Genomic DNA, 72,089 nt, shown 5'->3' with positions numbered 1-72,089 from the left:
CAGTGGTTGTCCATCCACCTCTGTATCCAAAAGAAGCTCCTCATCACTGCCTTTGAAGCACTCCATCACCTTGTCCCCTCCTACCGCACCTCACTTCTCTTCTTCTACAAACCAGCCCACCCCCTTCGTTCCTCCAGTGCTAACCTTCTCACTGTGCCTCTATCTCACCTGCCTTGCACTGACCCCTGGCCCACATCCTGCTTCTAGCCAGGAACATCCTCCCTCCTCAAATATGTCAGACAATTACTCTCCCCCACTTCAAAGCCTTAATGAAGGCATGTCTCCTCCAAGAGGCCTTCCCAGACTAAGCCCCACTTTTCCTCATCTCTCACTCCCTTCTGTACTGCCCTGACTTGCTCCCTTTGCTCTTCCCTTCTCCCAGCCCCACAGAACTTATGTACAAAACTGTAATTTTATTTTATTTGTATTGATGTCTGCCTCCCCCCATCTAGACTGTAAGCATGTTGTGGGCAAGGAATGTCACTTTTTATTGTTGTTTGTACTTTTCCAAGCACTCAGGATAGAGCTCAATAAATATGATTGAATGAATGAATGAACTATCCTTCCATAGATTGATTGCAGTGCAATTTAAGTTTACTTATGTATTTATTAATGTATTTATTCATTTTGTGGTATTTGGTAAGTGCTCCCTATGTGTCAGGCACTATACTAAATGCAGGGGTAGAGACAAGATAATTGTGTTGGATATAATCCCTATCCCACTTAGGGCTCACAATATTATCCCCCATTGTATAGATGAGCTAACTGAGGAACAGCTAAGTTAAATTACTCACCCAAGATCACACAGCAGAAAAGTGGCAGAGCTGGCATTAGAATCCAGGTCATCAGTTCCGCTGGCCCGTGTTTATAGTAATAATAATAATTGTATTTGTTAAGCACTTCCTATGTGCTGAGCACTGTTCTAAGCACTGGGGTAGATACAAGGTCATCAGGTTGTCCCACTTGGGGCTCATAGTCTCAATCCCCATTTTACAGTTGAGGGAACTGAGGCCCAGAGAAGTGAAGTGACTTGCCCAAAGTCACACAGCTGACAAGTGGCAGTTGGGATTCGAACCCATGACCTCTGATTTCCAAGCCCATGCTCTTTCCACTAGGCCACATTGCTCCTCATTGTTCTTTCCACTAGGTTAAGACACTTCTCCAGCATGACTTCTGAAGTCAACTGTTTTCTGAGGAATAACCAGCAGCTTTGCCCACATAGTAATCAGATAAGCAAGATAGAAATCAGACAACTTCAGTGTTCTTGGGGAGAACTTGAAATCACTCCTCAAAACATGAGAAAGAGTGAGAAGGAGAGGAAGAGGCCCTCTCCCAAGTCACGAAGTACACAGACTAAGACAACAGTGTTGTGAGATCCGGATCAACTTTCCAATACTACCATTCCAATCCTAAAGCACTTTTGGCTAAAAAGTTGAATTTCCAAGGCAAAATCTGCATATTCAAAAGAGGTCACCCTCACCACCTATCCCCTGAGTCCAAGTCTACTATGCTTCTGCGATGCAGATCTCAATCCAGTGCCTGGCTTCCAGGAAGTCTTAATGCAAAAGCTTCCTATTTTTTGATAGCATATGGGCATATTTGGAAGAGCATACAGTTAATTCTCTCTAATACTAATTGCCTGTCTGGCTTTAACCAACAGGACACTTGCTTCTTTTTTTCTTTTACTTTATCTTTAGTTCTAAGCAGTTGGCTTGCTAATTAGTTTTATAGAGATACGTATTCACATATTTTCAGGAAAGATTGGGAGTAGTGACTATTTTTTTTCTGCTAGATGAATCAGAAGGAATAGTACTGGCTTTATTTCCATTTAGAATCAAAATTGCAGTCAACCATTTGCATTTTGGGTACCAAATTTAAGGGTTTTGGTGGTAAGCCTTAAATACAGATTGCCCAAAATGTAAGCCCTCATGTTATAAATGTTTTATAATAAAAGGTACTAGCCAAATAAGTGTATAGGGCATCATGGGGGGTAGGGGGTAGTAAGTTAATAAATTACTTCAGAAGAAGAAAACATCAACAGCGTTTATGGCTCTTTGACATGAGAAAAACTTCACCAGGGTTACTGAGTAAATAGCATGTGACTCGATAGCATTTACTAATGTATATACTAAATGGGGCAATTATGGTCAAAAAATAATTACTCCCTGAACTCTGGGCTTAGGGGAAAGAATCACCATGTAATTGCCCAACTACTACATACTGCTTACCACATAATTAAATGGTCAACAGTTGCCATTCAAAAAGACTCAGATTCGGACACTAAATCTTCTCCAAAGGGCCCACAAACATGAATGAAACAGTAGATGTTTTATTTTATTTTAAAGTTTTAATCAGCCGCTGCACTAGACTAGCTGCTTTTTATGATTTTAAAAATGATTTTTTGCAACATTAACTTTTATAATGTGAAATGTAATTAGACTAGTGAAAATAGCAGGGAGGGTGCAGGCTCCCACCCCATTAAAGGGCTCCGTGTCTGGGGTGCAGGCCTCCCCTCCGTTTGGGACCATTTACAATAACCACTGGAGATTTCTGAGTCAACTGAGGAGAGTTGGAGAATACGAGGTGACGCAAGGTGGCAAGCTCTTCTTCCCTCTTCTTCCCAGTGCAAAGATGGATAACCATCCAAGGAAAACATTAAGTCAGTAAGTGACTCTTGCATGCTCATTGCATGCATCCCATACAAGAGAATAAGGTGAGTAATTTTCTCCATTCCTAAGTGACAGGCAGAACTGTGGCCTTGAAGGAGAGATTGAGGAAAAGAGGTGACTGAACAGGAAACCCCACTTGAAAAGGCCAACCATCAAACATAAAAGCAACTGCCAAGCTGAAAAGACATTCTGGTTAGGCTGCGGATGTTTCCATTTTCCCCCAAGGTTTCCCGAGTTCTCCTGCAGACTCGTTCATTCAAAATGAGGATTCAGTGCAAACTGAAACATGAAAAAATCCTTTTATAAAAAGCGTATTCTGCCCTTCTACCATTTTCACTGCAAAACTGCTCTGGAGCTTCCACCATCCGAATACTGATGCAATCTGAAATTTGCCATTGAATTGTGGGTGTCTTCACTGATGCAATAGAATTGGTATGTCTTTTGGAGTTAATCAGTTAAACAATGACATTTATTGAGCACTTACTGCATGCAGAGTGCTCTACTATAAAGCAGACTAGAACTCTGTAGTATTGTTCTCTCCCAGTTAAAAGGTGATATTTGATTTTCAAGAGTTACTTAGCCTCATTGTCAACTTTGCTTATTGCTTGTGTGATGAGCTTTAGCACTCTTCTCACTTTGGAAGTAAAGCCAAATCACCTCAAAGCACAGTTGGGATATTGCTCTTGCTTGTCCTTCATGGAAAGAGGAAAGCCAGTGAAGCAGACACCTCACCCTCTGCATCCAGGGGATCTGCACAAATCCAGGTTGGCCTCCCCGATCCATGACATCCCAAAAGCTCCTTCTAATCTATTAATCATATTTACTGATCACTTGCAGTGTACAGAGCTCTGTACTAAGAGCTAGGGAGAGTAATACAACATAACAGAATTGACAGACACATTTCCTGCTTACAGTTTAGAGGGTGAGATATTAATATAAATAGATGAATTACAGATATGTACATAGGTTCTGTGGGGATGAGGGAGGGGTGAATCAGAAAGAAATGAGAGAAGAGGAAATCAAGGCATAGTCAGGGAAGCCCTCTTAGTGATGTGCTTATGATAAGATTTTGAAGGTGGGGAGAGTGATTGTCTGTCAATTATAAAGAAGGAGGGCATTCCAGGCCAAGGCAAGAGATGGGCGAGAAGTTAGCAGTGAGACAGATGAGACTGAGCTACAATGAATAGGTTGGCATTAGAGAAGGCTGGGTTGTATAGGAAAAGCAGTGAGGTAAGGTAGGAGAGGACAAGATGATTGAGTGCTTTAAAGTCAGTAGTGGGGAGTTTCTGTTCAAAGTGGAGGTAGATGGGCAGCCAGTGGAAGTTCTTGGGCATTGGGGAAATCTGGACTGAGTATATTTGTAGAAAAATGATCCAGGAAGCAGAATAAAGCATGGACTGGAGTGGGGAGAGACAGGAGGCAGGGAGGTCCGCAAGGAGGCTGATGCAGTAATCAAGGTAGGGTAGGATAACTGTTTGGATAAATGTGGTAGCAATTTGGATGGAAAGGAAAGGGTGGATTTTAGTGATGTTGCGAAGGTTGAACTGACAGGATTTGGTATCAGATTGAATATATGGGTTGAATGAGAAAGATGAGTTGAGGTTTAAGGTTTAGCTCTGCCCGCTACTCTGCCCAGTAACATTATTTCTCCATCCTTATTTACTTGCATGCCAATTGCCCTCACTTGTTGTTTCAGTTGTTTAACTCACTCTTCAAAATCCCTGTCCCTCAGACTTCCCTTTCGCTAAATGCCACAGCAACAACATGGTGCCTCGCCAAATCTCGAATGTTGGGAAGGTCTTAGCAGTGGCAGACACTGTAGTCAAGAACCCTGAACTGTACTCTTCTAATCAGAGTATCCTACAGCTTATATTTCCTTCTGCATTTATCCTTTCCTAATCTTTTTGTTGATTTTGTGTTTGCATTGCTTTATAGTCTCCGGATGCATCCATCCCCTGCCATCTCTGCCCCCGATGCCCCGTACTAAAACTGTGAGCCCCATTAGAGCCATGGACCCTAAGAGCTTAGTTTAGGGCTTTGCACACAGTAGGTACTTAATAAATACTATTACTTCTGCTATTGTTAAATTTACTATCAGTGCTGAAATATTTTACCCAAAATGAAGCAAAGGACCTTAATCTTAACCTTGATTTAAAGACTGTGCTCTCAGATTTCCCTGCCCCGTTGTTCTTTGCCTCCGGCTTTCCCTGTGTCATGAACTCCACTGCTACGGTGTGCAGTTTTCTGAGACAATGCTTCCTAACAGTGTTAATCCCAGAATGACTTGCTAATCATCTGTAGGATGACCCTTCATCTGGTTTTATATGAGACAGCACAGTTTTCAACTGGTCTGTCCCCTACCCAGTCAATGATTGTGCTTAAATGTATTTATTGAGCACTTACTCTGTGCAGAGCACTGTTCTAAGTACCTGGGAGATCAGTAGGAATACAACACTGGGGACCTTTTTGTCTGGGGTTTTTATCCACTTTGCCTCTATTCTCTTTGGATCCAGCTCCTTGGCTCAGAGGGACCTGGGAGGGGAAGACAGGAGAATCTCTGAGGAGAAACACCCAGGTTTGGGTTGATTTGGATGGACATCCACAAAATGATACGATGTCATTGCATAACTTGCATGTGTGGACTAATTTATGACATCACACAAATCTGTGTGGTCATTATCTGCAGAAATTGTCATTGGCTGCCCTAATCAATCAATCAGTGATCTATAATCAGTACTTATTTTGTTCAGACCACTGTAATAAATGCCTGGGAGAATACAATAGCTTTAGTAGACACAATCCCTGCCTTCAAAGAGCATAAAATGGAGATAACTAAAGAAATTACAGGTAGAAGGAAGCATTTGAATTAAATCCTATCTCACTGCCAATTACTTGCCCATGTCCTCTCACTGGCCTGGACTTTGTCCTCCTTCATATCCAACAGACCATCATTCCATCTTCAAATCACACTTCCTCCAAGAAGGCTTGCCTAACTAATAATAATAATAATAATGTTGGTATTTGTTAAGCGCTTACTATGTGCCGAGCACTGTTCTAAGCGCTGGGGTAGACATAGGGGAATCAGGTTGTCCCACGTGGGGCTCACAGTCTTCATCCCCATTTTACAGATGAGGGAACTGAGGCACAGAGAAGTTAAGTGACTTGCCCACAATCACACAGCCGACAAGTGGCAGAGCTGGGATTCAAACTCATGAGCCCTGACTCCAAAGCCCGTGCTCTTTCCACTGAGCCACGCTGCTTCTCTTGTTTTCATTTCCTCTATTCACTCTCTCGCCCACGTCGCCTTGGATTGGTACCTCTTAAGCACTTGATATTCGCCCCATCCTCAGCTCCACAGAACTTATGTCTTGTTTTATGTGGTCGAATCCCCTCTGACCTATAGTGACGCCATGGACACAATTCTCCCAGAACTCCCCACCTCCACCTGCCATTGTTCTGGTGGTGTATCCATAGAGTTTTCTTGGTAAAAATATGGAAGTGGTTTACCACTGCCTCCTTCCGCATAGTAAACCTGAGTCTCCACCTTCAACTCTCTCCCATGCCGCTACTGCCCAACATAGGTGAGTTTTAACTTGTAGCAGATTGCCCTCCACTCTCTAGACACTGCCCAAGCTAGGAATGGAATGGATATGTCTCTGCTTGACTCTTCCTCCAGTAGCTGAGACTGGTAGAGTATTGGAAACTCTGCAGGTGCAACCCTGAGATGGGACAGAATTTATGTACACAGCCAAAATTTATTTATGTATGGAAATGACTTTCCCCTCTTCTGGACTGTGGGCTCATGTGGGCAGGAAATATATCTACCACTTGTGCTGTACTGTACATTCCCAAATGCTTAGTACAATGCTCGGCACACAGTAAGATCTCAATAATTGATAGACTGATTGGTTCAAAGTTATGTACCTAAGTGGTGTAGAGGAAGTGTGGCTGGGGGTGAGTATCTAAGAGTGTAATAGGTAAAGGTTCAAGTGCTTAGGTGATGCATTTAGCTGGAAAAATGGGATCATGAGATTAATGATGAATCACTGAAGGCTCCCTGGAGGAGATGTTATTTTAGTAGAATTTCGAAGATGGGGAGAGCAGGTGTCTGCTAGAGGTGATATGGGAGGGAATTCCAGACATATGGGAGGGAGGGAGCAAGAAGACCACTCTAGTCACCTGACACCAAAGTTAAAGAGACAACTTGACCATTAGTTTCCTACCCTGAACCCTTAAAGAACATCAGTCTCTTATTACTTCCCAGCAAAATCATTCAGATTCCTTAGGTGGGTGATTTTAAAAGCTGAGGATAACCTCTACCTTGGCAGCAGAATAGGCAAGGATTGGGAGGCCAGGTGAGCTATTGGAACTCAGCAACTCTCTGATGGGAATTTATTAAGTAAAAATATTTGTGAAATTTGAAAAAGTACTTGCTATACGCCAAGGTCTATAGCAATCACTGGGGTAGATACCACTTTTGCAGAGTAAACACAGCTCTGTATGACATAGGGCTCACACTCTAAGAAGAAGGGAGAGCAGACACTGAATCACTATTTTATAGATGAGGAAACAGAAACCCAGAGAATGTAAATGACTTACCCAAGATCATACAGCAGGCCAGTGACTGATTTGAGATTAGAACTCAGGTTCCCAGACTCCCCAGCCCATGCTCTCTCCACTAGGTTACACAATTTGGCATTTCCTGTAGGGAATGGGTACCTACTCCAGCCTTAGCCCTTACCAGGAAGACGAGTACACTTTCTTTACATACTTTGAAATGCCATCATTTCCTTTGGGGATGAAGTCTTGGACCAGAGAGGCAGAACACCTGGATGACTCTGCAAAGCCTTGCTAGATGCTTCCAAACCGCAGACTGGATTCTGAGTAGGTTATCATTTTACACAATGGCTTTCATATCCACACACGATTGGTGCACCTGAAAACACTGAACAGGCTACTGTGCAGCTTTTCCATTTCAGTGGAAGAAACCTTTGTAAATTTCTAAAGTAAAATTAAACACAATCTTCATTACTAAGTAAAAATAGATACTCTTCTATTTCATTCTACTGACATTTGAGACAAATGTCCTTTTTATAATGGAAAGACACAAAAAGGATAGGTACTATTTGTTTAAACAGCACCCAAAGACACTTTTAAACCTAGAAAATTGAAATAATTTGGTAAAGATGACTCGAAATTTAGAAATTATACTGGTTTTACATTAAAAGTCATTCCTCTTTATATTAAGCTTTACATTATGTTTGCTTTGATTCCAGAACCATGGTCTAGAGGAGCAGCATTAGAAAAACAATGGATTAACGATAGATGTCATATGATGCTTTTAGATCTCATTTTATGTTTGATTCCTCATTGCTTTTTTCTGTTGCCTTAACACCTAATCACTTCTTCCATCTCCCCCAAACAGAGTGCATCTGCCAATTTCATTATATGTGAACTTAATAATACTTAATTAAAATACAAAGCTCCGGTTGCAATCTACCACTAAATTGAATGTGATTTAAATAAAACAATAATGGAAAAGTATTGGATAGTTCATATATGTTTTGTTGAGAAAAAAGATATCTTCATACCTCTTCTTGCCTGTGACACAAGTTGCAACATTCAAAAGAGTCTTCAGACAAACATGTTTTGGTAATCATTCTTCTCTCTGAATTGTCAACAGACTGATCTGTGCAGGGTTTTAGTTTTTATCTTCAGTTTTTGACATTAATAATGATTCAATTAAAACCCCGAAAACACTTTTAAACATTGATAGGAAGAATCATTCTGTGCAATGCTGCTAAAACTGTCTTCCATTATGTTTGCTAGAAGGAAACACTCACTCCCTCGGTGAACTCATCCGCTCTCACGGTTTTGACTACCATCTCTACGCAGATGACACGCAGATCTACATCTCCACCCCTGTCCTCTCCCCCTCCCTTCAGGCTCGCATCTCCTCCTGCCTCCGGGACGTCTCCACCTGGATGTCGGCCCGCCACCTAAAACTCAACATGAGCAAGACTGAGCTCCTCATCTTCCCTCCCAAGCCCGGTCCGCTCCCAGACTTCTCCATCACCGTGGATGGCACGACCATCCTTCCCGTCCCGCAGGCCCGCAATCTCGGTGTCATTCTTGACTCGTCCCTCTCGTTCACCCCACACATCCTATCCGTTACCGAGACCTGCCGGTTTCAGCTCTACAATATCGCCAAGATCCGCCCTTTCCTCTCCACCCAAATGGCTACCTTACTATTACGGGCTCTCGTTATATCCCGGCTAGACTACTGTGTCAGCTTTCTCTCTGACCTCCCTTCCTCCTCTCTCGCCCCGCTCCGGTCTATTCTTCACTCCGCTGCCCGGCTCATCTTCCTGCAGAAACGATCTGGGCATGTCACTCCCCTTCTTAAACAACTCCAGTGGTTGCCTATCGACCTCCGCTCCAAACAAAAACTCCTCACTCTAGGCTTCAAGGCTCTCCATCACCTTGCCCCTTCCTACCTCTCCTCCCTTCTCTCTTTCTACCGCCCACCCCGCACGCTCCGCTCCTCTGCCGCCCACCTCCTCGCCGTCCCTCGGTCTCGCCTATCCCGCCGTCGACCCCTGGGTCACGTCCTCCCGCGGTCCTGGAACGCCCTCCCTCCTCACCTCCACCAAACTGATTCTCTTTCCCTCTTCAAAACCTTACTTAAAAATCACCTCCTCCAAGAGGCGTTCCCAGACTGAGCTCCTCTTCCCCCTCTACTCCCTCTGCCATCCCCCCTTTACCTCTCCGCAGCTAAAGCCTCATTTTCACCTTTTCCCTCTGCTCCTCCACCTCTCCCTTCCCATCCCCACAGCACTGTACTCGTCCGCTCAACTGTATATATTTTCGTTACCCTATTTATTTTGTTAATGAATTGTACATCACCTTGATTCTATTTAGTTGCCATTGTTTTTACGAGATGTTCTTCCCCTTGACGCTGTTTAGTGCCATTGTTCTTGTCTGTCCGTCTCCCCCGATTAGACTGTAAGCCCGTCAAACGGCAGGGACTGTCTCTATCTGTTGCCGACTTGTTCGTCCCAAGCGCTTAGTACAGTGCTCTGCACATAGTAAGCGCTCAATAAATACTATTGAATGAATGAAACAGATATCAAGGAGGATTCTTTGTTCCAAAAGCTAGTGCAAGGAAGGTGAGCTTGGCGACCCAGTTCATGAAAGCTTTTTTTCACTGAATAAACAATCAGGTTGCTGGAACTGGCATAAAGGGACAAAATGGAGAACAATTACTGGGGTCACGGCTGACAGTTCAAAGTCCAGGTAGTAATAATACTATGTATTAAGAACTTACTATGCACAGAGGTGAATTATTAGACAGGGTTTCTGTCAGTCAGTCAATCTAATTTACTGAGAATTTACTGGGTTCAGAGCACTGTACTAAACACTTGGAAGAGTACAATAAAACAATATAATGGACACATTCCCTGCCCACAACAAACCTACAGTTTAGAGGAGGAGACAGACATTCATATAAATAATCACAGATATTTACATAAGTGCTGTGAGGCTGGGAGAGGAGATGACTAAAGGGAGCAAGCTAGAGTGATGCGGAAGGGAGTTGAAGAACAGGAAAAGAAGCCTTATTCAGTGAAGGCTTCTTGGAAGAGATGTGCCTTCAATGAGGCTTTGAAGGAGGGGAGAGTGATTATCTGTCGATTATGAGGAAGGAGGACATTCCAGGCCAGAGGTAGAATATGGGTGAGAAGTCAGCGGCAAGATAGATGAGATTGAGGTACTATGAGATTAACATTAGAGGAGTGAAATCTGCGAGCTGGGTTGTAGTAGGGCTTGTTTTAATAGGTTCCTGGCCCTCAAGGGGCTCTTAATCTAATAGTATAGAAGAAAGAGGAGATGATGGACACATAATGAGAAAATAAAATAATAAACAATATCAACAAGAAATATGACAATAATAATAATTATTATAGTATTTGTTAGATGCTTACTATATGCCCGGCACTGAACTAAGCACTGGGGTGGATACAAGGAAATCGGGTTGGACACGGTCCCTGTCCCACATAGGGCTCATAGTTTTCATCCCCATTTTAAAGATGAGGTAACTGAGGCACAGAGAAGTGAAGTGGCTTGCCCAAGGCCACACAGGAGACAAGTGGCAGAGCGGAGATTAGAACCCATGACCACCTGACTCCCTGGCCCGTGCTCTAGCCACTATGCCATGCTGCTCCTCTAAGACAGAGATGAAGAGAGAGATAGAGATGAAGACAGAGATAAATAAAAACTAAAAGCCATAGGACTGTTCTCTAAAAGCAGAGTTTCAGGGCTCTCACAGCTCAGAGTGCCAGGATCCTAGCTACAGGGATCATCACCACTGTGGCCTTTCCCACGTTCTACATTTGACCGAGGAGCCATGCTGTGCCTGTCACCACTGTTTCTAAACCGCCTGAGGAGATGGAGCAAGGCATGTTGAGAAAGAGGTCCCTGGATGACCCTGCGTGGGGATAACATGGGGTAGCGTGGTTACCGGCTAAGGGGGTCGGCTAAAGGGTGGTTTGAGAGGCCAAGCTAACGTGCCTTGATTGCGTGCTTTACAACACCTCGGCTCTCACTGTGGATTTCAGCTAAGGGGAAAGGCTGCACAGGAATGCAGAGAAGGGCATTGTCCCCTCTTTTGTCAGATTCTCTCAAGGGGCCTGTTAAAAACCTGCCCTAAATGTGGCCTAAAAGCCAAGTTCAGGTTCATCAGCTTCTGGTGGAGGCTGCCTGTTTGTAGGCACATTTAAAGAGTACGGGACAGAATCTGAAGGAAACCGGAACCAGCTTGGTCAAATGGAAAGAGCATGGGACTGGGAGACAGAGGATCTAGTTTTCAATCCCGGCTCTGTCACTTGCCTGCTGTGTGACCTTAGGTAAGTCACTTGACTAATCTGTGTCTCTGTTTCCTCATTAGTAAAATGGGGATTTCATACCTGTTCTCCCTCTTATTTAGAGCCCCATATTGTGGTACTTGGACTATTCTGTATCTACCTCCACTCTTAGTATAGTGCTTGGCACATAGCAAACAATTAACACCTATCACAATTATAATTATTGCCTCATTAAAATCACATCTCCTCCAAGTGGCCTTCCCCAACTAAACCCTCATTGGCCCTACTCCTTCTCTCTTCTGCATTGCCCTTGAACTTTGATCCGTATCTTTCAAGAACTTGGTATTCATTCCACCCTCAGCTGCACAGAACTTATGTATATGGCAGTAATTCATTTTAATGCCCCATCTACCCCCTAGACTGTAAACCCGTGATGGGCAGGAAAATGTCTATCAACTTTGTTACAGTGTCTTCTCCCACGTGTTTAGTACAGTGCTCTGCCCACAGTAAGCACTCCATAAATTCTGACACCCTTTCCCCTTAATCTCAAGGCCATGATCAGACCTAGAAGTCAATATTTTGGAGGAAAAAAATTACTGACTAATATTAAATACAATTGATTGTCAGCTTGTGGGAAGCTGCATGACCTAGCCGAAAGAGCACAGGCCTGGGAGACAGACGACTTCATTTCTAATTCCAGTTCCACCACTTACTAGTTGTGTGACCTTGGGCAAGTCACTTAACTTTGTCGTGCCTCAGATATCTCATCTGTAAAATGAGAATTAAATACCTGTACTCCCTCCTATTAATAATGTGAGCCCCATGTGGGACTTGGACCGTCTTGTATCTACCCAAGGACTTACGGTGCTTGACCAAATCAAGAATTTAACAACTATCACAATTATTATTATTGCTATGCCCTGACTTTTTGAAATTGGCTATCCTTAAACCTGGTACCCCTGGGCTTGCCATTTCTTTTGTAAAAGTCCACATAAAATCTTTATTTGAAATTTGCAATCCTCTTGGCTATTTTCAAACCCTAAAAGTCACTCCAGATCACATAATAGGCTGTTCTTTAAACCCAACTTGATGTGACACTATTAATGTCAGTGGCCCCAGTGACAATACCCCTATGTCTTGCCAAAGTCATTACAAATTTAAAGTGTGAAATGACATGATCAACTGAGCCCCCGTACCTCTTTCTTTACAAAACAAGCCATGAAAAATGCCACGGATATCAATCAATCCATCGTGTTTATTGAGCACTGCACTTGGGAGAGAACAATATAACCAAGCTGATAGATACATTCCCTGACCACAGTGAGTTTACAATCAATGTTATTTAAAGGACACTTTCTGCTTATAAAGCACTGTACTAAGTGCTTGGGTGAGCATAATGTAATAGAGTTGGTAGACACATTCCCTGAATAATTTTGTTCCTCTGATTTGGAATTTATCTCCACAAATAGTTGCTATGAATGAGGATATGAGAGGAAAATCACCCTGTTTCATTATGGAAATTCTGCATCTGAAAATTTTCCAACTGGGTGCCCAAGAAAAATCCATGTCAAGATTTGGTTACTTCTGCCAAATCTTTGCAATTCTCCTCCATTGTTCTACATTCACTGGCTGGTTTCACTTTTCCCTTTGCTTCCATTACACTTTCCTAAGTGCTGAGTACAGTGTTCAGTGTACAGTACACAATAAATAAAACTGACTGAGAGCGTTTCAGGTAGCAAAAGCTCTGGTTCAGGCTTTCTCACATGATCATCAACTGCATGTACATTTTACCACTTCTAGTGTTATTGGTCGATCCAGGTTTTTGAGGTGGATTTAATTAGAAGATTTTCTACTAGGCAGGTGAAATTCTTTAGCAACACTCTTTCCTCTCAGAAAACAAACCACATCCTCAGAAAAAAAATATGTTTCACATAGACTTCATACACGATAAGAAATTCATTCCACAAGTGGAGTAAGACCTTTAAAAGACCTTTATCTAGCTCCCTGAATAAATTTGATATGCCTTGCAAACCGTTATGCGAACTCTTCTCTCTGTGCATGCAGAAATAACTACTGCTTCTAAGTACTAACACAATAATTTCCATTCCGATGATGAAATTGCAATAAAAAACAGTTTATTATATTGCATTTGTATATGATTACAAATTAGATTATAGAAAGTTAACATTTATTTTGCTTGCAATAATCATATTCAAAAATCTAATAAATTCAAGAGCCTTAAAAACATGCTTAAGTGCGATGATATATCACTTGGCTAATACAGCCTGCTCTTGTGTGGTGCTACTGAAGGTGTTTAAAAGCCCAGTTGAAGATGGCTATTTTCAGGCACTGGGTGTGCTATGATGCTGAAGCCTGTAATTATGCTCTGCTCCTCATGAATTCTCCAGTTTTATTTACACATCGTATTGGTGAAGCCACCTAACCCTATAGAAAAACATGGGATTGGGAGTCAGCTGTTTCTCCCAAGCACTTAGTACAGTGCTCTGCACACTATAAGTACTAAATAAATATAATTGATATTGGTTGATTGATTCTAATCCTATCTCTGCCACTGGTTCTGCCGCGTGACCTGACATAAGTCACTTTAACCCCTCTGGACTTCAGTTTCCTCATCTGTAAATTGAGGAATAGTTCCTACATATCCCTACCCCACAGGAATATTGAGAAGACAAAATGAGATGACTGATGTGAAAGCACCATGTAAAATCAAAATTGACCTGCACAGTTGAGAGGTTATTATTTGATAACAGTGCTTTGCACATAGTAAGTGCTTAACAAATACCATCAGTATTATTATTATTTGCTTTCAAACCTCTCCCAAAGCACTCCACCAGTAATGAGAATAAGCTTATTCCAATAATTCTGTTATCATAATAATAATAATAATAATAACGTTGGTATTTGTTAAGCACTTACTATGTGCCAAGAACTGTTCTAAGCACTAGGGTACATACAGGGTAATCAGGTTGTCCCATGTGAGGCTCACAGTCTTAATCACCATTTTACAGATGAGGTAATTGAGGCACGGAGAAGTTAAGTGACTTGCCCAAGGTCACACAGCTGACTTGTGGCGGAGCCAGGATTAGAACCCATGACTTCGGACTCCCAAGCCCGTGCACTTTCCACTGAGCCACGCTGCTCCACCCCATCATGATATGGTACCCAAATCTACATCTCCTCCCCGTACTCTCTCCATCCCTCCAGGCTTGCATCTCCTCCTGCCTTCAGGACATCACTACCTTGATGTCCTCCCATCACCTAAACATCAACATGTCCAAGACTGAACTCCTTATCTCCCCAAACTCTGTCCTCTTGCTTACTTTCCCATCACTGTGGATGGCACCACCATCCTTCCTGTCTCACAAGCCCACAACCTTGGTGTCATTCTTGATTCTATTCCCTCATTCACCCCACACATATAATCTGTCATCAAAACCTGCCTGTCTCACCTTCACAATATCTCCAAGATCCACCCTTTAGTCTCCTACCAAACTGTTACTTTACTGGTTTAATCTCTCATCATATCCCAACTGGTTTACTGCATCAGCATGCTTTCTTATCTCCCAACCTCCTGTCTCTCCCTACTTCAGTCTATACAATACTCTGCTGTCTGGATTATCTTTCTACAGAAACACTCTGGGCATTGTCATCCCCTCCTCAAAAATCTCCAGTGGTTGCCTATCAATCTTACCACAAAGCAAAAACTCCTCACTATTGGCTTCAAAGCTCTCCATCACCTTGCTCCCTCCTACCTCACCTCCCTTCTCTTCTTCTACACCCCAGCTCACACACTCCGCTCCTCTGCCACTAAACCCCTCACTGTACCTCGTTCTCACCTGTCCCACAGTCAACCCTTGACCCATGTCATTCATTCAATGTATTTATTGAGTGCCTAATGTGTGCAGAGCACTGTACTAAGCGCTTGGAAACTACTATCGGCAACAGAGACAATCCCTACTCAACAATGGGCTCTCAGTCTAAAAGGGGGAGACAGACAACAAAACAAGTAGACAGGCATCAATAGCATTCAAAATAGATAAATAGAATTAAAAATACATACACATCATTAGTAAAATGAATAGAATAATAAATAAGTACAATAGGCCTACCTCTGGCCTGGAATGCTCTCCCTCCTCACCTTCACCAAACTAGCTTTCTTTCCCCCTAAAAAGCCCTACTGAGAGCTGACCTCCTAGAGGAGGCCTTCCCAGACTGAACTCCCCTTTTCCCCTGCTCCTCCTCCCCTCCCCATCATCCTTACTCCCTCCCTCTGCTCTACCCCCTTTCCCGCCCCACAGCACTTGTGTATATTGTACATATTTATTATTCTATTTATTTTATTAATGATGTGTATATATCTATGATTCTATTTATCTTGATGGTATTGATTCATTCAATAGGATTTATTGAGCGCTTACTATGTGCAGAGCACTGATGCCTGACTACTTGTTTTGTTGTCTGTCTCCTCCTTCTAGTCCGTGAGTCCATTGTTGGGTAGGTATTGTCCCTATCTGTTGCCTAATCATAATAATAATAATAATGTTGGTATTTATTAAGCGCTTACTATGTGCAGAGCACTGTTCTAAGCGCTGGGGTAGACACAGGGGAATCAAGTTGTCCCACGTGGGGCTCACTGTCGTAATCACCATTTTACAGATGAGGTAAATGAGGCACAGAGAAGTTAAGTGACTTGCCCACAGTCACACAGCTGACAAGTGGCAGAGCTGGGATTCGAACCCATGACCTCTGACTCCAAAGCCCGGGCTCTTTCCACTGAGCCACGCAGTGCTTAGTACAGTGCTCTGCACACAGTAAGCATGCAGTAAATATGAATGAATGAATGAATGAATGATCTGGGGTTGGACAGCTCATGCATTTGGTGATATCCTGAATTTCTGGAGGTGGAGAGAAGAAAAACGAAATATTCTCCCCTTGTACCACTGACTGTGTACCATCTCACACCCTACTGTACTCCAGAGGATATGTTACCATCTTCCCAATATTGAGGGCTCTTGGTTTCTGGATGATCACTCAATCAATCAATCAAAAGCATTCACTGAGTGTTTTCTGTGTGTGGAGCACTGAACTAAGCCCAAGTCCCTACCCCCTACACCTTTATTGAGACACTTTCAGTGACACCCATCCTGCCACACTCCACCTCATCCTTCCATTCCTTTCCTGCTTCTCATCCCCTCCATTCCCATTTTCTGTAACATTATCATCATTATCTTCCTTATCAGTGCAAAGCATTCATTCATTCAATTGTAATTATTGAGTGCTTACTGTGTGCAGAGCACTGTCCTGAGTACCAACTCAGTATGGAGAGTTGTACTGACAGGAGCAAGAAAATGCAGAATAGAATTACCCAAACCCTGCCTCCCCAGGACTCCCTCACATAACCCTGCCCTGTTCCTGGATTCTGAATGCTGTCCGCCCACCATTCAGCCCATCTGCCCTAATCGCTAGATACCTCGAGAGCTCCATGCCCCGGATCCACCAAGACGTTTGTGTGATAAACTAGCTAATTGGGTTCTAAAGGATTTGCAACACCCCCTACCCTGCCCCCCTTCAGACCCCCACACACACATGCACACACAGAGCCAGGTTGCTCTTTTAGTGCCCATGACCTTGAAGCTGCAATGAACTGGGAATATGCTCCCAATGCACCAGATGAGGGACCTTGATGCTGGGTTGGGAGTGGCGGGGGGGAGCTCTGGGGTCAAGCACAGAAAGGGAAAATAAATGGTAAAATCACAGTCTCTAGACTCTATAATTCTATTTATTTATATTGATGCTATTGATACCTGTTCTCTTGTTTTGATGTCTGTCTTCCAACTTCTAGACTATGAGCCCATTGTGGGCAGGGGATTGTCTCTATTTGTTGCTGAACTATACTTTCCATGAGCTTAGTACAGTGCTCTGCACACAGTAAGCACTCAATAAATACAATTGAATGAATGAAGCAGTCTCTCTCACACACATATGACACAGTCAAAGATGTTTTACATTTCTTTTCTCTTGGTAACTTCACAATATTCCAATATTCTTCTTTCTTCCCAGCCCCTCCATCTCTTCCCCATCATTACCCAGTCTACTCTACTCTTCCTCTTCCCCTACTCTCTCATCCCATCCTCATCATCCATCCTACAACCAGCGTAGTTCACCTCTACTTCAAAATTATTTTCCTTTAGTTCAAAACAACACAAAACTCTACAAAATATTTTTTTCTGGATGCTTGGGAATCTACAGTGACCATGACTCTTTTTTTGAGTAAGACAACATTTTAGAGTTGGAGAGAGTTTATGCTGCCAATTAAATGTTCACAAAAAGCATTTGGTTTCAGAAGAAATTGGGGAGCAGTTTTGTTTTGAGTGATTGCTTATAATACAGAAGTGCAAAACTCAGGACTAGCCAATTTCTTTTTCCCTAGGACAAGGAACAATTATAGCCCATCTGGGGCGTGTTGAAGTTCCTCCCTAGCCCCTGCCTACCCCACCTCCTGCCAATCCATGGCCATTTTGACACAAATCAGAGTGTCAGAAGCCCTGAAGCCATTTCTCACCCTGGGTGGCATAACCCCAATGTAAACCCGGAAAAAAGTGGTCTGTACCCATTAACCCTGGTGGCCCCTCACTTCCCTGTTGTTTGATTGGGTAGGTCATTATTTAGTTAGCACCTTTCAATTGCAAGGTTTGCCTTCTTAGCTGCCTGAGTCCCTCCTGCCTCACTATATAAACCCAGAGCCCAGAACCTTCCTTTTCCGATGGCACACCTGCTAAAGCAACTAGTAAATATTTCAAGACTCACGCTTTCAGAGAGCGCTGCCATTGGGGAATAATGTGACAAAGCTTTTTTTTGCGCTTCACATTATTTCCAATTAGCCACACCAGGAGCGAGCATGTTTCTCATTATATTTCCTATTTGCTCAAGTGTGTGCATTGGCCAACAGTGAAGAAAATCACGAGGTAAATGAGGCCCTGAAGCTCAAGACGCTGGGAAAGCAGGGACAGAAAGAATGAATTTTGGGGCACCAGACTTGAGCTGAGTCTGTCCAAATACCAGCATTTGGTTTGGAATGAAAATGGAGGTATCCAGAGGATAGCTCAGCTTGGCTCTACCCCTGATAGTCAACTCCATATGAAATTCTTTTTTTTCTATTCACCTACTCGGTTTCCATTCACTAGGAATTCCAAGCTTTGATGACAACAATTACAAGCTAAAATGCTTGGTAGCCCTGGCTGATTAGCAATCTACTCATTTGTTCAAACCTCTTAGTACAGTACTCTGTACACAGTAAGTGCTCAGTGAATACCATTATTTTCATGGTATTTGTTAAGCGCATGAGCCAGGCACTGTATTAAGCACTGGAGTAGGTTTAAGATAATCAAGTTGCATCCAGTCCCTACCCCACATGAAGTTCACAACCTTAATCCCCATTTAATCCCCACCGGGAAGCAGCGTGGCTCAGTGGAAAAAGCCTGGGCTTCAGAGTCAGCGGTCATGGGTTCGACTCCCAGCTCTGCCACTTGTCAGCTGTGTGACTGTGGGCAAGTCACTTAACTTCTTTGTGCCTCAGTTACCTCATCTGTAAAATGGGGATTAAGTGTGAGCCTCACGAGGGACAACCTGATTACCCTGTATCTACCCCAGAGCTTAGAACAGACATAGTAAGCACTTAACAAATACCAACAAATACCAACATTATTTTACAGATGAGGTGACTGAGGCACAGAGAAGTAAAGTGACTTGTCCAAGGTTACACAGCAGACAAATGGCAGAGCTGGAATTAGAATCCAGGTCCTTCTGATTCCTGGGCCTATGATCTATCCACTAGGCCATGCTGCTTCTCATACCACTGATTAATGGATTGATTTTCCAATGCACCATCATCATTAGCAACAGTATGTATTGAGCACTGCTCTGTGCAGAGCCCAGAACTGAGAGCCTGGTTTTTGCAAAAAGTTGAGCTGAAAATCTTCTAGGTTCAGGATACTGCACTAACCATGGGGCACTGTTCACCTCCCTTAAGAAACTCAATACCTAAGTAGGGGCAGAGACACATAAAAATATGAATTTAATAGAAACATCAGTGGGAACAAGTTAAAATACAACAATCAAAATGTATTGCTTGAAAAATTGGCTAATGAACCATTACTGAGAGGGGCCATATCTAAGTTTCTAACCACTTTAGGCAAAAGGAACAGTTAGAAAACTAAACTGTTATTAAATTCCCAGTTCCTTCATTCAATCATATTTATTGAGTGCTTACTGTATGCAGAGCACTGTACTAAGCACTTGTACAATTCAGCAACAGATAGAGACAATCCCTGCCCAACAATGGGCTCACAGTCTAAAAGGGGGAGACAGACAGCAAAATGTTGTGAAAGTTCAGAAAGTAGGCTTCACTCACATAGTGTTTGGTGGGAGAAGGGAGGGTTGCCTCAGCAAATGGGTGGCCTCTTGGAACCAGGAGAAGCAATGTGGACTAGTGGAAAGAACACGGGCCTGAGAGTCAGAAGACCTGGGTTCTAATCCAGACCCTGCCACTTGTCTACTCTGTGATCTTGGACAAGCCACTTAACTTTTCTGGCCTCAGTTCCCTTATAAGTAAATTGGGGATTAAGATTGTGAGCCCCACGTGGGTCAGGGACTGTGTCCAACCCGATTACCTTGTATTCATTCAGTCATTCATTCATTCAATTGCATTTATTGAGTGCTTACTGTGTGCAGAACACTGTCCTAAGCACTTGGGAAAGTACAATAAAGCAATTAACAGTCACATTCTCTGCCCACAGTGGGCTAATAGTCTAGAGGAGACAGACGTCAATACAAATAAATACAATTATTGATATGTACAGAAGTGTAGAGGAACGAAGTGTGTGGTCTGGGTTGTAGAAGAAAAGAAGTGAGATGAGGTAGGAAGGATCAAGGTGTTAGAGTGCTTTAAAGACAATGGTGAGGAGTTTTTGTTTGATCTACCCCATTGCTTAGCACAATGTCTGGCATATAGTAAAAATCTGCCAAATACCATTAAACAAAGAAAACAAACAAAAAATTGGAATTCCAGAGTCTTGGAGGATCCAGGCAGCAAGGCTTCCTGCTTCAACTCACTCAAGAGGAAAGACTTTGTTCAATCTATCAGGCAGGAGGAAAGAGGCTTCTCAAGATATCACAAGACCCTCTCCCCTGTGCTAGAGCTCAAATGTTTTCACTGAGGTGGGTTGCTTTTACAAGCAGCGCTTAGGGACTTCCCCTCTCCTAAAATACATTTTCTGACACATTAGCAGCTTTACTTGGATGCAATGGGTAACAATGACAAATGAAGAGATCCACAGTCCCAACCTGGCTTTGCTGTCCATGAGGGGATTCTTCCAGCCAATGAGGTGTCGACTATAGTCTTGGAGCAGCTCATCTTTCTGCCAATGATGGCACTAGCCTTGAGTATCCAAAATAATCTTTCTTGACCATAGAGTTGAAAAAAAAAACTGCCATCCTGCCTAGTAAAAAGGTACAGGTTTCTTTCTCACATACTGCCTTAAGACAAGCAGACAAGAAACTGTCTCCTTCCTAGGGATGAGATGTACTTATTTCGTGAGGGCAAAGTGTTCAGTCAGACACACTGGAAAAAGCTCTCCATCTTGAACTTTGGGGTCCACTGGTGGATGGATAGATGTTTTAATCCCTTGAGCTTGTGTCTGGCTTAATCTCAAACATTTTTTTAAAGGCCTTCATGGCCCCAGAGGGAATTGATTTCCCACTTAATACTGTGACTCTGAACTTCTAGAGGTCCTCTCATCTAAAGGCTCTAGAGCATTTACCTGGATTATCTCATTTATCCTCTGAAATGGCCCTGCGAGGTCACTGCTGGGGATTTAAGCCCTCCCTCTCCAGATACAGATTGCCGATTCACTCAGCCAACTCCATGCCAGCTACAGCTAGAAATAGAACCCACCACTCCATGTCTTATGGACATACACTTGATGAAGAGGATGATCATTTAGATGCTTATGTGCCCTCAGTTTGCCAGTGTTGGCACCCTGCCCATTTACACTGGTAAAGCGATGTTGCTTTTTTCTCATACAGCAGACGAGACTTATTTCTTCATTTGGTGAAACCAAATAGGCACTTTTTCTTTCCCCAAAATTGTTCTTTTGGATATTGATTTCCGGTACTTAACCTAAGCGGTCCAGAAATCCCAGAGAGAGTTCAGTCCCAGGAATAGTCTAGTAACTCTGGATCTTCCTACAGAGCCTGGAAACTCTAAGGTGGAATCTGATCCCACAAGGAAACACTGATCCCAGACTTCTCCTGGGATATGTGATATTTGCTAAGAGCTTACACTATGCCAAACATTGTACTAAAAGTCCCAAATGGGTCTCACAGTCTAAGTAGGAGGGAGAACAGGTACTGAGTCCCCATTTTGCAGATGAGGGAACTGAGGCACAAAGAAGTTAATTGACTTGCCCAAGCTCACATAATAGGTAAGTGGTGAAGCCAGGGATTTGAACCCAGATCCCAAGACTCCCAGGCCTGTGCTCTTTCCACTAGGTCACAGAGTTATTGAAAGGACCTGATCTCCCCAGGCACAACCTACGTTCTCCCCAGCTAGGTAGGGCAGTGGTGTCCAATCTGGGGCAGCAGAAGCAGTAATTTCCACAATCTACATTCATTCAATCATATTTCTTGAGTGCTGACTGTGTGAAAAACACTGCACTTAGCACCTGGGAGAGTACAATATAACAATCAACATACATATTCCCTGCCCACAACAAGCTTGCAGTCTAGACAGGGTGACAGACTTTTAATATAAATAAATAAATTAGAGATGGGTACATAAATGCTGTGGGACTGGGAGGGGGAATGAATTAAAGGAGGAGGTCAGGACAAAGCTGAAGGTAGTGGAAGAAGAGGAAAGTGGGGTTTAGTCAGGGAAGGCCTCTTGCTGGAGAGATGTACCTTCAATAAGGGGGAGAGTAATAGTCTGTCAGATTTGAGGAAGGAGGGCATTCCAGACTAGAGACGGGATGTGCGTGAGGGGTCGTCAGCAAGAGAGATGAGATCGAGGCACAGTGAGAAGGTTGGCATTAGAGGAGTGAAGTGTGCGGGCTGGGTTGCAATAGGAAACTAACGAGGTAAGGTAGAAGGGGGCAAGGCGTTGGAGTGCTTTGAAGCCAATGATGAGGAGTTTTGTTTGATGTGGAGGTGGGTGGGCAACCACTGGCATTCTCTGAAGAGTAGAGATACACGTCCTGAACGTTTCTGTATAAAAAAACAATCAGGGCAGCAGAGTGAAGTATGGACTGGAGTGGGGAGAGAGAGGAGGCTGGGAGGTCAGCAAGGAGGCTGATACGGTAATCAAATTGGAAAGGAAGAGTGAGTGTATTAATGTGGTAGCACTTTAGATAAAGAGGAAAGGGCGAATTTTAGTGATGGCACCTAAGACTTGTACCTCCTGTCTCTTAACCCTGTTCTCAGCTTGCAGCCTGGAGACCGATCCCTGGAGCAGAGAGGAAGAGATGCAGGAATTCACCAACCTGGCACCTCTTCAAGGGCAAATTGAGCACTCGTTTCTGCCAAAGTTTCAAATGCCAAGTTGCAAAGAAACAAGCTTAGAAATCTGTTGTCATCATTGAGATAAAACCTAAGCTCCTCGAGGGCAGGAATCGCACCTTCTTCAGTATTGTATTTTTCCAAGTACTTAGTACAGTGCTCGGCACACCAAAAAACAATCAATAAGTAGGATTGATGGACTGATTAACCCTGCACTGTTTGTGTGTCTAACCTGACCATCTGATTATCCCAGTGCTTAGTACACTGTCACAAAGTAATCCCTTAACAAATATCACATTTATTATTATTGTTCTTCTTATTATTATTGTCATCACCTTTCTCATTATTGTTTCTTCATCCTGTTGGGTTATTTCCTTCATTCCAGTTGTAGGTCCTGCTTCCAATTTTGTCCACCTAAAACACAGCATCAACAAGGCAATTTTATCATTCTTCAGATTTCAAGAGAAAGAGGGAACTAAGGATTGTGTCATTGACTAAGCCAGAAAACCCAGATTGCAAAATTACCAGAAAAATCAATTTTCCAGCTGTTTTGAAACACCGATATGGTTTAGGCAAAAACATAAGAGACATTCTCATACTTAAAAGTGAGGTCTGGTAGATCTTGGAATATTGGCTGTATTTAGTTAGCATTGCTTTATTCATATTAATTTGCTGCTCCAGCTGGGAGCAGTGAGGAGCTTAGAAACTCTGTCTTCAGCAGTAATATATTGCAGCTTTTGTTGTTGTTGTTGGTGTGGTTGATTTATTGTTTCTACTGAATTTATGGTTCCATTTTATTCCTTGTGGGTCTGGTGGCAGTTCTCGTATGAAATCCATGAAGGCCACAGACTGCGTCTCAGATATCATCTTTGTACATTTCCAGGGTGCTTATCCCATGTTTGATATAAAGCATGCATTTAGCTAATGTAATAAATAATCCTAATGATATATTCACCTTTTTTTTTCATTCATTCACCCATCCGTCCATCCATCCATCCACTCTCCTAGGGTCCAAATTACTTCACATGGAAAAAAACCCAGAATTTTAGCTATAATGTTCAACAGTTAACTTAAAATTCTTTTCTATTTTCCGCACTTTCTGGATCCAGCACTGATACGCCCATCTTCTTGAGTTCATACTCTACACTGCTGCACAGATTGTCTTCCTCAAACATCGCCATGTCTTCCCTAAACTCTTCAGTAATTACCCATCACCCTCTGCATTTAGCAAAGGCTTCTTACCACTGCATCAAATTCTCCTCCAGCTCTCTTCAACTCACTAATTCACTGTTCTCATCCACCATTCCCCTGCTCATACTCTTCACTCCTCCCAAACCTACCTCCTGGCTATTCATCACGCTCGTCTTGCTTGTCTCCAGCCCTTTGCTCACCTTTTCCTCAGATCTGGAATTCCTTCCATTTCCTACCCACTCAGATCCATAGCCATCAACCCTCTCTGCCTTCAAAGACTTTCCCCAAATCTCAACTCCTCCAACAAGCCTTTCCCTACTAACCATCAGGACCTTAAATCATATCAACTCTCCAGTGACCTCTCGCACTCATGTATTTATTTATGCCCATCCCTCGTACTTGTATATGCAATGAACATCTAATTTGATTCTGACTCCACTGCTTGTAAATATTTCTAGGTCCATCTCCTCCATTAGAGTGTAAGCTCCTTGTGGGCATGCAATAGACCTTGTGTTTTCATTCAATCAAATTTATTGAGCACTTACTGTGTGCAAAGCACTGTACTAAGCACTTGGATACAACAGGATACAACAGACACATTCCCTGCCCACAATGAGCTCACAGTCTAGAGGCTGAGAGAGACATGAATATAAATAAATAAATACACTACAGATATATATCTATGTGCTGTGGGGATGGGAAGGAGGATGAATGAAAGGAGGAGTCAGGGCGATGCAGAAGGGAGTGGGAGAAGAGGAGATGAGGGTTCAGTCAGGGATGGCTTCTTGGAGGAGATATGCTTTCAATAAAGCTTTGATGTGGGGGAGGGCAATTATCTGTTTGATATGAGGAGGTAGGGCGTTGCAGGCCAGGAGTTGGATGTGGGCGAGAGGTCAGTGGCGGCTTTGTATTTCCCAAGCAGTTAATATATTACCACATATTCCTAGGTTCTCAATAAGTGTAATCATCTCTATTACTGCCATTGCTAGTCTATGCCTGCCATGGCCCCCATGCAAAGGGACTGTCCACATGTGGCCTGCAGTCTTTGGCATGCTTGGAACTTCATCTGCTTCTGGAACAGCCCTTTCTGTGTTTTCAGGGTCCCGCCCTCCACCTTAGGGCACCCACCATATTGTCCCATTCATCTCTGACTCTACTTGGGGATCAGGGACCAAGGGATGGGCATGGGACCCATCAATGGTTGATACAGATGTGGGAGGGGCCAGCCAAGTATTCTAAAAAGTTGTCACCTAAAACTCTAAACCTGGGAACTAAACTCTGACCTTCTTGGTGTCTTCAGGATCCCCTGACCCTTCTATTTTGTGTTTTTTTTTCATGGCCATTGAAACCTTTCAGGTCCATCATCTCTAAAAATGTCACCATAAAAAATCGCCTCATGAAATGTTCTGTCAGAAAAAAGGAACAGGATTTAATTAGTTGTGTCGTTAACCTCAAATTAATTTTGTGAAAGATAGTGGATTATGAGCTCCTTTGAACTATTAAACCATTTACAATTTGGTAAATTTCTGTTGCAAGTGGGAAAACAATGGCAGGTGTCTTTCATAGGTAATTAGAACCTTTAATTGCAATGTAATCTTTTCCGTTTGACTGGGAGCCTCTTAAAAGCAAAATGTCACCCTCTTATCACACCCTTCCTCTCAACTCCGGGTGGGCAAGATAAACCTGAGGCATGGTAACTGGGCCTACCGCTCCCAGACCACAGCAAGTCGGGGCCTAGTAGCAAGACCGCATGTCTGGGAGTCAATCATAGCTCTACCACCTTGGCTACCAGCCTTTGTATGAACTTGCCAAGTCATTGCATCTGCCCTTGGATCTGTGACCTTTGGGTATTCACACCACCCTCAGTCCTTTTCTATATATCTGTATGATAAGCGCTCTAGATTGTAAGCTTGTGATTGGTAGGGAAAGAGTCTGTTAATTCTGTTGTATTGTACCTTCCCAAGCTCTTAGTACTGTGTTTGGCACAAAGTAAGTGTTCAATAAATACCACTGATTGAATAATATCTGTAATTTATTTATAATACTATCTGTCTCCCCTTATAGGCTCACTGTGGGCAGGGAATGTGTTTTCCAACTCTGAAGTTAGTACAGAGCTCTGGACATAGTAAGCACTCAATAAATACTGTTGATTGATTGATTTAACCACTCCATATGTCAGCTTCTTCATCTGTAAAATGAGAATTAGATGAATGCCCTTTCTGCCTGTGAGTCCAACCTGGGACAGGGACTGCATTCAAACTGATTTCCTCCTATAATAATAACTATGATATTTGTTAAGCTCTTACTAGGTGCCAGGCGCTGTACTAAGCGCTGGGGTAGATACAAGCGTGGCGCAGTGGAAAGAGCACGGGCTTTGGAGTCAGGGCTCATGAGTTCGAATCCCAGCTCTGCCACTTGTCAGCTGTGTGACTGTGGGCAAGTCACTTAACTTCTCTGTGCCTCAGTTCCCTCATCTGTAAAATGGGGATTAAGACTGTGAGCCCCACGTGGGACAACCTGATTCCCCTGTGTCTACCCCAGCGCTTAGAACAGTGCTCTGCACATAGTAAGCGCTTAACAAATACCAACATTATTATTATTATTATTACAAGATGACCCGGTTAGACACAGACCTTTGTCCCACATAGAGCTCCCAGTCTTGATCACCATTTTACAGATGAGGGCCAGAGCAGTTAAATGACTTGCCCAAGATTATACAACAGATAAGTGGCAGACCAGAATTAGAACCTTCTGACTTCTGACTCTCAGGCCCATACATTATCCACTAGACCACATTGCTCACATCTACCCCAGCACTTATCCCAGCATTTTGGAAGAGAGTAAGGGCTTAAAATATACAATGTTTATTACAACCTAAAATTTACTCCACATGAATCTGACTCTTTCTGAATAGTATCACCCTGGTAGCCATCCTTGCTTCCTCCTCCACCTGGGGGGGATGCCTATCCATTATCAAGCGTTTAATTCAGTGCTCTGCAAACAGTAAGTGCTCAGTAAATACAATTGAAAGAATCTACTTCCCAGAGATACCAGCCGAGGGTTCCTACTTTTCTTTCCTGAGAGCCTTTAATTACCCTTTACCTGAAACATCATGCAACTAGCTGCCAAGGACCTTTCAGAAAACAGGAGTCTGATAGTTTAATTTGCTTTATCTCTAAAGCTTTACATGCTCAGTATTCCTACTGTCAACCATAGGTGTCTCAGATGGAAATTACCATCATAGAGAACACTACCCAAGAATTAGAGGCACAGCAAGGGGCGATTACTAGCAATCTTCTTGGGAGATTTTTTTTGGGGGGTGGGGGAGGTGTTTCCTACCTTAAACAGGGATTTATCACTTCCACAGTACTTCTGCATGCAAAATTAGCTAGAAGACAATGGGAAAGTCATTCCTCATAAACAGCCTTGGAGAAAAGGTGCTTTTCTTATCAACAACAGCAGCAATAAAACCCATATTGGCAGGATGGATTGCTTACATTAGCTGCCCAAAACAAGCAGATCAGTGAGTTTGTTCTTTTAGGTGAGAGTTAAGGGATTTGGAACCTCTGATGACTTCCTTCCAACATCAGAGGTATTTCCTCCCCCTTGCCTGTAGATGTGAGGAAACATTCATTCATTCATTCAATAGTATTTATTGAGTGCTTACTATGTGTAGAGCACTGTACTAAGTGCTTGGAATGTACAAATCGGTAACAGATTATGCCTTTGGAGAGATGTTGAGGTTTAAGAACTGTCCAAACTTCATTGAATCCAGGTAAGCAACAGAAGCAGGCAAAGTTTCCCATTCATTATCAGCTCATTAGGTTTCACAGTCATCACCCCACTAATTGTGAGGGAGCTGATCATGCCCAGAAATAACTTTTCTCCCACAAGGAATTCTGTTAGGTAGTGATGATTTTGTGATCATTCACCTCAGTTAATATTTTAATCAGATCTCAGGTGTTTTCAGCTCCAAAAGTTAATGGTAATAGTGAAATCTGTCAAGCACTTACTATGTGCTAAACAAAGTTCTAAGCACAGGGAGATATAGAATATTCAGCTCAGACATAATCCCTGTCCCTCATGGAGTTCACAATCTAAATTGGAACCAGAACAGTTTACAAATGAGGTAACTGAGTCAGAGAGAATTGCCCAAGGTCACACAGCAGGAATATGGCAAATCTGGTATTAATAATAATAATAATAATAATTGTGGTATTTGTTAAGCGCTTACTATTTGCCAGACACTGTTCTAAGTGCTCTGATGGATACAAGCAAATGCGGTTGGACACAGTTCCTGTCCCACAAGGGGCTCACAAACGATGGAACTGAAGCCCAAATAAGTGAAGAAACTTGCCCAAGGTTACACAGCAGACAAGTGGCAGAATAGAGATTAGAACCCCTGACCCACCAAACTGCTTCTCTGCCTCCCAAGCATATGCGCTTTGCACTAGGCTATGCTGTTTCCTTAAGTAAACAGAAATGCATTAACTTGTCACATGGTAAGCTGAAAGTGAGACTTTTCTACTTTAAGAAATAAGACAATTACTTTGTTTTCTGGAGAAGAGACTCTTGAGAGATGAAGACTCTGAAGAGCAGCATGGCCTAGTGGATAGAACATGGGCTTGGGAGTCAGAAAGACCTGGGTTCTAATCCCAAATCCACCACTTGTCTGCTGTGTGACCTTGGGCAAGTCACTTCACTTCTCTGGGCCTCAGTTATCTCATCTGCAAAATGGGGATTAAGACTGTGACCTCCACATGGGACAGGAACTGTGTCCAATCCAAGAATGATAATAATAATGTTGGTATTTGTTAAGCGTTTGCTAGGTGCCAAGCACTGTTCTCAGTGCTGGGGTAGATACAAGGTAATCAGGTTGTCCCACGTGGGGCTCACAGTCTTCATCCCCATTTTACACATGAGGTCACTGAGGCACAGAGAAGTTAAGTGACTTGCCCAAGGTCACACATCTGACAAGTGGCGGAGCCGGGATTAGAACCCATGACCTCTGACTCCCAAGCCCATGCTCTTTCCACTAAGCCACGCTGCTTCACCTTGTATCTACCCCAGTACTTAGTATAGGTGCCTGGCACATAGTCAGTGCTTAACAAATGCCAAAATTGTTATCATTATTATTACTTAACTGGCAAGTTGGGAGGAAAGTCATTTTGTCAGGTGGAAAGTGGAAAATCCTTTGCGTGAAAGTAATGTTCAGTGACATTTGCAGTAACCTGTTCTAAACTCCTGTTTAAAAAGGGTTGTCTCTGAATGAGTGATAAATATTTTAGTGTGGTGAAGACTGTGCCATTTCAACATACATTGGGAAATGCTCTTTCAGAAGAGAGGTGCTGCAAATTAATTTATAAGATTTATACTTATCCTGAAAAATGGCCCAATGTTCCCTTATTGATCAATATAATAGTGTGTTTTAACTGAGAAATGGCTAGATGCTTTCCAGCTGATCAATAATCCCTAGAAATAGATCTATTGCAGGGGAATGTTCTTGGCTTTATGGCAGAGGAAGACTAATCAGCAGTATTTACTGAGTAGTTAATCTGTTCTCAGCACTGTGCTAAGCTCTTGGGGAAGTACATAATAAGTGCTTGGGAGAGTACATAAAATATAATTGGTAGATACAATATCTGCCCTCAAGGAGCTTTCAAGCTAGTGGACTAGAGGGAAATGACTCTAGACACCTCAGTCCTGTTCTCCAGTATGTCCCATGACCTGTTGCAAAATGTTTCTTGCTCAAGAAATTGTAGCTCAGCCAGGAATTTTAAGTGCTCAGTGACTATCACTGAATGGTTGATGGACTGACTGACTTTTTTTTCTCTGGGCAGCAGAGAAAAGCTGAGAAGCAGCGTGGCTCAGTGGAAAGAGCACGGGCTTTGGAGTCAGAGATCATGGGTTCGAACTCCGGCTCTGCCACTTGTCAACTGTGTGACTGTGGGCAAGTCACTTAACTTCTCTGTGCCTGTTACCTCATCTGTAAAATGGGGATTAAGACTGTGAGCCCCAAGTGGGACAACCTGATTCCTCTGTGTCTACCCCAGCGCTTAGAACAGTGCTCTGTACATAGTAAGCGCTTAACAAATACCAACATTATTATTATTATTATTAATTATGATGTGGATTTATAGAGATTTTTCCAATTCGACCTGATCTCCACCAACCAGTCTGTTACATATCAACCCCAATTCCCCAATTCCCCCAAATATTTTACTTAAAAAAATTAAGTTCTCTTGAAATTTTCACTGGCAAAATGCTACTTGCCTGCTGGGTGGCCTTGGTTAAGTCATTTAACTTCTCTGGGCACCCAGTTTCCTCATCTGTAAAATGGGAATTCAATTCCTGTTCTCCTTCCTACTCAAACAGTGAACCCCGTAGGAGACAGGGTTTTACGTTAGATTTGATTACTTTGTATCTACCCCAATTATTAGTACAATACTTGGCACACAGAAGGCCCTTCAACCTTCCCACAATTATAATTATTATCAACCTATCATTACTATTAAATGGATGTTAGTCACTTTACATACCTACCCTACCTACCACACTTGTCATTGCAGCATGTTTGAAGGATGAATGGAATGAAAATGGAAGTTGGAATGTGATAGGAGGTTAAGTCAGTTTTAAATACCCCCAGAATTGATTTGTTTTCATTGCAATTACCTGTTTTTCCCACTCGGTGACGAGTCTAGAGTTTCATTAGTCAGTGCTTACCTCTTGTATGAATGTCTGCACTCAGTAAGTGCTCAGTAAATACGATTGAATGAATGCCATCATTCTTATGCTCCAGGGACCAGTGGTTATCTCAAAACCAAGATTTGGATATTATGTTTTAGATCTATTCTTAGTCTGAGACTCTGACTGAAGAAGGTTCTGCCCATCCTTCTTAGCCTTTTCCTTCCCATTTCCAGGTGTTTTTCTGCCCCTCTCCCAAACAATGGGCTCATTCCTGTTTCTCTGCCCCCACCAGATTCCCTTTCTATTTTTGCCACAGAAGAGGGAAGGGTTTCCTACCTCCCTGCAATGTAGCCAATGAAACACAGAAAAGGAGATCACTGAGGGGTGAGGATAGGGAGAGAAAGGTCCAAGGGCAATAGCAAAGGAGAGAACAATTCCCTTCCCGCACTTCATCTGCACTTCTATTCTACTGGTCCACCTGCTCTCTGATGAGCAGAGCAGCAGCAAGTCCACCAGTAAGGGAACTGCCAGTGACCGCAACCCAACTCAGAATGAAGATTCATAGTGGAATTGCTGCTACTGCCAAGGCTATGACCTCTCATATTCCTGGCAGTTCTCACCTCCTGTGGCCACAGAATAGGGATCGGGGGGGGGGGGGGACGACCGAGGCTAGGCCAGGAGGAGATAGGAAGTGGCAACAGCAGCTTTGGGGGCAGAGGGGATGGGGTTTGGGGAGACGTGTTCAGGTGGGGGATGGAGATGACTTTATCTAGTTTAACTGAAAAGAGATTAAGGCCACTAATGTGAAGGCTCTTAAGGCAGCACACGGCGATCATCTGACAGGTGCTTCTGCCGATGAAACACACTAAAAGTTCTTCGTACCAACATAAATCCCATCTGCTAACCTTACCCCTCATCCCGCTCAAGGCCCATGCCCTCTCTGGGTACCTTCCCCATCCATGTTCCCTGTGCCACTTTCTTGTATCTGCTCCCTACACCCAAACTTAATAATAGTAATTGTGCTATCTGTTGTGCACTTACTCAGTGTTGAACAAGCTGGGACAATATAGATAACTGGTTGAACACAGTCCCCTCTCTCACATGCGGCTAGGTAGAAGGGAGAACAGATATTTAATCCCCATTTTACAGATGTGGAAACTGAGACATCCCAAAGTTAAGTGACTTGTTCAAGCTCACACAGCAAGCAAGCAGGGCAACTGGAATAGTCAGCTCCTCTGACCCCCAGACCTTTGCTTTTCCATTATTCTACAATGCCCCTACCCGTGACTCTTTAGTTCTCCTACACTCCTTCCTACCCATGTTTTTTTTTTAATTTTAACTTTTTCCTTCCATTATGGAACTGTAGTAGAGCTGTTACTACTGCCATCCCTGCCACTGGACATACTGAGATGGGGGTAGGGGGTGGGGTACAAAAAGGGAGTGGGGCTGTGCTGATCTACCTGCCAATAAAATGAGAAGATCTCTAAAAATGTATATCAATGTCCACTTCTAGATTATACTCTCACAGTGGGCAGGGAACGTGTCTTCCAAATCTGCGCTTAGTACAGTGCTCTGCACACAGTAAGCACTCAATAAACCATTATCAGATTGTCAAACTGTTCAAAGAGTCTTGGAACCCAGCTTGGGCATGTTTAGCCACTGGAATGTCAGCAATGTCATACTACCACAGAAGCACTTGCCATGCACATGTTATGTGGCAATGCCCTGAATAATTATCTGAATAAAACCTCAAATTTTTTGAAATTTGAAAAATTAAATCCCAACTTGTACAAATGAATTAAAAATGATAGTCATCACTAAATTATAAATGTTTAAATTCTGAGAAATCTTTATTTTAGGAATAACAGGATTCATGGGAACTGCACGTTGGGTGCTCCAGCACTGTCTTATTGGGATTCACTCTGTTGCTCTGCTCCCTGCAATATTCTCTTCCTTCAGACCAGAGGGTCCTCACTCTCAAGACTTACTCCACAACCACCAGTTTTTCAGCTTCCCCCACCCAGCCAAATCCTGGTGCAGTTCAAGGTTGATTCTCATCATATGGATTTAAACAAAAAAAAACCCCAGAATATTTGTTTTGTGGGTGGAAGGCAAAGTTGTGATGCTCGAGTGTATATGTTCATATGCATGTGTGCTTGCAAAAGGGGGATCATGCATACTCACATTAAGGAAGGGAATATATTAAAGAGATAATGAAGAGTGTACCATTGGTTAGTTGGGATCAAAAGCCCCAGCCACTCCAGAACATGAACTTCATTCTCACAAGCATAGACCTCATCCCCTGGTGACTGGGAGGGAGACAGTGTATGGCCTAGTGGAACAAGCAAGGGTCTGGGAGTCAGAAAACCTGGGTTTTAATCCCAGCCCCACCACTTGCCTGCTGGGTGACCTTGGTGAAGTCATTTCCCTTCTCTGTGCCTCCATTTCCTTATCTGTTAAATAAGAATTCAATATTTATTTTCCCTCAGTACTTAAATTGTGAACCTCATGTGGGCTAATGACTGTGTCCAGTATACTTATCTTTTATCTACCCCAGTGCTTAGTACTGTGCTTGACACATGGTAAGCTCTTAACAAGTCCCATAAAGCAAACATTAGGAAAACATTTGTTTCGAGCTGTTGAAGCTTACAATGCACTGGTGGCCCAATAAGACATCTTCAGCGATTTTCTGGACTAATCCTTACTTATGCCTCTCTGCCAGAGCTGCCTTGAGAATGGGCTTGGGAATCATTTAGATTAAGTCTTGCGATGTGATAGAATTGTGAATAATATAACGTGAGGCTCCGAAACAGGAACAGAAGTCCTTTTTGACTCCACACCCCACCTAGGTGACCAGGAGGGTATCTACCCTTTCAATAACATGATTTATGGATAGAGTGTAAGAGATGAAGTTTTCTTAAAACCTAGTGAGGAAGTGGTTTAAAGGCAGGGTGGTGGGGGGCATGAATCTCTGGATTTTTCTTATAAGCACCCAAACTCACAATAATGAAAAGTTTCTCTGAATTTCTTTAAATCTGTAAACTGGATCTATAATTACCAAGGAGTAATTTCCCTTCCCCCCTGCCATACCAATGACTGACAGGCAGTCGTGTTCTCCTAAAATCCTCAAATAGGAAGTAAGGCACCTACGCACCCTCTACCTCCCTTGTCAAGTATATGACTGGAAAATTTAGAAACCAGAATCCAAAATTTGCATGCGTTTTAGATGTTACCCCTGAGAGTGAAACAAGGAAATGAACACATGTTGAAAAGAGGCACTAGCTCTTCTCGAGGTTTTGATAAATATCAAAAGGCACTTTGGGGCCCCTAATATCATTTAACATTCTAAATGCCAAATCCTCACGGAAAGAAACGCTATTCAGATACTTCACCGATACTCGCCTGAGGGAGGTTAAAATGAGAATTCCAGAGATGAAAGGCAGAGCGCACACTGAGACACTGTGGAGTCCTCTAAACATTGGCCCCGAATAGAGTACTCTGCCCCCAGATTGCTGAGTGACCTTGGGCAGCTCTGAGATATTTCCTTATCTGCAAAATGAGGACAGCGATTCTGTCTCTTCCAGCAATGGATGTGCTACTGGGTATGTCAGCCTCCAAACCTTCTAAGGAATTTGAACAGGCCACAGGCTGCATGATATTGGTAAACTCCTTTATGGTCCACTGCATTGTTTTCTCTCTGGGAGTAAGGGCTTAGATGCAATATTCCGTCTCCTCCAAATGCACACTTTGGGGGACCATTATTATTTTATTACTATTATTTATCCCTCTGGTCCAGCATAAGTTGATCCTGTGTTGTCTGATGAATTACATTTTTGAACAAAATTCTCCCAGAGCAAATAGCTGAAATTTCTGTGGGGGATTTTGAGATTTGGTTAGAAGATGAGGAAATAGTCCTGGGATTTTTTTCAGTGATAGGGAGAGTGATCTCTCAGTGAGCACAAGTGATGTCAGAGCGATTCGTTGGTGAATAGGGAACCCAGCAGGATTTACTTACAGGTTGTCAGGGGCAGGACTGTGGAAGTCATTCCCCGTGGGATTCAGTCATTTCTTGAGTGCCGTTGCAATTATCTGCTTCAGCCAACATGATCTGAAATGCATACAAAAAAGCACATACATCCTGGAATTTCCAACGAAAAATCTCAATCCTAATTAACTCTAAATCAGTAAAGCCGGTAGCCTGAGGTAGGTTAAAATGAGAACTTTGTACATGAAAGACTCCCATGCCCCTAATTCTCAGACATTCTGCCTCACAAGCCTCCAGATTCACTGCCTGCAACTTCCTTGACTTCAATTATCTTTGTAAGGGACAAGCGAGAAGAGCTAACAGTGCTGATTTGGCATTGGTGACACCGGGGACTGTGATTTCCATATGAGCAAAAGCCATCCATTTCCGTCGGGGAGACAACCGACCCTGAAGATGGGAGATGAGGTCCCAAGTGGGATTCGAATTCCCAGATGCGTGTGTTTGTGCTGTAATCACAGAAGATATTAAGCACCTACCAGAAAGAATATTAAGCTCTGGGAAAGACAATACTTGGGTGAAACTTAGACAGGGTCCTTGACCCTCAGGGGGCTCAAAATCTAGGAATAAAGCAGGAAAAGGGCTGGTAACAGACACATATAGGAAAGAGAAGCACTAAACATTGAAACAGCATTAAAAACAAAGTATAAACACCAGTATAAAAACAAAAATAAAACCTTGAAAAGCTTCAGGGCTCTATGCCGAGAGGAACAGAGTTTCAAGTCCTTGTTGTTCAGAGTCCAACAGCCTAAACCACAATAATTACGACAGCTCCAGCTACCACAATTTCTACAAAGAAGTGTGGGCAGGGAACATAGCTACCCTCATACTGGATATACATTTCTAATCGTTCTGCACATAAGTGAGCGCTCAATAAATCCCAGTGATTGACTGATTTGAGGGGGATTTGGGTAACATCCTCCCAAATCAGGGACCCTGGGACAGGGAAAAGAATCAGTGGCTAATGATGGCCACCTTCCCATAATAACGGTGGCATTTGTTAAGCGCTTACTATGTGCAAAGCACTGTTCTAAGCACTGGGAGGATACAGGGTGATCAGATTGTCCCACATGGGGCTCACAGTTTTAATCCCCATTTTACAGATGAGGTAACTGAGGCACAGAGAAGTTAAGTGACTTGCCCAAAATCACACAGCGGGCAAGAGGCAGAGCCAGGATTAGAACCCATGACCTCTGACTCTCAAGCCCACGCTCTTTCCACTGAGCCAAGCTGCTTCCCATCTCTGTTCTGCACTGAGGGAAAGCTTGGAGAGGGCTTTTAAACATAAAGCCTCCTGCCTCTTACTTTCAATTCCTGAGGAAAGTAGAGAGTTGTGTGCAGAAAGATGATGGTGGGGAAATAAATGAAAGCAGTTTGACCTAGTGAAAAGAGTATAGGTCTGGTGGTCAGAGGACCTGGATTTGAATCCCTCCTCTGCCACTTGCCTGCTGTGTGACCTTGGACAAGTCATTTAACTTCTCTGGGCCTCAATTACCTCATCTGTAAAATGGGGATTAAGAATGTGAGCCCTATGTGGGAGAAGAACTGTGTACAAACCGTATACCTTGTATCTACCCGAGAGCTTACTACAGTGCCTGGCACATAGCTAGTGTTTAACAAATACCGGAATTATTATTATGCTGAATTCTCAGATGTTTTTTTCCTGGGGCTTCATATAGTATTTTGTACACACTAAGAGCTGAATAAATGTTGTTACTGTTAAATGCAATGGGGCAGCCAGAAGTCATCTTCATGCCCACATGATGCAGAAGGAATATGCAAGACATCGATCGTACCAATAATGCTTAGGTACATTGATCAACTGATGGGATTTATTGAGCATCTACTGCAACAGACCTTGTAGAAGCATTTGGAAGACTACTTCAGAATATGGATGTAAAAAACCTAAGAGAGTATGAATTTATAACAATAGACTAAGGGTGTTTAGATATGTATTGATTTCACAGTAATATCAATGAATTATCGGTGTGATCCAGAAGAAGAACAGTTAAGGACTCTGATGGGATGTTGAATGCGAAAAGCGGCATGGGTGGGAGGAAAGGGAGATGCTTGTGATCAGTGCCGCCTTTAGAGGCATCTTCCCTCCTGGCATCGCTAGGGCAGTGCACATCTGGGACAGGTGGTGTGACCAAAGTCTGAATCACATTGGGATTTGCTGCTGCTGTCACTGAGCATGTTCAGAAGAGATCCAGATGACAGCCAAAGTGAAAGAGGAAAGGCAGGAGTTGCCTCAGGTCTTCTCCAAAGATCAGCTTCCTCACTCTTCTCCCTATCTTCAGCCTCTCTCCTCTCCAGGTGGCACTTAACCCTACTGTGTGGATACTGTCTTTCTAAAACATCTTTCTGCACACAACTCTCTACTTCTTTAAAGGCCTCTGCCACTGCAGAAAACAGATGATGAGCCCTAGTTAGGAAAGGGACTTGCCGACTTGATTAACTCATATCTACCCCGGTCTTTGAACAGTGCTGGACAAATAGAAAGTGCATATCAAATACAATAATAACAATAATCATAATAATAATGTTAATACACAGATTCCTGACCAGTGTCCATTTACGTCCCTCTGTTGACAGTATATCCAGTCCATGGATGAGAACCCTCATGAAAGTGTGAATACTCCCATCACACCCCCACATCCCAGCATAGCTACCCCAAGTAGAAGGTCTGAAGCAATGTCATTTGCTGGGAATAATTACTGGAGCTATCTCACACTGCATCCCCCACTGCCCCCCCACTGCCAGTCAGTGGCTCCCCCTGGAAGTAGTGGGGTGCGGACATAATAATAATAATAATAATGTTGGTATTTGTTAAGCGCTTACTATGTGCCGAGCACTGTTCTAAGCGCTGGGATAGACACAGGGGAATCAGGTTGTCCCACGTAGGGCTCACAGTCTTAATCCCCATTTTACAGATGAGGGAACTGAGGCACAGAGAAGTTAAGTGACTTGCCCACAGTCACACAGCTGACAAGTGGCAGAGCTGGGATTCGAACTCATACCCCCTAGCTCCCAAGCCCCTTCTTTTCCCCTCCCAATATCCCATGTTTCTCTCCAGATACACCCCAGAGGCAGGACTTCCCATCTCCAATACCACTTTTGAGTGGTTTGAGTGGTTTAGGGCATTGCTTCTTAGAGAGGCAGCGTGGCTCAGGGGGAAGAGCCCGGGCTTGGGAGTCAGAGGTCATAGGTTCGAATCCCGGCTCTGCCACTTGGCAGCTATGTGGCTGTGGGCAAGTCACAACTTCTCTGTGCCTCTGTTACCTCATCTGTAAAATGGGGATTAACTGTGAGCCTCATGTGGGACAACCTGATTCCCCTGTATCTACCCTGCGCTTAGAACAGTGCTCTGCACATAGTAAGCGCTTAACAAATACCAACATTATTATTATTATTTCTTTGACATGTCCTAATATTTTAAAATGTTACCTCAACTGAAATTCTGCAGTCCTCAGATGTCATAATTCCTTAGTTTGGAGAACATACATATCTGATCATATCTAGAGAGGTGGGGAAATCTTCTTCTTACTCAGTGATTACTGCTTCCAACAATTCCCTGACATTCCCTTTGGTTCTTTTGAGTACATGGCTTTGATGCTCCTTTTGGAAATAATGGGATCTTCTTGTCCCTCTTTAGTCCGATTGTCCTTCACGGTAATCCCTTCTTGATTTTCTGCTGCCTTCGGCAGCTGTCCTGGTCCGATCATCTTGCCTTTTGTATTTCATTTAGTCCTGTCTAGCTGCTCACAACTGCTTCACCCTGTTCTTCTGCTTCTTTTATCATTTCCTCCCTGCCCACAGTCTGTCTACTCTAAATTAATACAGGATAGGTTAGTGGATGGCTAATCTATTACTCCCTCAACAAGTGATAAGTTTCTTGGAAACCTTTGCTGTTCAGGTTCTTTCAATTAAAACACTGTTTCATGATCAACCCCTCCTACTCCATCCTCTGATTGGTAACCCCAGGGAGAATCTGAGTGGAGAGCAAATCTCCATATTGAGTGTTCTCTACGACTGGATCAATGGGTAAATCCGGGTCCCCATGCCAGGTTAGAAGTGAAACACTTGCTCTAGGCAGGAGCCTGGCTGTGTCCCCAGCCCCTTGAGAGTCAGAAGAGGAGCAGGTCTGGAGCCCAGAGGAGTGAGTTTGGGAGCAGGGAGAAAGGGGAAGCTGTGGAGAGAGGAGAAATGGACACCTTGAAAATGCAATGCCACAACATTCTGAATACCCAACTACTCACCACTGACATGCATTCCCCTCCCAATCCCTGAATGATCCCTGGCTCCGTCCCCAACCCTGTTGGGGTGTGGATAGGGAGGGAATAGGCTCAGAGCCCATTGTTAGGGGGAGACCCTCTGGAGGAGAAGTGATTTTCTCAGGAAATGCTGAGCACCACTCTGTACCCTCCACCCCCTGCCCCAATCTAGTTGCTGAAGGAGTTCCACCCTGCTCCATCTTTGTCAGAAATACCAAAACAAAGCTTTAGTACATTTCAGAAAGGGTAGTGTGTTCTGTATACAGTAAGCACTCAATGCATATCATCAATCAACTGAATGAAAAGCCTCCTCAGAAGTGGACAATCTTTGAGAAATTCACCAGACAGAAGCATCTCTGTCCATAAAATAAGTCTGGTTCATGGTACTCCCTAAACTACATTGATTTTAAGACCTTTCACCAGTAATCTTCCCCTTACTAATTCCTTTTCTACCTCGACAACTCCCAGGCTCACCTTCTAACTGTGCTGTGTCCCCTACTCTCTCCAATCCCAGGCTCATACCCTTTTTCTCAGCACTTCTGAACATCCATAGGGATTCTGCCTTCATTATTTCTCATTACACCTTTGCAAATATCACTTTATATGTTATATGTGCATTTTTTCCTCTTATTTGTAAATTACCTTTGATCCACCTGCCTCTTTTGATTGCCAATTCCTTGCAGACAACCGTCATATCTTCTTCAATTGTATTCTCCTGAGCATTAAAATGTGCACACAGTAGGTGCTTAACAAACAATGTTGATTGATTGATTGTGAAAGGAGAAAGAGAAAAAATGTGAAGAGAAAAGAGAGAAAGAGGTAGAACAAGGTCAAAGATGATGGAGGAAGATACAGAGAGACAGGAAGTTTCTAAAATTTCATGGATGATTTGTTATTCACAGCAATTAGTAGGGCATCAGCATAATAATTATGGAATCTGTTAAACACTTTGTGCCAAGCTCTATCATGGATACAAGATAATCACAGTCCTGGCCCAACATGGGGCTTACATTCTAGGTAGAAAGGACACCAGGTATTTAATTCCCATTAGATGAGGAAACTGAGGTCAAGAAAAGTTAAGTGACTTACCCCATATCACAGAGTAGGCAAGGGGCAGAGTCAGGACCAGAACCCAGGTCTTCTGTCTCCCAAGTGTGTGCTCTCCCAGACCTGTGTGCTTAATGACATGCTGCTTCCTAGCTCAAATAAGCCATGTCATTGAAATCAGTTCCACTGATGTCTTTTTCTCACTTAGGCCAAATTTAAGACCACAGTTGGATCAAAAGATGTCTCCTTCCATTATTCCATTAGGCATTATGCTGTCAAAGTTCTTATAGGTGTTTTAGGAAAGCTTCATGATCCTCATACACATGTGTACAAACTTTAAATACAACTGATGACTAGAATTTGAATCTACCTAGCTTTACTGTGACATTTTCTTCCCCTTCAGAGTAAAAGGCTTTCTATTACCTGATAAATGCCAGACATACCGTACTGTGGGTTGGCCATTCAAGGAAATTCATTAGAGAGATGAAATTAGAGTATTTCAGGCAATTTGGATTGAAAGCTTCCTCTTCAGTTGCTTGACCAGATGATACAAAATTTAAGGGAAAATTTTATACACTGCAAGCAAGAAAGTTAGAAGCCTGCAATTCCTCAATTTATGGATATGCTATTCTGAGAATAGTATTTTCCCAATTGTATTCTCCTATTGAGTAATCTCCTTGTTCTCCTGAGCTTATTTTTTATGCTAACTCAGGCAGCCACACTTTACCATTTTACACTATGGTTGACTCAGCCTTCTTTCTGACTCCTTCTGGTGACTGACATCATTGTTTAGTCTGTTGTACTTCTGTTAGTAGTTAAGAACACTGCCAGAACGTGTGTTTTCACTATATATTTGGCTAGAATATCATGGCAGAAATAGGAAATGTTCTTTCAGTAATGGGCATCTGTCTGGATTCTATGGAATATGTCTATTGTACTGTATGCTATTGTACTGTACTCTCCCAAGCACTTAGTACAGTACTCTGCATACAGTAAAAAGTCAACAAATACCATTGATTGATGAGGTATAGGAAGAAGCAGTTGCATGGGGTCATACATGGGATATTACAACTCAGGTTTCCCTTAAACCAGTCTCTTGAAGAATAGAACCCCTGAGTTATAAGAGAATTGCAAGGTTTTTTTTTTTAATTTGTGGAAGAGGTCACTCCTAAAATCAATCATATACAAAATATAATAATCCACTCAGAGCAAACTTTTTTGACACTGATGGGCTACTCTGACTTCAAATATCATTATATTTCTTGAAGAACACAGCTATTTAACTCTTTATTGTCCTTCAAATCAGTGCATATTAACATAATTAGGGATTCAAATAATTAGCTTTATATTTCAATCACTGCACACCTTGATTTGTGTATTGCTCTTTGCATTGTTCAATATGGATTCTACAGAAGCTTTTTAAATGGGCATCATTAAAGGAGCATACGTTGTCTCTGTCTGGTTTAGGGGTGACCATTCTGGGAGATAGAAGCAATAACTTGGTAAATCTCCCTCAATCTTAGCTTCAGCCTAATGAAAGTCCCCCCAAAACTGAAGCATAGCTCTTGCTCTATGCATATAGAATATATATACAGATATGTGTATATCTATCTGTCTATATATTTGAACATACACTGTAAAGAGAATGCTTCTATATTGATTTCTAATATATGAATTCCATGGAAATTTAATATAACATCTAACCCAAAATTAGGTTCTTGGAAATGAATGAATCAGTCCTCCTGAGCCAACATCCCACCTCCATGAAGTGTTCAGGGTAACCAGATCCTAGAAGCTGTTAGCTTCATTGGGTGTGATGTTTCTTCTGGTTTTTTTTTTTTTTTTTCCTTTTTGCAGTTTATCAGAGCTGCCTATGGGAAGCTAGGTGGAAGTGAGCAAAAGGACACTCTGAGTAACGAGAAATATGCTCTTAAGAGGATAGTTTATTAAGATTATGGAATAGCCTCTAATGTAGAGACACTTTTGCTGCAATCATCTACATCCAGATTGGAATGAATATTCAAAAATATGTAGCATAGGGAACAACTTCACACTGATAAAAAAAAAATAGATGCGGCCAAGGAATGAGTTTTATTTCCCTGCCTCTAATTTCTGTGATTACCCAGAAACAAATATGCCTGGGGCTGATTACTAAGTTGCTGTTCTCATTTAGTGTGCAGACTCTGCAGTGACAGTCCTGGCCCCCACGATGACACTCCTACATTTCAGCTCCCATTAGCGAGTTTCTCGTTCACTGAAATACGTTGATGTCTCCGTTCCCAGGCCGACTTCAGCGGCACCTTAATAGCACCAGGGCTCAGGCTCTCCAGAAGGCAGTGTGAAATGACGAGGGTCTGTTTCAAGGCTAAACAATGGTCAGCCAGGGCAATCCCCTTTGGTAGGCTGTGAGTGGCATCAGTGACTTGAGTGGTTGAGATAAAATGAGCTTTCCAGTGGCAGCTCCATAAGAAATTTAGCCTGATTCTTCTTCCCGGTAGGAAAGAGGAACAGGAGGAGTGAGGTAGCTTGACTAATAATGATGGTATTTGTTAAGTGCTTACTATGTGCTAGAAGCTGTACCTGAAACAAGTGCTCAGCTGGAATCAATCAACAAATGGTATTTATTGAGCACTTTCTATGTGCAGAGCACTATACTAAGTGCTTAGGAGTGTAAAGTACGGCAGAATTAGTGGACATGCTCCCTGCCTATAACAAACTTACAGTCTAGAGGGGCAGACAGACATTAATATATTAAAAAAAAATCATAAAATACAATTTAAGGATGTCCATAAAAGTGTAGCGGAGTTGGGGCTGGGTGACTATCAAATGCCCAAAGGTCACAGATCCAAGTGCACAAATGTCACAGAAGGGGGAGTGAGCTGGGGGAAAGAAATAGGGTTTAATCAACTCTGCTTTCAGAATCCTTTCCTGTCAGCTTTCTCTCACTCTATCATTGTCACTTGGACTGCCATTTGTCCCATTCCCTCAGGGTTCTGCTTTCTCTCCCTTTAGGGTCAGATTTTCTGGGCTGTTGGGTAATTTCCCCCCACTGTCCTCTGCTTTTTCTGTAGATTGCTCTCTCAGAGTGTTGTTTCCTTTTTCTGTGGGTTCACTTGGTACTTATTTTCCTTTGCAGTCTTCACAAACTTTCCCTCTCTCTGTCTGAGGTTTCCATCGTTATCCATCTCTCTTATCCAAACTGCCAGGAACTTTGTCTCTGTTTTGCTTTCCCAGTTGTAGTTCATTCATTCATTCTTCAGTAGTTATTTAGGACTTGCCGAGTGCAGAGCTCTGTACTATAAATTTGGTGGCATAAAAAGAAAGCACAGGCCCTCCAGGTAGGAAACTCACAATCTCATGATGTAGCTCATTCCTGGCTATTGCTAAATGGTAATCTTGTCTCTTCTCTCCAAGCCTGGCATGATCAGTTCAGCCTGCTTATAGGCACTGCACACATGTGCACGTGATCTTTTTCTCCATGTTTCCAACCCTTTGTCTTTCCCTCAATGTCTCCACTGTTCCCACATACCCAGTGGAAGTAGGGACAGATCTAGTACAATTAGTGATTATGTTTATGTCTTGTTCAGCACCATAGAGGTACATCAACTCCAACCCAAGATTAATTATAAAATCTAGACCAACCAAAATAACTAAATTCCTGACAAGGTATTTTAATGACGGGCTGTATGTAACAAATCCAATAAATCTACCCAAAGGATGAGAAAATTCAAGTATCTTCCTCAATCTGAAAATTGCACTCTTGAGACATATTTCTGAAATCAAACATTTTCTCTAAAAAAATATGCATTTGTTCATCCTTTCACATATAAAATGCCTTGGTCCCCTTCAAGTCACTTCTGAATGAGTGTTATTTTGCCTATGAAATCAGAAAGGCTGCAGCAGGATAATTGAGAAGTATTGTTTCCTAAAGTAAAAAAGAGCTTTTTCACCTGGAATATTGGGGAGGAATCCTGGAAGAAAAATCAAATGCTAAGAGCTGAATCTTACAGACCATGTCCCATCTTCACCTCTAGCCAAGGGTTGTTAACACACTTTTGTTTCCACATTCATTCATTCTTTCAACTGTATTTATTGAGTGTTTACTATGTGCCGAGCACTGTACCAAGCACTTGAGAGAGTAGGATGTAATAATAAACAGACACATTCCCTGCTCCATTAATTGAGACACATGCTTTCTAAAACCGTCCTGCTTCTCCATGGAAAACTCCTCTAGAGAAAAAAGTCCTTCAGGCCTACACACTAGGTGATTTTAATTGTGTCCATTATTTATGTTCTTTCTCTTTTAACTATTGTGTGGGCATCAGTTTTTATTTGCTTGCCTTCCCAAATTGGCTGTTAACTCCTTGAGAGCCAGAATCATGTCCAATACTTCTCCTATAAAATAGCATACATTAAGCACTTATTATGTGCCGAGTCCTGTGCTGAGTGCTGGGAATAGGAACAAGCTAATCAGATTGGACAGAGTCCTTGTCCCACATGGAACTCACAGTCTACTGGGTCTACTAGTGGGTCTACTACAGTGCTCTGTGTGCTCATGCTCAGCTGATGCAGGAGATGAGTAATCTCACGTCACCAAAGTGCTGGAAGATATGAAATCCATGGAGAGATGAGAGAATGAAGAAAAAAATAGCAGTGTAGTCCTGTGTAAATATCACAATCTTGGGAGGTTGGAAACCCAATTTCTACCCTAGCTCTGCCACTTGCCTGCTTTGTGATCTTGGGTCAGGGCCTTAACCTTTCTGTGCCCCAGTTTCTCAATCTGTAAAATGGCCAATAATAAGCAGTTAGGCCTAGAGGAAAGAGCATGGAACTGGGAATTAGTAGATATGAGTTCTAATCCCAGCTCTGCTATTGGCATGCTGTCTGTAGCAAGTCTTAACCTCTCTCTCAGTTTCCTCATCTGTAAAATGCTCTCCAAACTCTTAGATTGTCACTCCTGCATGAGCTAGGAACCATGCCTGACACTATCCTTACACTATCCTGACTCTGTGAGATGTTTAACACAAAGTAAGCACTTAATACATGCCACAACAAAGGTAACCTAAACAAATTCTCCCTTAAGCAATAATCCGAGAAATGGAAGGAAGGTGGTCTTGCCAGTAGTGTTCAGTGTCCTCTGGAGGAGCCATAAGATGGCATATGAGATTATTTTGGGATGTGGTCCATGTTGCCAGTATGGGCCTCTCCGATCCAAAGTGCCTGAGAATCAGACAATCCTGTTCCCTGGAGCTGCAGCTGCTCAAGACAATCTCAGGGAGACCCAACGCTATCCTATAGGTCCAGTCCTGACTGGGGTCATGTCTTGGCCAGGGGATTTCTGGAGTAGCAGGTCAGTTTGGAAAAGAGCCTTGGGAATCATGTCTACCAACTCTGCTGTATTGTAGTTTTCCAAGTGCTTAGTACAGGGGTCTGCACAGAGTAATCACTTGGTAAATACCACTGATGGGTTTTTCCTTTTTTAAAAAAAAACCCTCCCCTTGGAATGGGTCTGAGAGCCTCCAAATGGATGGGTAAAATGTTCTCTTCATCTTATTCTCCCTCTGTTCAGTATCACCTATGCTCTTGCACCTGCACATCTTAAGCACTTTGATAGTCCATCCTATCCGCCAGGACACTTATGTACATATCCCTCTGGGTTGCTTCACCTACTTATAGTTGATTTTATTGTCTGTTTCCCTTACTAGGATTGTAAGCTCTCTGTGGGCGAAGATCATGTCTACCAATCTATTTCATCATCCTCTCCCAAGCACTTGGAACAGTGCTTTGCACAAAGTATGTGCTCAATAAATGCCACTGATGAACTGATTGCTAGATATGGTCTAATCTATGGCCATGCTGATGCACTTGAAATTTATTTCTTATCCCAGATTCAGGAGACTCAGGTAAGCTGCTCACCACCTTGAGTCAGTTCATTTACGTGCACTTGATTTATCTTGAGAAAAACTACACTCAGTAGTTTCAGCTTTAAACACACTGGTGCCTGATCACTTTCCCTCAGAAGGCTTCATCTTATTAGGGATGATACTGCACCCATTTATCTTTTGGGTAGACTCCCTTTAATGAAAATCTGAAAGAAAACGACTGTAAAAATAAACTTTTTTTTTCCCCAAGGAGTCCCATTTGTAAGCATTCTACATATCGGTCTGGAAACACCAGCGGGGGAACTGGGGGAGGGAAGCCGGGGCATGGATCACAGGTTAAAGGGATGCCTCAACAGGGAATCCAAATTGTTCTATAAATCAACTTCAAACTATCAAATTGATTTTCCAAACCAAATTCTAGTTGGTAATGCATTGCCCTTTTTATGCCATTCGAGTAGCCTACCCAGTGTAAACGTGTATAGATATATAAAGATAAGAGAAAATGAATAGATTCAATAAAAAGATTAATGAAGCATAGCGATACAAAGCAGCCGTGGGAATGCGTTTTGTTTATGCACGACGTCAGAACTATATGCTGAATATACCATAGACTTCTATTACCATAACAATGCATCATTTCTTAGCCGTTCATCTAAACTACAGACTATCAAATGTATATTTAATATTCCGTCAAGAGGCCCTGAGGCTTATTTACATTTTCTCTGTGGGCTGAGGTTTTAAGGAAATTTTGATATTGGCCGCTAATTCTATGTAGTCAGAATGCTTTCATCTAATCACAAAAGATAGAAAACCTCAGACTAAATTTAGCCTGCTACATTCTCCACCCTTTCATGATGAAGCGTGACCGTATCATTTCTGCATACCTCACTGTGGTGTGTTTTATCACCTAAAATTTGACCAGGATGTGCACCACGTACCTTAAGGGATGTGTAACAAGCACTTTGGTGGAAAACCATGTAGAATGAAGAAGAATGTTTCAAAGCTTAATGGATGGTTGAATGCCTTGAACATAAATAAGGCCTTTAACTGAAATCGATGATCACTAAATGGGACACTCCCCCAGGAAAATGATTTTATTTACTTTTAATTTACCTTGCTTAGAAATAATACGCCCCATAGTCTGCCTGGTCATTATCTCTCTGTTCGACTACCCTGTCAGAATTGCGAGTAAAGGACAACGCATATTTGATTTGCTTTTCAGATTTTGTCTTATCCTGTGGGCAGTGTGCAAAGGACGTGATTTCTTGCTACTTTAATTTTGATTATTAATATAAAACCAGAATCCAAAGCAAAGGGAAATTGTGAAAATTAACTCACACCAAGTCCAAGAGAACAAAGCCTGGACATTATGATAATGTAATCATTTAGAATCGGAGAAGTAAAATGTATCTTCTTTTAAGAGACGCAAAGTTAATGTCTCGCTTTGAAATTCCCACGTTAAAATCAAAACCACAACTTTAATAGAGAACAGTAGTAGGTACTGTGGGAAGAATTACAGCTTAGAAAATTAATAAAAATAGTATCTAAAACAGTATTAGTAAGATATGAAGCTCATTCATTAATGGTCTCTATGATAATATATCACTGAAAATGTTGCATGAAGGGCAGCCTTTGATAGGATTATGTACAATATAATAGCAAGATACTGAAATTAAAATTCCCTGAGAAGATACATCTTGTGAACTGAAGGGTAAGAAGATAATAATGGTAACATTAATAATAATAAATAACAAGTATAAAATGATTCACATAAATAGAATTTCCATCAGCAACCATTATTGTAATTATGGGAATGATAAGGTAGTAATCCACAGTAAATAGCTAATCTTTATTGATTCGCTGTTTAATTTCTTCTCCCTTTTTTTTGAGGGCTTTTGAATTGCTGTCAATAACAATAATACGTACCGAAGGAAAAGTTAGAATGTGGAAGAATAGGAAAAGAAAGTACCGCATTGTATAACCTATTTCTAAAGGACCTTCTCTAGATGTGTGTATTGTTTTGAGTCAAGAAAAGAATTTTTTAAATAACCAGACTCAAAAGACTCCCCCAGTTTCTTAAGAATTGCCAAGGGATTTGTTGTAAGTTTGTGGGGGTTCCAGAGAGCAGGGGCGAAAATTCAAAGATCTTGGGGACCGGTTCTTCAGTCTTCCATTCTGGCAGGGAGATTTACTATTCATCAGTAGCAAAGAATGACCCTCGGTAGCCTCTCTGGAAACCCAAGGAAGAGTTACACTGCCCCCAGCCAAGATAGCACTAAAGAAAACCAGGGGCCAGGGAACAAGAGCAGTATGCAACACGGATTCACGACTAGGGAAAAAACACTCAACAACCCCTCTGGCTGATGATTCCTGCCACACTCCCCTCTGCCTGGTCCAGGGAATGAATCCATCTTTACCACAAAATGAGACTGAAAGAAGAAAGTACTAATTATGGAATTTGTTAATTATGGTATTTGTTAAGCATTTACTATGTGCCAAGCACTGCAGTACGTGCTAGGGTAGCTACAAGATAAACAGGCCAGACATAGTCCCTGTCCCATATGGAGCTCACAGACTAAGAAGGAAATAGAATTTAAGTCCCATTTTACCAGTGAGGAAACTGAGGCACAGAAAAGTTAATTGACAAATTATCTGTTGCTGAATTGTACATTCCAAGTGCTTAGTACAGTGCTCTGCACATAGTAAGCGCTCAATAAATACTATTGAATGAATGAAGTGACTTGTCTAAGGACTCACACATGTAGTTGGCAGAGTCAGGATTAGAATCCTGGTCATTTGACTCCCAAACTCATACTTTTCCCACTAGGCCATGCTGCTTAAGGACTCCCAATTGGTGAAGGCTGAAGGTAGAAAGAACCCAACAGAATTTTTTTTACCTCAGCAGCTGTGACCAAAAAAAAAAAAAAAATCAACTACCAGCATGGCCTAGTGGAAAGATCACAGGCTTGGGAGTCAGAGGCTGTGGGTTCTAATCCCAGCTCTGCCAACTGTTTGCTGTGTGACCTTGGGTAAGTCATTCAACTTCTCTGTGACTCAGGTTCCTCAAATGTAAAATGGGGATTAAATCCCTGTTCTCCCTCGACTTCGACTGTGAGCACCATGTGGGACAGGGACTGTGTCTTTTATCTATCCCAGTGGTTAGAACAGTGTTTGACATATAGTAAGCCTTAACAAGTACCATAAATAAATTTGTGTGTATGTATGTAAATGTAAAATAATTTATTTACAAAAATTTGTGTGAATTTACATGAATATTTTGTATATAGAAGTCTTTAAAATGATTAAAAAAGTAATAATATAAAATATGGTTAAAATTTAACTTTATCTTTAATTCCATCCCTATTTATGTCCTCTGATAGAGAAGCAAACAATTGAAGATATTCTCGAACCCAAAGGCAATCAATCACCTGTAGTTATAACAATTATAATCAATAATTATGCTATTTATTAGTGCTTACATTGTGCCAAGCACTGTCCTAAATACTGGGGTAGATCCCACATAGGATTTCCAGCCTAAGTAAGAAGAAAGAGGATTTCATCCCCATTTTACAGATGAGAAAACTGAGGCATAAAGAAGTTAAGTGACTTGTCCAAAGTCACATAGCAGGAAGGGTCGGAGCTGGGATTAGAATCAGGACCTAAACTCCCAGATCTGAGCTCTTTCCACTAGACCACACTGCTTTTCTTAGACACTGGCTTCTGTTAATCCCAGACTGTTGCATGTATTTAAACTGACTTGCTAAAAAAAAAGCAAAGAATCAATCAATTCGACCAGTGTGGCCAAGTGGCAAAAGCACAGGTCTGCAAGTCAGAGAACTCAAGTGATGGGAAAGTCACTTAACTTCTCTGGGGTTCAGTAATCTCATCTGTAAAATGGGGGTTAAGGCTGTGAGCCCCAAGTGGGTCTGTAATTACCCCAGTCCTTAGTAGAGTGCCTGGCACATAGTAAGCATTTGAGAAATACCATTTATAAAATCTATTTTTTTTCTCTTTTCATTAAAATGACATCATAAGTCTCCTTACGAGGCTTTCTGTTTCTACACTCTCCCTCCTTCTGTCTTTTCTAAAGCAACTGCTCAAATCACCTTTCTGAAATTACTTTTGGGTTCACAGCACTTCCTTCCTATAAAACCTCCATGGGGTCCTTATTGACTCTTGTGTAAAACAAATCTTCCCCCCTTCAAAGCCCTACTGAAGGCTCACCTCCTCCAGGAGGCCGTCCCAGACTAAACCCCCCTTTACCTAATCTCCCCCTCCCCTCCCCATCAATGAGATGCCCAATTCTCACACATTTATTTTCGCCTTTGGGAATGCAGAAGGGAGATGGGAAGATGAACAGGGGTTTGCAGCAGGATAAGACCCATGATCATGATCAATTACTGGTATTTATTAAGCACTTACTGTGTACAGATTATTGTAATAAGTGCTTGGGAGAGTAGAATACACAGAGTTGGTAGGTACACCCCCTTTCCACTTGAGCTCCCTGTCTAGTGATACCGTCCTAGCTTTCCAAGATATTCTGGGACTTGCATTCACAATACCGTTTCTACCGTTTCCTTGACCTAACAGCAAGAAAACAGACATCGGCACATATGTAAATGTCCTTATAATGTGCCATTTCCCCCACCTGTACTTTGTTTTAATGTCTCTCTCCCCGCTCTAGACTAAGTTCCTTGCGGGCAGGTTTAATGTCTACCGACTCTATTGTTTTGTACTCTCCCAAGAGCTTGGCAGAGTAATCACTTAATAAATACCATTGATTGATTAATCAATTTAATATCCTGAATTTGGACCAACAGTGCTTCCCAATGCTATTCCAATGCCACCTTCCATCAACCCCAGCAGATCCGCTTCTCTTCCAAAATCTTTCATGGGAAATTTGGGCTAGACCAATAGAGATGGAGACTCCTTGAGTGACAATGGCAGTACTGGGTTGGTGGTGATTTAGGGTGGTGGCAGAGGTCATGGTTGTGACCTTGTTTAGTGGAACCTCAGCTTCCTTGGGCCAAGATCTAGACTGGTCTTTTGAGGAACTTCTCACTAGTCCCTAACCCCATCCACTCTCTAAGTGAATCTCTGTAGACTGAAGAATGCAAGCTTGTTCTCTAGACTGCATGCTGTCTCCCCCTTCTAGACTGTGAACCCACTGTTGGGTAGGGATTGTCTCTATCTGATGACTAATTTACTTTCCAAGCACTTAGTACAGTTCTCTGCATACAGTAAACTCTCAATAAATACAATTGAATGAATGAATGAATGAATAAATGAATAGGCTCATAGGGGGCAGAGACCATGTCTGCTAACTCTGTTGTACTCTCCTGAGTGCTTAGTACAGCGTTCTGCTTAGTACATTGTTCGTTACATAGTAAGTGCTCAATAACCAACCCTGACTTTACCCTTTTTCTTGTGAATATTTTCCTGCAATTCATCTATATAGAGACTGTTTGGGACATCCTAGTTATGGCCCACAAGAACAAGTGTTTCTGCTGGGATAAGTATGCAGGCCATTAAATCAAGGGTCAAATGCTACAGTTAAACCTTCGGATAGTTGTGATTGCTCACTCTGCCATCTCTACTGTATTCATTAAATGGTGTTCCGCGCATGTCACATCTCCCCTCTCATCAAGAACCTCAAACCGCTATCCATTCCTCTCTGCATCCAATAGAAAGTATTCATATTTGTCTTTAAATCACTCCATGCTCCCTCCTCTTTCCTTATCCACTTTTTTCTCCCACTACATCCCAGCTTTAGATCTTTCTTCCTCTCAAACTAATCTACTCACTGCTCCTGGTTCTTGTCTCAATCACTACTGTCTTCTTTCTCATACCTTCCCTCCTCCCTCCCACTTAAAAATTAACAGACAACAGATTGAAATCACATCTCCTCGAGCCAGCCTTTCCTGTTTAAGTTCTAATATCCCCTGTTTATAACCCCACTCCCCTCTCAGGATAATACCTGGAGAGTTTCCAGTACTCTACCAGGCTCGGCTATGGGAGGGAGAGTCAAGCAGAGGCATACCCATTCCATTCCTGGCTTGGCCAGTGCCTAACGAGTGGAAGGTAATCTGCTACAAGTCAAAACTCACCTGTGTTGAGCAGCAGAGGCATGGGAGAGAGTTGAGGGGAGAGACGTAAGTTTGCTCTGCAGAAGAAGGCAATGATAAACTCCTACTGTATTTTTACCAAGATAACTTTATGGGTACATTACCAGAACAGTTAGAGGTGGGATGCTCTGGGAGAGATGTGTCCATGGAGACACTAAGGGTCAGTGATGATTCGACAGCATAAGACAAGACATATTCCCACTACTGCCCATTTGACACTTCTACACCACCTAAATACTTAAATAAAAGCAATATCCCATAATATTTTATACATAGTTTACATACACTATTATGTAACTGCAAATTCAGGTATGTAGCCCCTTCTTCTATCTAAATTATTTTAATGTCTGTCATTCTTGCATTATTGTAAGCTCCTTGAAGATAGAGATGGTGCCTTTTAATTCCATTGTTCCCAAGCACTTATATAATGCTTTGCATTTACTACATGTTTAAATCATATTACTTGCTTGCTTGATTAGTCCTACATTTGTTGGAAGAGATTGGTTAAATTAAATGTCATAAAATTGGCAAGGTAACACCACAGATCTTATCTCTGGTGGGGAATCAAATTTGCAGAATAATAACATAACAGTATTGGCCTAGTAGAAAGAGCACGGAACTGGGAGTCTATGGACCTGTATCCTAATCCTGATTTTGCCATTTGTTTGCTGCACGAGATTAGGTAGGTCACTTGTCTTCTTGGTTCCTCAGTCATCTCAGCTGTAAAAAGGGGAAACGTTATCTGTTCTCCCTCCCTCTTAGGCAATGAAACCCATGGAACAGGGACTGTGTCTTATCAGATTGTTTCTACCCCATTGCAGGGTACAATGAGAAGCAGCGTGGCTCAGTGGAAAGAGCACGGGCTTTGGAGTCAGGGCTCATGAGTTCGAATCCCAGCTCTGCCACTTGTTGGCTGTGTGACTGTGGGCAAGTCACTTAACTTCTCTGTGCCTCAGTTCCCTCATCTGTAAAATGGGGATTAAGACTGTGAGCCCCATGTGGGACAACCTGATTCCCCTATGTCTACCCCAGCGCTTAGAACAGTGCTCGGCACATAGTAAGTGCTTAACAAATACCAACATTATTATTATTATTATTATTACAATACTTGGCACATAATAAGTATTATTGCCGCAACTGCATAACTGCTGGATGGCCCAGCGGACTGGCCTGGCAATGGTGTTTCTTTTACTCTTCTCCCAGAAGGTAGTAAGCATTGAAGTTGTATTAAGATGTGTTAGGATAGGGAGAGGAAATTGGATAGGGAAGAGGAGCATCATGATGTCATGGTTGCAGACAGTCTCCTGGAAAGGAATAAGCATCTGATGCAGCAATAATGTCGCTCAAGATTTGAAGTTACCGTGTCTCCAATATTGGGACTCCTGGAATGTTTCTTTCACACCTAGCAAGCATGTTCTGGTCCCTTGAATTCACACTCATTCCCTTCATCACCACTACCACCACCACCACCATCTCCAAAGTGCAAACCACTACACTAAGCTTATATAATAGAAGGATGCAATACCTGGTTCCTGCCCTTGAAGAGTTGTAATGTAATGGAAGGAGAAGTTGACCAAAAATACCAAATACACAGGAAGAAAAGGAAGATCACAGATATGAATGATACAAATATTAATAATTCATTCATTCAATAGTATTTATTGAGCACTTACTGTGTGCAAAGCACTGTACTAAGTGCTTGGAATGTACAAGTCGGCAACAGATAGAGACAGTCCCTGCTCTTTGACGGGCTTACAGTCTAAATAATGAGTAAATAGTAAATAATAATGAGTAAATAGATATACACGGGGTGATAAAGTGCCTGATGCAGTTAAGTGACCAGGTAGATGGTGGGAAGAGGCAATGAGAGAAGGAGAAGCAGCATGACTTAGTGCAAAGAGCACGGGCTTGGGAGTCAGAGGTTGTGGGTTCTAATCCCAGCTCTGACACATCAGCTGTGTGACTTCAGCAAGTCACTTCATTTCTCTGTGTCTCCATTACCTTCTCTGTAAAATGGGGATTAAGCCAGTGAGCCCCTTGTGGGATAACCTGATGACCTGTATCTACCCCAGTTCTTAGAATAGTGCTTGGTACATAGTAAGCACTTAACTAATACCATTATTATTATTGTTATTATTATTAAGATTTCCTGGAAAATATGACCACTACTTAAGAGTGATTTAATTGGAAGGGTTGGGCAGATTGAGTAATTAATATGGGGCACCAGCACTGGCATCAAGCTTTACGGATCTACATTCCTCTCAATACTCAGTGGAGGTGGCCAGGAATTCCCTCTAAAGAAACGAGTTGCATTTTCATTTCATTTGTCATTGCAGCCTCATCTGAGCTCATTATTATCTTTCTGGGAGATAATCCAGATAGATGCAGCCTTCCAACCCCACACATTAGTCACACCCTTGATTTTCAATTAGAGTGGTCTAGTGGATAAAGCATGGGCCTGAGGGTCAGACGGACCTGTGTTCTAATCTCAGCTCAGCCACTTGTCTGCTGTGTGATCTTGGCCAAAACACTTCATGTCTCTGCCTCAGTTAATTTATCTGTGAAATAGGGATTAAAACTATGAGCTCCATGTGGGGCACGGACTGAGTCCAACCTGATTAGCTTGCAACTACCCCAGTGCTTAGAAGAGTGCCTGGCACACAGTTAGCATTTAACAAATACCATATAAAATCAATTAATCAATCAATGGTATTTATTGAGTACTCATTACAAGTCAGATCACTGAACTAAGCACTTGTGAGAGTACAGTGCAACAGAATTAGCAGACATGCAGTTTGGTTGGAGAAGCAGCATGGCCTAGTGGATTAAGTGTGGCCCTCGGGGTCAGAAGGACCTGGGTTTTAGTTTCAGTAGTGCCATTTGTCTGCTGCGTGACCTTAGGCAAATCACAGGCCTGTCTCTGTGCCTGAGTTTTCTCATCTTAAAATGAGGATTAAGACTGTGTGCCCCATGTGGGGTATGGACTGTGTCTAACATGGTACATAGTAAACCTGGTAAATAGTAAGCACTTAAATACTAATTCTGAAAAAAAAATACTAGACCACTGCATCCTTTCTGGAATCAGAGTGGTGATAAGAAGGAGTAAGTTTAAGACACCTTTATATAACACAATGTCCAAAACAAATGAAATCACAGCATGCACACCTTTGTGGAAAGGATTAAAATTGCAACAAGGGCATGTCATTTCAGAAGACTAAAACCCCCAAATTTTGCAATTCAGTCTCTCAGTTTATTTTAAAACAGAAAGTTAACTTCAGAATTAAAACTGTTCCTTATCTAGACTTCATTTCTGTTGCTGATTCTTCACAAATGTAAAATGACCTCACACGGTCTTTTAAGTGCTGAACACTTTAGTCTAGATGCTTTGTAAAAAACATAATACAGTACAGATGTCAACTCAAGAACTAAATAGCATAGATTTCTAAAGAACTCTAAAAATATTAACACTATAGAAACAATGGTTCAGTAATTACTTTTTGGCTGTGGAGTGAGGTTAGGCATTTATCCTTATAGATCCCTCCTAATACACTCAAAGTTAGCTCTGCCCCTATGATCCTTTCGTCTTTGTTGATAAATGTATTGTGCAGAATTCGTTGTATGACCACGACAGAATTTGAGGTCATGCTAGGCTGTTAGCAAAAATGGGGTGAACAATAGTTTATATGCCACTTAACTCCTTGGGAGAAACAGTTAACCTTGCTGGAGAGGACAGATCAGTCATGTGTAGTTATTAAAGTCTAGAAGGTTTTGTTACACTCTGAAATACTTTGGAACACCTTCAGTACACTTCTGTTTCTAGCTTGCCTAAGCAGTCACGCCACAAAGAGAAACAATTGCCTTCAGGATCTTTAGAAAATGAGTATTCCAAAACGGGCTGGACATTTTTAGCGGCTCTATTTTGTGTAAGATATCTGACCTGCCGGACTGGCAAACAAACATTTCTTCTTCTAAACCACACTCTGTAAAATATGCTAATGGTTAAGAAGAGAGAACTATTCAAAAATGGTAGCAAATGAGCTTTTCCAAGTTCTCCCTTGGCTAATGTGAATTAGATGGGATCCTTTTGTTTAAAGATTTCAAAATCATCTTCTTGCTCTTTAAGTGATTGCTTGAGCTGTGAAACCAAGGGTTCTTAGAAAATCTAATCCGGATCATGGTTAGACCTCATTTAAATAATTTTTAACTAGTATGTACACTGAATGGGTTTGCATAATCTCAGGGGTCACCAGTTCATGGAAAGAGGAAGAGGAAGGTTATTCCCGAATAGGTCAAATGGAAGTTAATTTGGGACATTAGAAAGTATTTGTCACATGAAGTCAAACAAATCAGTATTGCAATTACATGGGGACGGGAAGGGAACTGAGAGTTTGTCGAACATGTCAGTGGGTGGGGAGAGGGAGCAAATCACCCCCAAAATGGGGGTCCCAGAAGCCACCAGCTAGGGATGGCTAGGAGCGATGCTTAAGCTACTCAGATTTCAAACAATAACTTGAGGCTAGCCTACAGTTTGAACCCTGCTTAGTAATGGGAATGTGAAGAAATGAATACAGTACTTACTGAGAAAAGTTGGATAAAGTGCCACTCTTACTGCTCTACAAAGTATTTCAAGGGCTTCTTGGGTTTTGACTGTTCTGAGTAAAAAAAAAAAATACACAATGGTGGTGGAGGATGGGAAGGGGAGATTATTGTGAAAGGCCATTATTCGGGGTGCCCCCGTTTTATGAGACAGTCTGCCTGTAAATGCCTTGGTTCCAATTCCCTTAGTAAAACAGACAATTCTGGATGCATGTTGTTACCACTTCTGTAAGTCCCAAGTAATTAGACAAAGTGCCTCTATCGGGGTTTTTTTTCCAAGAGCAGAGAAAGAAATAGGTTTACCACTGTTGCCTTTTTAAAGCCCCTAACTGGTAAAATTAAACCATGTCTCTTTATTTATTTATTGCACTTGTAAAAAGATTAATGGGTATGGATTCCTTGAGGCTTTTCCATATAACCCTTTCACAAAGAACAAAATTATACAGTGCGGCAAACGAACTAAATTAGCTACATTTATTTAAATAATCGCTATAGAGGAAACAATAAATCAACAAAAATCCTCACAAAAAAAGTGTTTACAATGTGTCTTGTAATTTGTTTTAGCAAGAACACAGACTTTTTGCTCTTAGCTAATCTTTCTTCTAACAGTCTATTATCATATCAACCATTAATGAGTATTTGCAATAGAAAAGCAGCCGACTAAGTAACAGAAAAGTAAAAATAACTCCCACCTTCTTCTGAGAGTCTTACCAGCACCACATGAAACACATTCTTCGAACAAACATTTTGTCAAAGGTTTCTAATAACTTCAGAGACAATCAAAATTAAATGCCAGAGCTTGGTGAAATCAGGAAAAGAGGTTATTTGAATGGTCATAATCATGCAATTATCTCATCTTCACTATATTTCAAAGGACGCTATCTATAGCTAGTTCTATATCAGGAGTGAGGGGGTTTTGGAGTGCTAATACTGAGCCTGTGATGTATTCATAAATCAGTACTTCTAGAGCTTGTCACGGACTCCATAATGAGGGTCATTATTCAGGCAGAGTGTCAAAACTACTATCAAAGGACCGTCTTGGAATTACAATCATTCTGTTTCTTGTTAAATAAGCAATGGAGTACACAAAAATGGCAAACAAGAAGCAGGTCAATTTGATACAGTATGAGGGCACAGAGATAGATCTCTAGAGTAATTTACCCTCCTGGAATTCTGATGGTTGGTAGGATAAATGATATCTACCCTCAGAAAAAAAATAATGGGAAATAAAATCCTGAGACTATTTGCACCAATAACCTGCCCATCTGGCAACTCGAGTAACAAAGATGACACATTTTGTTGAAGCTGGGTACCCATTTTTTGTGGAAGCTGGAAGCCACCTTCCAATAAGAAACTGGATTTCACAGTGAATTGAGCAGTCTCAGTGACAGAGTCAGATGTTCTGTGTTTCTTTTAGGCATCTGATACCAAGAGTAGTTTTGACTCAAGTAAAAAATAATAACAATGATAATAATAATGGGTGGGTTCAAAACCATAAACCTTCCATCACTCTGGGTGGTGTCTTGCTGTAGACTGTAGTATTCAAAGACGATTGTATTGTTGATGGCATCCTACTCATGGGTATTGGTGGGCTGAGAAGAGCAATATGTGGCCACATGCACTTCCACATTATATGCTCAGAAAGTCAATCGCCATGCTCATGGGTTATAGCTTGTGTGCTCTCACTGTTCTAGAGTCTTCCTCTTTGTATCTGTGTTTGAACTAGGAGAGCAGTGACAAAATACACAAAATCAACAGTGAATTAAAACCTCTGATCCAAGGTAACCTGTTGGTCTCAGTTTTGCTCTACCAAAAGTGGGGATCAGGCTCTCTGAGCCATAGTAGAGGTATACCTGTTTATGCCTTCTCAGAGTGTCACAGACTATAACCTCACTTTGTATAACGCAAGCTGACCTGTGGATTAATTAGAAATTGGTGCTTTGTTCTGCACCTAATTCAGGCTGCACCTGGGGCATATGCACAAATACCCTCCCTAATTGCTTCCAACAGCATATGGACCAGATTTAGGATTGAGGATTTTGGCATTTGTTTGTTGTTACATGGTTAATTGTCAAGGCCAGAAAGCAGCACGTGGAATAGGATGCTAGGTCACAAAGCCCAGGAATTCCAGCTAGAGATCAAATTCTGGCTGAAACATCTCATCAACTATTCAAAAAATTCAATTAGCCACAGACTTAATCATAAACAAAATTGCCAATCCGGCCCCCTCCATTTGAAGGGAAGGATGTGATGGGGGCCAGGGAGGCCACCTGGACCAAAACTTTCCATTCAAACAGAAATGGTCTCTCATTTATGATTCTGAGGGACACTGAAAACTCTAATACTGGAAGAGGTTAAGGGCTGTGTCTAGATTATCTCCTCGATTCCTGGATCATGATCCCATTGGAGATGGTCACTGAAAAGATGGTGACCACTCCAGTAGAAAGGGTCTTTCAGGCTTACGGAAATCCAAGCCCATGATTCATCAGCCAGATTGGAGAATGGTCTACCATGGATTAGATGGGACCCGTCTTCATCTATTTGGGATCGGAGAGGAGAAGGGGAACTAATGATAGTAATAATAATGACGGTGGAATTTGTTACTAAGTTCCAAGTACTGTGCTAAGCACTGAACAAGTACAAGATAATCATATCAGACACAGTCCCTGCTCTACATGAGCCTCACAGTTTAAGTAGTTTAAATAGAGCAGGTATTTAATCCCCATTTCACAGGTGAGGAAAGTGAGGTACAAAGAAGTTAAGTGACTTACCTAAGGCAATGAAGCTCTTCTCTTTCTAGAGGGTTAGAAAAAAAGCAGGCAATTCTTGGGAGTTATTAGCACCTGTGGGTGATTGCTTTGTGTGACATTTAGCTTTCAGTGAATGAACAATCACTGACTGGTTCAGAAAGTATTCATTCATTCAATAGTATTTATTGAGCGCTTACTATGTGCAGAGCACTGTACTAAGCGCTTGGGATGAACAAGTCGGCAACAGATAGAGACAGTCCCTGCCATTTGACGGGCTTACAGTCTAATCGGGGGAGACGGACAGACAAGAACAATGGCACTAAACAGCGTCAAGGGGAAGAACATCTCGTAAACAATGGCAACTAAATAGAATCAAGACGATGTACAATTCATTAACAAAATAAATAGGGTAACGAAAATATATACAGTTGAGCGGACGAGTACAGTGCTGTGGGGATGGGAAGGGAGAGGTGGAGGAGCAGAGGGAAAAGGGGAAAATGAGGCTTTAGCTGCGGAGAGGTAAAGGGGGGATGGCAGAGGGAGTAGAGGGGGAAGAGGAGCTCAGTCTGGGAACGCCTCTTGGAGGAGGTGATTTTTAAGTAAGGTTTTGAAGAGGGAAAGAGAATCAGTTTGGCGGAGGTGAGGAGGGAGGGCGTTCCAGGACCGCGGGAGGACGTGACCCAGGGGTCGACGGAGGGATAGGCGAGACCGAGGGACAGCGAGGAGGTGGGCGGCAGAGGAGCGGAGCGTGCGGGGTGGGCGGTAGAAAGAGAGAAGGGAGGAGAGGTAGGAAGGGGCAAGGTGATGGAGAGCCTTGAAGCCTAGAGTGAGGAGTTTTTGTTTGGAGCGGAGGTCGATAGGCAACCACTGGAGTTGTTTAAAGTAGTAACCATTGTGATACTATCAGTGCTCTTTTCACCTTAGTGTAATTTTTTGTTTGTTTCATTTTGTTTAATGGTATTTGTTAATAATAATAATGATATTTGTTAAGTGCTTACTATGAGCCAAGCACTGTTCTAAGCGCTGGGGTGGATACAAGGTAATCAGGTTGTCCCACGTGGGGCTCACAGTCTAAATTCCCATTTTATAGATGAGGTAACTGAAGCCCAGAGAAGTTAAGATACTTGCCCAAGTTCACACAACCGTCAAGTGACGGAGTCAAGATTAGAACCCATGACCTCTGGCTCCCAAGCCCGTGCTCTTGCTACTAGGCTATGTGTTAAGCACTTACTATGTGCCTGGCACTGTACTAAGTACTGAGGTAGATACAAACTAATCAGGTTGGAACACAGTCCCTGTCCCACAGGGGACTCCCAGTCTTAATCCCCATTTTGCACATGAGGAAACTGAGATATAGAGAAATGACTTGCTCAGGGTCATCCAGCAGACAAGTGGTGGAGTTGGGATTCGGTCCAGGTCCTGATGACTCTATCCCCTGGGACGTCCTTCTCCTTAGTGTGGACCAATCAAGAGACTGCGTGGTCCAGGTTTCAATAGTAATTACGGTAAATTTACTTACTGACCGCCCACTGGGTGTAGTGTATTGAACAAAAAAATTGCAATCTAACACTCTCTTTCCTTTTCATAGTCTGAGCTCCAGAGTTGCAGATGAAGAATATCCTAGAGGTCTTCAGACTCCTTCAGCCCACCCACCTGTGATGTACATGACAATAGACCATTTCTGTACAGACTTATTGTTTAAGTAAATTTATATCAGTGAAATAATCAAAAGCAAACCAATTACATGTGGGCATCTTTCTCTCCATCTGTTTGGATTTAACTGTCTATTAAATGGTGTTTGCATATGAAGAAATCTTCTATTGTATGCGTAGGTACTCAATTATTTAGATTATACATTTGAATAAACTGTGCAGTTTAAAGGAGGGCCCTTGTAATGTAGGACAATTACATTTTCTTGCATAGTTTACAGGTTATTAAACTAATATCCATTTGGCCCACACTACCAGATGCTGAAGTCTAACCTTCGCCTGATAATCTGAGCTTCTTTAGGGGTTCCATTTCACCCCACAATTAGCAGCCACTGTCAGTCATTGCAAATTATACCACATTATGCAAATTGGTCTGGGGAGAGAGGTTACCTAAGCCAAGACCACGTACAAAAAATTAATTTCAGTGAAGAGTCCAGGGTACCAAGGGTGACTGTCTGCTGGATCCACAGGCCCGTCAGCTGTCTCCGAGCTAACGGTGAGTCTCTGTCTTAAGGGTGACCTTCCCTCCCATAGCTAGTTCTCCAGCGATGCTTCAGGACTGCGGGCAGTCCCCCACCCTTTATCCCTTCCCCTCAACCCTGCTCAAGCCACATGGTTTCAATGGGGTTTGTGGGAAATACTGGACTCGGTTGGCATATGCAGATGGCAGCCCAAGCCACACCTCCTGGATTTCCTCCGGACACCAGGGTCAGTTCGTGCCTTCAGGAGTCACTTGAGGGGGACATGGAAAATGCCCCTAAACAATACTGAAATTACAGTCCCTATTAAATAGGTGAAATAAATGTTCAAAACCAGTGGAAGATAAACTGAGAAATCTTACATATTAGAGATCTTTACATTGTTAATGGGACAGATGATTTTGCAAATTTTTTTTTTTTTTTTGCTTTTAGGTAAGTAACAATATGTATAAAGCCTCTCCTTTCTGGATTGATAATTCAAACTCTATTTTCATCTTGTTTTGATGTGTATATATCTATAATTCTATCTGTTTATATCGATGCCTGTTCACTTGTTTTGATGTCTGTCTCTTCCCTTCTAGACTGTAAGCCCGGTGTGGGCAGAGACTGTCTCTCTTTATTTCTGAATTGTACTTTCCAAATGCTTAGTTCAGTGCTCTGCACATGGTGAGCACTCAAAAATACGAGTGAATAGAATGAACGAATGAATCCTGTTCTTTCCTGTTAATTTGCCCTTTCCATAGTGAGGTCCTTGAGAGTAGAAATGAAGTCTTCTACTTTTATTATATTCCCCCAAGTGTCCAACACATCCCCCTGGGTGCCCTGTTTGGTCCCAGGTGCCATGGTCTGCACACAATTGACAGCTAGTACAGTGCTCTGCGAAAAAAAGTTCTTGCCACAGTGCTCTGCACAAAATGGATTCTCAATACAGCCCTCTGCCTGCAGGAGGCACTCAATAAACATTACTCAAAAATCAATGATTGACAAATTTTCAGTAACTCGATCATGGAACTCATCAGCCATACTTTTATTTTGCCCTCCTCACCTACCCTCTGTCCTCTGGAAAAAGCTCAAGATATCTGGTACTTAGTACTTAAACAAGTGCTTTGAGCATTGGACTTAAATCACTGCTTGGAGCATAGTGAGGATTTAGCAAATTTTATCATTATCATTATTATTATGATGATGATGATGCGGGTAAGGGAGTTCATTCAATAGTATTTCTTGAGCGCTTACTATGTGCAGAGAACTGTACTAAGCACTTGGAACGTACAAATCGGCAACAGATGGAGACAGTCCCTGCCCTTTGATGGGCTTACAGTCTAATCGGGGGAGACAGGCAGACAAGAACAATGGCAATAAATAGAGTCAAGGGGAAGAACATCTCATTAAAACAATAGCAAATAAATAGAATCAGGGTGACGTACATCTCATTAAACAAAATAAATAGGGTGATGAAGATATATACGGTTGAGCGGACGAGTACAGTGCTGAGGGGATGGGACGAGAGAGGGGGAGGAGCAGAAGGAGAGGGGGAAGAAGAGGGTTTAGCTGCGGAGAGGTCAAGTGGGGGGTAGAGGGAGCAGAGGGAAAAGGGGAGAGCTTAGTCTGGGAAGGTCTCTTGGAGGAGGTGAGCTTTAAGTAGGGATTTGAAGAGGGGAAGAGAATGAGTTTGGCGGAGGTGAGGAGGGAGGGCATTCCAAGGAAGCAGGAGGACGTGGCCCAGGGGTCGACGGCGGGATAGGCGAGACCGAGGGACATTGACAAGGTGGGCGGCAGAGGAGCGAAGCGTGCAGGGTGGGCAGTAGAAAGAAAGAAGGGAGGAGAGGCAGGAAGGGGCAAGGTGATGGAGAGCCTTGAAGGCTAGAGTGAGAAGTTTTTGTTTTGTGTGGAGGTTGATAGGCAACCACTGGAGATGTTTAAGAAGGGGAGTGACATGCCCAGAGCGTTTCTGCAGGAAGATGAGCCGGGCAGCGGAGTGAAGAATAGACTGGAGCGGGGCGAGAGAGGAGGAAGGGAAATCAGAGAGAAGGCTGACACAGTAATCTAGCCGGGATATTACGAGAGCCTGTAGCAATAAGGTAGCCGTTTGGGTGGAGAGGAAAGGGCGGATCTTGGCGATATTATAAAGGTGAGACCGGCAGGTCTTGGAAACGGATTGGATGTGTGGGGTGAACGAGAGAGACGAGTCAAACGTGACACCGAGGGTGCGGGCCTGAGAGACGGGAAGGATGGTGGTACCATCCATCCACGGTGATAGGGAAGTCTGAGAGAGGACTGGGCTTGGGAGGGAAGATGAGGAGCTCAGTTTTGGTCATGTTGACTTTTAGGTGGCAGGCAGACATCCAGGTGGAGACATCCTGGAGGCAGGAGGAGATACAAGCCTGAAGGGAGTTGAGTAAGAAGGATCTATCATCTTCCTCACGAGCACCAGACCGTTACCATGAACACGTGACTATAATAACTTGGAAGCGTAGGATGTCGGACAACAATTTTGCAATCAAACTAGCCCCTTTCTTCCAACCTTTTAGACACCCTATAGTAACTATGGCACCCCGAGCCAGAGTTTCCCATTTACCTGGCAGGACGATGGTTACCCCAGGAGGCCACTTGGCCACCCTGCCAGATATTACCCAGATGCTTGCCTGCTCTGGAGCTGGACAGAAGAATCCAGATAATTGTGACTAATGTCTGCGAACATTGGCTCCCTGGTCCCCTGGTCCCCTGGCTGAGCTTGGAGGGTGGGTGAGAGCTGAGAAAGGACTGTACATCCTGTCCAGATCACGGTTACTACAGGCACATAATTTCAACTGGTTTAATAGAACTCTGGGATGGGTAGAGGGTGGATGAGAAATCTGCTTTATATTTACAACAGAATATTATATATGAAATATATAATACATAACATAAGAGACTATCATATATTTGCACTGTATTAATAAACACATCAATATTATATTAATGCACAATTATAATCATTATAAACCATATATTGTTATATTATGAATCATGTTTTATATCATGCGCTAAATATTATATCATGTATATTATATATAGCACATAGAAAGCAAATTTCCATTCTTAGCATTCGAAGAACTTCCGAGATAGTGAAATTCACCTATGAGTGCTTATGTTGCTAAAAAGGCCAATGAAGAATCCACAATTTCGGCCACACTGGATCCACAAAATGGTTGCCTCTTGTAGCCTTGTGGTTAATACATATAGCGCTGCTTTCTCTTTTGCCTCCTTGTCTCTCTGTCTATATCAGAGCGGGCCAGTCAATCACCAGAAACTGAACCCCAGGTTTCAGCTTTCTGCTTTACTCCATTGGCAAGGGGGGATGATTCAGAATGGACACCCTTAGCTTTTACCTGGCCAGCCATGAGGCTCCAAACCTTGATGAACTTTTCGAGTCAACTAGAATTGCTTAGTTATTTTCAGAAACCAAATTAGCTTATCAATCAGTTGATGGTATTTACTGAACCCTAACTGTGCAAAAGTACTAAGCACTCAGGAAAGTACACTATAACAACAAACTCATTCCTTGCCCACAGTGGGTTTACAATCTAGAGGGGGAGACAGATATTAATATAAATAATTACAGATATGTACATAAGGTGAAGACACTGTGAGCCCCACTTGAGAAAAGGCCTGTGTCCAACCTGATTAGCTTGTATCTATCTCAGTGCTTTGTTCAGTGCCTGGCACACAGTAAGCATTTAACAAATACCATTTAAAAATAAATCAACACTTAGTTTTTACCCACCACTAGGCTATCACTGGGGATTCTATTTATTGCTATTATTCTTGTCTGTCCATCTCCCCCGATTAGACTGTAAGCCCGTCAAAGGGCAGGGACTGTCTCTGTTACCAATTTGTACATTCCAAGCACTTAGTACAGTGCTCTGCACATAGTAAGCACTCAATAAATACTATTGAATGAATGAATTAGTGAATGAATAATTACAAGATAATTAGACTGGACACAGCCAAAAGGGTTATTGAGTACATCTCCAAGGCAAAATCAGGCCACCTTGTACTTGCTCTCCTTCCAACTTGGACTGTGAGCCCCATGTGGGACAGGGACTGTTCAATCTCATTAACTTGTGTCTCAGCATTTAGTACAGTGCTTTGAAACTTAGTGCTTAGAGAAGCAGCGTGGCTCAGTGGAAAGAGCCCGGGCTTGGGAGTCAGAGATCATGGGTTCTAATCCCACCTCTGCCACTTGTCAGCTGTGTGACTTTGGGCAAGTCACTTCACTTCTCTGGGCCTCAGTTACCTCATCTGTAAAATGGGGATGAAGCTTGTGAGCCCCATGAGGGACAACCTGATCACCTTGTATCCCCCAGTGCTTAGAACAGTGTTCTGCACATAGTACTTAACATAGCACTTAACAAATACCAACATTATTATTATTACTATTAGCAAATTCCATCTTCATTATCATCATCATTGTACAGCACCAGTCTCCCTATGGACACTTGTTAAATATTTGATAACCATGGTGTCTTAACCACCCAAGAAATCCAGGCCTTTACTACAGGATTTTGCTTCTAATTCCAATCAGTCTCATTTGAAACTGGGTCAACACTTAACCCTCTACTTCTCAAACACTTAAAATTTTACTGTTTCCGTGGGAAAGTGAATAGAGCATAGGCCTAGGGGTCAGAAGGTCATGGGTTCAAATCCCAGCTCCATCACTTAACTGCTGTGTGACCATGGGCAGATCACTTCACTTCTCTATGCTTCAGTTACCTCATCTGTAAAATGGGGTTGAGACCATGAGCCCCACAAGGGACAGGGTCTGTGTCCAACCCAATTTGCTACTACCAACCCCAGCTCTTAGTACAGTGCCTGGCATATTCTAAGTGCTTAACAAATTCCACAGTCATTATTATTATCATTAACCCTCATTTCACACCTCTGCTTGGAGCTTGAAGTGACACAAAATAATTCCCATTCCCCCCTGGAAATCCTTGTTTTCACATTCTCTCACTCACTTTCAATGAGTTTAGCTTTTTGTTTCATTGAAAATGTCAAACCAATAAAAATATCATTCTATGTGTATACAAGCAACACATTTTCATACAGTCATATTTTGAATTACTGAGAAACAAATCATTTATCTACATCAAAATGTCTTTTATTTGTTAAAATAGGGAAGTTGCCAACTTTCTTTGATAACTCATTCAACCCCTGAACGTTGTTTCTTCAATTTTCTCACTGTAACTTTGTAAAAAATCTGCTATAGATTTCTGAGTCTCAACTCCACCAATTTTGACTCAGAAACTCTTTAATCATCTGAATGAGGCCCAAGAAAAATACAATTTTCTGCAAGTTAACACATTCTGCATTTCTCCCCTTCAGAGTTATAGGATCTATCATTACTATTTGAAGCCATGCCTGATAATGGTGTAAAAGATTTCTGCCTTCCCTGGAGCAGTGCATCAAGTGAATTTTCAAATCTTTAGTTTTAGCTCTGTAGTGTGGCTTAAGCACATGCCCAGCCCTTGTTGTTTAAAAACTCTGGTCATGAATGAAATTGTTTCAATCTCTGATCACTGTTAAGTGAATCCCAGTATTCCTAGATTGACGGTGAAAATTAAGAAAGCAAAATGTCCACCAATCATCAAGAGAATCATTGGTTCCAGAAGAGCAAAGTTCATCTCTTCCTGAAACCAAACCTCGCATCTTAGCTGGAATGGAAACGGGGTGTAAATGGTGTCAATGTATTGTGTATGCTCACACAGTATGCACCCACACATAAACCACCTACATATACACAAAACTACACATGCACACACACACAATCTTGACTCTATGTCCCATTTCTCCCAAAAGACTACAGATCAGTTAACTCAATTTCAAAAGGTCACTACTGTTGCCAAATGTAATCTGAGATCCTTGGACTAAAGCAAGGCACTGTGCCATGCATGAATTATCTGACTTTTCTCAATTTAAAATCACATTTTGAAAATTAAAAACCCCACAAAAAAACCCCACCCAGGTCTATTAGAGCTTTTCCCACTAGGACAATGCTGAGGAGTGTTAAAATCCCAGAGATAGTTCTATGTATACCCCTAGCTAATAAATACTACACAGAAATATCACAACTTTTGCTATCAAAGCCTCAGAATCCAGGGGGGAAAAGAAGTAATTTTCTAATAAAATGTGAGACTTGTTTAGCTGCAACCACCTTAGCTTTGCAGTTCCCCAGAGCAAAAGTGAAATTTTCTAATCAGTAGGAGAATTCCTTTCATTTGCTTTGTTATAGGCTAACAGGTCCTTAAGTAACAATACAAATAATCAGGTGCAGGATTGCGCATGCTTTAAGTCTTAGGGTGTAGTCCTTTGTCTAAAAGGCACCGAGAGATAGATCTGAAAAGGAACTGCAGGGGGAGTGGGGGGGTGGTGAAGACAATACTAGAGATTTTGGAATTCCAAACGTTTCTGGAGTTAAATTGGGATGATCCAGCACAATGGACTGTAACAAGGTAATTCCTCCACCCAACACTGAGGCTGGCCCCCCCAGGAAATGAACTCATGATTTGCTCAAGGAGTAAATCAGCCTTCTAGGGGACTATTTAGAAAATCCCAACTTCAACTCACTAAGGTTATTAGGGTCAGAAAGGATTAAAGTAGCGTCACTCGGAGCCTAATTTCCACTAGAGTCTGATCTATTTCCTGCCAATTTCAATCAGTGATATTTACTGAGCCTGGGTTGTGTGCAGAACACTGCACTAAACTCTTAGGAGAGTACAATTCCATAGAATTGGTAGACACATTCCCTGCACTTAAGGAGTTTATCATTAAATTAGGGAGATAGTCATGAAAATACATTACAGATTGGAGAAGCAGTAGAATCTAAGGATACGTACATAATTGCAGTGAGGCTGGGGATTGGGTATCAAGGCAGTTAAGAGGTCCAGACCCACATGCATAAACAACCCAGAAAAAAGGGTGAATAGGGTGGGTAAGTGAAAAATTAGTCAGGGAAGGCTTTTTGGAGGAGATGTGATTTTAGTAGGGTTTTGAAGATGGGGAAAGTGACAGTCTGCTGGATATAAAGGAGGAGGTAGTTCCAGGGTCGAAGGACAGTGTGAGCAATTATTATCATTATTATTTATTATTATGGTATTTGTTAAGCACTTACTGTGTTCCAGGCTCTGTACTAAGCCCTGGGGTGGATATGCAAATTGGGTTGGACACAGTCTCTGTCCTGCATAGGGCTCATGGTCTTATTCCTCATTTTACTGATGAAGGAACTGAGGCACTGAGAAGTGAAGTGACTTGCCTAAGGTCACAAAGCAGACAAGTGGTGGAGCTGGGATTAGAACCCCTGACTTTCTGACTCCCAGGCCCATGCTCTATCCACTAGACCATGCAGTTTCAGCTTCATATGGCTCATAATCCAAATAGGATGGAGTATAGGTATTTAATCCTAAATTTTACAGATAAGAAAAATGGCACAAAGAGACTTGCCCAGAATCACATAGCAAGCAAGTAGTGCACTCAGGATTAGAACCTGGCTTCTCCCAGACCCGGGCTCTTTCCACTAAGCCATAGTTTGAATCTTATCCTCTACTGAAGAGACAATCCTCCTCTATTGAGGATTCTCAGTCAGTGCATCTCAAGACTCTCTTTATTCAGAGAGATGGCAGTGATGACATACACATGTTGAACACTTTGGAGGTTGCTTCACTTTACAGCATGTCCCGTACTGTCGCTCCAGGTGGAAGTTTGCTGAAAAATGTAAAGAATTTCAGTCCAGCAAGTGAAAATTAATATTGAACCATAGTTATCTCTAATATGATGAAATTCGTCTCCTTTTGAGATATTTTGAGCAAAGCCATTTTGAGACATGAGCAGTGTGCTCTGTGGATCTCTAATAGATCAGCACACTCCATAGCATATTCATTTGGGTGTTTCAAAGCAATCAATCATATTTATTGAGCCCTTACTGTGCACAGAGCACTGTACTAATTACTTGCGAAAGTACAATATAATCATATAACCGTTCCCTACTCACAAAACACCTTGAGATATGTATCTCTGTCTAGAGCTTCCAGGACAAAACTTGGAAGGAGTAAGACTGTAAGCTCACTGTGGGCAGGGAACATGTCTACCAAGTCTATTGTATTGTACTCTCCCAACCCTTAGTACAGTGCTCTGCACATAGTAAGTACTAAATAAATACCAAAGATAATGTTGATGGTGAAGATGATAATGAGTGGTTTACAACAGTAACATCTCGACTCCTAAGTCAGCCATCTCCCTGGAAACAGGTCTTTGGCCCACTGAGAAGAATGTGGGAAATCCAAGGGCCAATTCAAATTGTTTTAATTGTCCAAAAGAAATGTGCTAACAGAGAAGGATGATGTCATGATTTTAATGTTTTATGAGCTATTATAAAATGTATGTTTATATAAAAAAGCATAAGTGCAGCTCACGTTACCGTAATGTCTTGACTTTTTTCCATATTGGGTTGCTGCTCCTTTTCAAATGAGTTTCTAAGGCTTGAAATCCTGCAGATTTCATTCTCTTGTAGTACCCGCAGTTCTGGTTGTTAGGTTAGCCCTGTTAGGATAGCAGGACCTAAGAAATTTCCTCCAAGATGCAGCTGATCCTCACCATGGACTTTTAAACACTCAGTCACCTTGCCACCTCCTTCCTGACTACTCTCCCTCACACTTTGCTCCTCTAATATTAACCTTCTTACTGTACCTCTCTCTCTCTCCTATCTTACTGCCTACCTCTCGCCCATGTCCTGCCTCTGGCCTGGAACGCCCTCCCTCCTCATATCCGACAATGACTCTCCCCACCTTCAAAGTCTTAGTAAAAGGACATCTTCTGCAAGAGTCCTTCGCTAACTAAGCCCTCTTATTCATCATCTCTCACTCCCTTCTGTTACCCTGACTTGCTCCCTTTATTCAACCCCCCTCCCAGCCCCAAAGTACTTACGTGCATATATGTCATTTTATTTATTCATATTAATGTCTGTTTCCCCCTCTAGACTGTAAGCTCATTGTGGGCATGGGATGTATCTGTTTATTGTTGTATTCTACTCTCCCCAGCCTTAGTACAGTGCTCTGCACATGGTAAGTACTCAATAAATATGACTGACTGACTAATGATAGAGAAGCTGCAGAACTGCAAACTGTGAAACAGGGCTAGGCACAAGCAGAGTGTCACAAGCAGTTGCCAGTGGAAAACCCCAAATGCTTTCATTTTGGCATTTCAATAGGCATGATGAGGTGCTGCTAAGTGTAATTATCCGAGTCCTAGTGACTGTCATGATCATAATACAATACATTCTAAGTGAATTTTGATGCAGTGTGGCTTAATGCATAGAGCACGGGCCTGGGAGTCAGAAGAACCTGGATTCTAATCCCTACTCTGCCACAAATCTGCTGTGTGACTTTGGGCAAGTCACCACTTCTCTGGGCCTCAGTTAAATCTGCAAAATGAGGATTAAGAGTGTTAGCACCTTGTGGGAATGGGACTACGTCCAAGCTGATTAACTTGTATCTACCCCAGCACTTAGAACAGTGCTTGACACTTAGTAAGAGCTTAACGAATACCATTATTATTATTGTTATTATTATTATTATTTTGAACTCCAAACTGAAGTCTGATTTGTAGGACAATTTTTATCTTAGTGTTAAATGTCCTATGACCTAACTCTGGAATAGAAGTGCCATCTGGGGGAAGATAATCTGCCAAAGCTAGGAGAACAATTTAAAATGTGAAGAACACTGCTGGGGGAATCCATTTTTGAAAGCACACTTTGGAAAATGCATTAATTCTATATCTTAAGTCACTTTGAGAATAGTTTATAGAGAAGACACACAGTGAGCATCAGACACAGGCATTGCCCGCCCAGAGTTGCAAGTAAACAGCTCTCAATGTGACTCTAGGAGCCAACCGCCTCACCTTCATCATGGATCACTCTGCAGTGAGTACTCATTTACCATCCTGACATAATCCAGGGCCGCACGGCATGATGCCGATGATGCCTTTGTCACCGTGAAGAATGTTATGCCACTGTGGCAGGAATCTTACATGAAACAGAGGCCTTAATATGTACCATCTGTTTCACGCAAAAGCTCAATGTGGCGATGCATTTGCAGTACCAGAAGCAGGATCTCTAAGACATGAAATGAACATATGTTGTCTAAGAGCCTTCAGGCTGACATTGAAAAAGAG

At 42.2% G+C, this 72,089-nt stretch overlaps 2 non-coding genes across 2 annotated transcripts; one reads left to right on the top strand and one right to left on the bottom strand.

Annotated features, from left to right (window-relative positions):
• Positions 1-6,260: 6,260 nt before the first annotated feature.
• On the bottom strand, positions 6,261-6,398 carry LOC114814895. Its single transcript, XR_003762691.1, has one exon. It is a non-coding gene; the product is annotated as a small nucleolar RNA SNORA7 (small nucleolar RNA).
• A 45,785-nt stretch (positions 6,399-52,183) lies between these two features.
• Positions 52,184-52,321, top strand: LOC114814855. Its single transcript, XR_003762651.1, has one exon. It is a non-coding gene; the product is annotated as a small nucleolar RNA SNORA7 (small nucleolar RNA).
• The last annotated feature ends 19,768 nt before the right edge of the window (positions 52,322-72,089 follow it).

The sequence above is a fragment of the Ornithorhynchus anatinus genome, chromosome 10 (genome assembly GCF_004115215.2).
Source record: "Ornithorhynchus anatinus isolate Pmale09 chromosome 10, mOrnAna1.pri.v4, whole genome shotgun sequence".
Lineage (NCBI taxonomy): Eukaryota > Metazoa > Chordata > Mammalia > Monotremata > Ornithorhynchidae > Ornithorhynchus > Ornithorhynchus anatinus.
This window is presented reverse-complemented; position numbering and strand designations above follow the sequence as displayed.